This window comes from Centropristis striata, chromosome 19 (assembly GCF_030273125.1).
Source record: "Centropristis striata isolate RG_2023a ecotype Rhode Island chromosome 19, C.striata_1.0, whole genome shotgun sequence".
Taxonomy (NCBI): domain Eukaryota; kingdom Metazoa; phylum Chordata; class Actinopteri; order Perciformes; family Serranidae; genus Centropristis; species Centropristis striata.
Genome location: NC_081535.1, coordinates 29,588,030 through 29,660,118, shown reverse-complemented (window position 1 = coordinate 29,660,118; position 72,089 = coordinate 29,588,030). Strand labels below are relative to the sequence as shown.

Genomic DNA, 72,089 nt, shown 5'->3' with positions numbered 1-72,089 from the left:
GGCTCCCGCAGCGATGCCGTCATCAACTTCAGGTGTCCAATCACATCCAGAGCCTCCATCTTGCCCCGGAGGCCCCGCCCCCCCTCCAGCTTTAACCTGCAGCCAATAGGAGAGCTGCTTCAGTGACATGTGTGCACAGACACCTGTTGGTTAGCATGTAGCAACTGCAGCACCTTAAGTCAGTGTGAAGGCGGTGCTTGTTCCCCAGCTTCAGGAGCGTCTCTGCAGCGGCGCGGCGGACCGCCTCCTTGCGGTCGTCATACATCAGGTGGGTCAGCTTGTCCATGACGTCCTGTAACAGTGACGCGGTGTTAGCAGGAGCCAGAGGAGGCAGCACGATGGTTCTGGTCTGTATCGTCTTCTCACCTTGTTCAGGGGTCCTCTGAGGCGGCAGAGAGTCTGACAGGACGTCAGTCGGCATCTCCATGACGAGCTGTTCAGCTGCTCTGCCAGCAGGGAGCGCACCAGAGTCTGCAGAAGGACACCAGGAGAGACAACAGGAGACAGCTAAACACTTTAGATCAAGGGTAGGCAGGCGGATCAAGGTCAAGGGTCAGATCAAGGGTAGGCAACCTGCGGCTCCGGAGCCACATGTGGCTCTTCAGGCCATCTGCAATGGCTCCCTGTGGCTGTGACAAAAAATGATACGACATGAAGTTATTTATGTTTCCCCTGAAAATAGTATTTAAATGTCTACAGCCGGGCACCTTAACATCTACATTTTGCCAACTTCAAGTTTAGTTTTGATTTTCTTTGGTGTCAAGCTTCTCATTTGCACTTGGCTCCTTGCTGCATTCTGACAAAAATCATACTAATAAATGCTCATTATTACTTATTAGTAATTTTGGTAGGCTAATTTAGACTCAGTAGGTTGTAATATCTTCATTGTGAGGCTCAAAATAAAGTTTGCGGCTCCATTCCGACATTATTTCTCTTTTTTTGTCCAACAATGGCAATTTTTGTTAGTAACGGTTGCCGACCCCTGCTTTAGATGAAACCACCGCCACTAACGTATGATTAAAGGTGACGAATTTACTGTTTATCACACCACAAATGTGAGTTAGCGACCCAGCGCCTCTACCTCACAATCATCGCGCTGTGGCAGTGTGAATGAAGCATTAAGTTGTAATGTTGTATTCATTTAGTGGCTGGCTGGCCAGTTAGCTGGCTAGTTAGCTCACTAACTCCAGGCATACATCCAGGTGGCAGTTTTTGTGCAGAAAAATTACAGAAAATATAGGAATAAATGAGACGAAACTACACTGGTTGAAACAACATGCAACATGACAATTCTAGGTTTCATCTGAGCAGATTACCAGAAAATATGCAACAAATTAACCTACCGAAACTCAGAGGCATCTACTGTAAACCTTCACCACAAATCTGGTCCCTGCTCGGTGAGAGCTACCCAGTGTTTCCAACTTAGCATCTTTGTTGCTATATCTAGCGACTATAAGACCCCTCTAGAGACTCTTTTTCAAAAAAGCGACAAATCTAGCGACTTTTTCTTGAGTTATTGGAGAATTTTTGGAGACTCGTTTCTACTCTTCTTAATGACTAGCGCCTTCCCAAAGCAGTCACAAGCGGCCCAGTCCTCCCGCAGCGGTCTCTCCCAGCTGCAGTCAGAGCAGGAGATATTAACCCCTGAACGTCCAGACTGCAAATGAATTCCTAGGAATCAAATTACTGGGAGCCGATTCTCAAAAAGAACAGGGTCTCGATTCCCATCCCTACTAGTAACACCACCTCTATACCAGAGTCACTGAGGCAAACGTGGGTTAATTGAAATCTGGCTGCAAGTCCTGGATCCTCTCTGCCAGGCTCCCAGCAGGCCTGTGTACAGGTGTTGGATGGTGAATTGGCCAGTGGGATGTCAGGAGTTGTGGTGTCCTTTGTTTTGCATGGCCCGTTCAGTCAATGACCCCTTGTTCTCACTCGGGTCCTGATGGGGAACATCACAGTGCAACACTGCACAAGTTGAAGGAACTGATGGGATTAAATTACTCAAATATTCAATTACTTTGTACGGTTTAATTTGGCAAATATAATTCACTGTCTGTGGAGGGACCTCAGGGTTCGCCTGCTCACTAAATCTTGTCCTATTTGTGGTCTAATAAACATTAAATTTGTCGGAGCTGTGTCAGGACTACCAGGATGTCAGATTGGACCTTTACCAATACAAGGTAAACAATACAAGTTTTAGGTGTTCCCAGAGGCATTATTGAGTATCGGCTCTGAGTGAGTACAGGTAAACACACTGATGAGACAGACAGCTGGTGGTTCTGACCGTCCGGCTGCTGAAGTGGAGCAGCACTGAAACCAGCAGCTGGGTGTCCAGGGGTTGGTCCGAGCTCTTTAGGGGTTGGTCCAAGAACTTTAGGGGTTGGTCCGAGCTCTTTAGGGGCTGGTCCGAGCTCTTTAGGGGCTGGTCCGAGTTCTTTAGGGGCTGGTCCGAGCTCTTTAGGGGTTGGTCTGAGCTCTTTAGGGGCTGGTGCGAGCTCTTTAGGGGTTGGTGCGAGCTCTTTAGGGGTTGGTCTGAGCTCTTTAGGGGTTGGTCCGAGTTCTTTAGGGGCTGGTCCGAGTTCTTTAGGAGCTGGTCCAAGAACTTTAGGGGTTGGTCTGAGCTCTTTAGGGGCTGGTCCGAGTTCTTTAGGGGTTGGTGCGAGCTCTTTAGGGGTTGGTTCAAGCTCTTTAGGGGCTGGTCCGAGCTCTTTGGGGGTTGGTCTGAGCTCTTTAGGGGCTGGTCCTGGGCATCGGGCTCGTCTTCCTGGCCGACGAAGAGTTGTGCTACTAGTCTCTGGATGAGCCTCTGACTCTGCTCTCCTTCCAGAGTTGAACAGTGTGCAGCCAACCAGCTGTCGACATCTGGAGCTGCAGAATCTGAAACACACAGCCTGTTAGTGGAAGGTCAAGTTAAACACAGAAGCACCTTTATTGAATCACCACTGACACATTTGTTTACCTACCTACTTGATTTTGTGATATATATACTAGAGGTCTGAATCAGCGTATCGGCCCGACGATACGTTTTAATCTCGATACTTGAGTCACGACACAATATTATTGCGATTTTAGGCATTTTGAGATAGTGATACAATATATTGTGATTTAACTGTTTAACTGCATTTGGAGACTTGAGGAAATTCTCAGTGTATTCATCTCATTTCAGTCTTCTTATTTCTCCACAATGAGAGTCAAACCCACAGACTGACACAAGTATTCAGTCAAACTGAACTGAACTGATATCAAACATGTATGGACGACAACAACTGCAGCATTTTATCAAACTTTCAAAAAGAACAAGCTTCACTGCTCTCAATGTTTCTGAATGAAACATAAAAAAAGCCGAACTTTGCAGCGTTATTTCTACAACTTCCCAACACGATATCCTGATGCACAATTTCTACTTTTTTTCTGGTAATTCCACTTTTTTTCTGAGGGCAGATGAACTGTTTTCCTTACAGTGAAATTTAAGATTTAATGTTAAGACATTTCTTAATATTATAAAAGAGAAATCATTAAAAAAAAGGTTTAAAAAAAATCGGCCATGAATCGATACAATATTGGCACGCAAAATTTTGCGATACTATGCTGTATCGATTTTTCCCCCCATCTCTGATATATATATATATGTGTGTGTGTGTGTGTGTGTGTGTGTGTGTGTGTGTGTGTAAACCAAGCAGCTATAACCTGATTTAATAAAGTATTTTTGATACTAAACATCTGTAGTTTCTGTGTGGAGAGAAACTGATGGCAGCTGAATAAACACATTTTTTTTTTTCAAGCAGATGAAAGTTTTCTACCTGTCTGTGGTGGTCTGCTGGCTGCAGTCTGGACCTGGTCTGCAGGGTCAGTCAGGCCCGTCTTTAGGCTCTCTGTGGAAGCTGTTTTTATTAAACACCTGTTAGTGTATCTCCACTTATTAACTAGAACATTTCTAAAGAAACTTTGAGTGTGCTTGACTCTGGCCCGTGACTCTCACCCATACATTATTGACACTGCCGAGTAGTTTACAGTAGTGATGTGCCAGTGAAGCCTCATGAACCATTGTCATTATTTTCTGGGCCCACTAGATGGAGCTATTGGTTTAAAGAAAAAGGCTGAAGCTATGGTAACTAAGTGTGCTTTCAGCTCATCGTTGAACAGAGAGCACCATCTAGTGGACTCAGCCAATAATGACAATGGTTCATGAGGCTTCACTGGCACATCACTAGTTTACAGTATATTTTCTCTACCATGGGTTGCTTAGTATATTGAGAGAAAAACAGCTGAAAATGCCCCTCGAACAGAAAGCATTTTTGGCCAAATCTTCGCTTCTATCATTGAACCAACTTCACTTTGAGCATCCTGAGTTCTTCCTGAACGTCTACATATGTGTTTTGTGAAGAAAAATGAAGAAATTGTTTTATTAGAGCGATCAGAAGAAACTGGTACCTGCTTTCCTCCAGAAATGTTCCTGCCTTCCTGCTGTGGGTGCATGTTGGAGGCGCATCTGGCGCATCCAAACTATAACTCTGACAGCTTTAGCAGACCAATGTGAGTGCACTCCACTCCAAGACGAATTTTCATACGTTTCTATGTATAAATTATTTCTGCCGAGTGGCATCTGCTGCCTCAAGCACAGTTTCCAAATTTGACAAATTGACGTAATTTTCTCTCCCTCTGCACTCTAGCGAGGATGTCATCCACTGTAGCCTCCCCATAAGGAAACATTGAGGGAATATTTTGCCGTGTTTTTGCTAAATAATTTGAAAAGAAAAATTCCGAAACCCTTAGAAAAGTCATAGCGCACTTGTCATGGCTGAGCTGGTCGACTTGATACCATTTTAATGAAACCAAAACTCTGGGAGGAGTAGTCAACCGAAAAAAACACAAAAGAAATAATAAATAAGAATAAATATGAAGAAGCCCGGTGGAGAGTATATAGTGTCCTCTTACAAGCACACTCAATTAATGAATGAACACAAACTTACTGTGGGTGGGTGTGACCCTCCTGTCTAGGTCGGTCCTCCTCTGTGGGGCTGTAGAGGACCAGCCCTGCAGGTTTTTGTGATACTTTGAACACTTATCCAACAAGATCTGGTCCTGGTCTCTCTGAGCCACCTTGTGAACTGGTTTCGATAAACCTGAAGCCCTCTTCAGACTGGTTCTCCTGCAGGAATCAACCATCTGCAGCTCGAGCCAAGGCACTGAAGTCCTGAATCCCTCTGCAGGTCTCGGAGCTGGTCTATAAACCTTCCTCTCTGGTGGTTTCCTCTTGGGGGACGGTTTTAGGGCTCCGCTGGGCCTGAATAACTGCTGGAAGTCCGCCTTGTTGTAGGGAAGGCTGCTGGTGCAAAGGTCACCCAATGCATCTTGGGAGAAATGGAGACCAGCAGCAGCGTCTGTCAGAAACAGCTGGAAGAGATGCTGAGATCTCTGCAGCTGGACGGAGCCTGGAGCCTCCGAGACCCTCGAACCAAGACCTGAATCCATTTCACCTGCAGGATCCGGATCAACACAGAGAACACGTGATTCAGATGGTCTCAATGTTTGTTTTTGTGTTCCTTAAAATGTATTTTCTGTCCTTTTGTGTGTTTTTTAAAATTATATTCTGTTTTTGCAATTAAAAATGAATAAATAAATAAAAATAAGGGAGTGATTAACTTGAAAAAGTCTATATAATAATATGAATAATAATAATAATAAGTCATAATAATTAGATGAAAAGTCAAGATCATGGGATAAAAAGTCGAAATTATGACAAACAAGTCAAAATTATGAGATATATATATATATATATATATATATATATATATATATATATAATTATGAGATAAAAAGTTATAATTATAAAATAAAGTCATAATTATGAGATGAAAAATAAAAAATATGAGATAAAAAGGTCATAATCATGAGACAGATAGATGAAATTCTGAGATAAAGAGGTCATAATTATGAGATAAAAAGTCAAAATAATGAGGAAAAAGTCACAATGAGATAAAAAGTCATAATTATTCAAATAAAAGTTATAATTATCAGATAAAAAGTAAAAATTATGAGAAAAGGTCAATTATGAGATTTAAACAGTCTAAATTATGAGATAAAAAGCCATAATTATGTTTTAAAAAGTTATAATTATGAGATAAAAAGTAAAAATTATGAGAAAAGGTCAATAATGAGATAAACAGTCGAAATTATGAGATAAAAAGCCATAATTACGAGGAAAAAAGTCATAATGAGATAAAAGCCATCATTTTTTATATAAAAAGTCATAATTATGAGATAAAAAAGTCGATATTATAAGATGAAAAGTTATAATTATGAGATGAAGAGTAAAAATTATGAGGAAAAAGTCAAAATTATGAGATAAAAAGTGATGATTGTGAGATAATAAGTCGAAATTATGAGATAAAAAGTCAATATTATGAGATAAAAAGTAATCTGGACATTTTTTCATTTCTTATCGGAACAACCCAGTTCGGTTGAAATTCTCTCTACTGCACCTACAAAAGTTACAATAACATTCAAAGAACAGCTCATAGGTGTATTAGTTGTTTTCCGAATTTTCTATTTTAAACTCCTCATTTAAAAAAATATGAATTAATGCTTGGATAGATTAACGTTTGATGGAAAAGCGAAACGAACTTAAATAGTCAAGTTTTATTAATGGACTCTGGTTTGGTTATTTCACTGCTTCCAACACATCGATCGTGGATTATAACTTAGTTTTTATTGTTTATACATCCATTTAATTGGTTTAGTTATTCTGGGATAACATGTTAGAACCTGGTTTAGCTCCATAAAAAGTTAAATAAAAAGTTTCTCCTCACCTGGTGAGTCTGAACCTGTGTTTGACTGAACACTGGGAGGTTAAACTGGTTAAACTGGAGCTTTAAACGCACCAGTTACCGACTTTCTGTTTGAGTCGGTTGCTCCGGCTCTCTGACCGGCGCTGTCGTCATAGCAACCTACACTTACAGAGACTATTTACACTATTTATTTTTTTTAATAGAATATTTTCAATATATTACAATGTACTATTTCCTCATTTGTTATGGTTTTAGGTTTTTTATTTTTAATTTTTCAGACACATGAGGATTTAAATACTTTATTCAGCCCAATGAAATAGGATAAGGATTTTATCTGTTTATTATTTATTGCATTGTTAATTTAAAATGTAATTATATTGTTTTTATATTCATATTATTGTTTTAGATATTTTATTTTTTTAATTTCTCAGACACATTGGGATTTTGATTCTGAATTCAACCCAAATAAATAAGAACAGGATAATTAAAATATGATGTCGTTTATTCGTGTAATGTTACAGCAATATTGATTTATTATACACATTTCATTTTATTTTTATTACTCAGACACATAAGGATCTTAATACAGTATTCAACACACACAAAATAGAAAAAATATATATTTAATATAAAAAATGTTTTTATTATTTCATTCATTTTTTAAATATATATTCATAATATATGCAGTTTGTTAGATTTTTCTTGTTTGTTTACGTTACTCAGACACATAAGGATTTTGATACTGTATTCAACCCACAGAGATAGGACATGGATACAAAAAAAAGTCTATTTTTTGCATTGTTTATTTTTATTATTTACAACACATGCACTTAGATGTTCTTATTTGTTGTAATTAATCTTAATGTTAATCTAATCTTGTAGTTTTATTTCAGATATTTTATATTTTATTTCACAGACAAATGAACACATTGATACCTAGTTCAACTGTTTAGAAATGCAAAGAGAATAGTTTATTTTTTATTTCATTATATATTTTTATTGACACTTGTTGAGACAATCTCATTAAAATCAGAGCACACTGGTGTGCAGATTAAATGCCAAATATTCAACTATAAGTCATCACTAAAAAAGATAACCTTAGTGGTTGTCAGGTTGAGAAGTCTTAATGAAACAGCAAAACAAATGTGTGAAAGTTTATCAATGCAATTTCGTGATTACTATTCATCACAACTAACGGCTCCATCTACTGGTCTTAGACTGCCCCCTAGTGGCGGGTTTGTAGAACTGCATTGAGCCGAAAATCAGTTGTGATATTAGGTTAAGATAAGATATGACATTGTTTATTCCGCAGTAGGGAAATTTAGTTTAGTTAATTATATATACATCATATACATACATTTCTATGCTATTTGGCATTTAATATTATATATATATAGTGTTTGTTAGTTTTCCTGAAAGTACTTTGCATTTTACAGATATTGCACATTGGAGAGTTAAATAGGTTAAATAAGTTGGTGCATGTAGTAGTATGAACATCAAAGGATAAAAATATTTAAATATATGCAGAGATATGCACAGTATAGTATAAGTGGTAAAAAAAATACAGAAGGCCTAACATGGTCAGATGTAAACAAAGATAATAAATATACTAAGTCGTTAAGTTGAAATGATCCTTCAATCAACTTCATTGTCTCTGTTTGACAAACAATTAAAAGTCCGACCAAAGCAGTGTGGGTTCAGTGGTTTATTTTAAGAGACTCAGAAGGGAAAGTGGACATCATGTTTAAAGATTAAAGTTCAGTCTGTGTAACACTGGAATGCAATGATATATAAATATGGTAACAGAGCGCAGATCTAGAGTCATAATGCGTTCAGCAGCTGGAGACAAGATGATAACCTGGCAGTTTCTTCAGTGAGACAAACATACTGTCTGTTCAGCTACATTGTGGCTTAACAGATTCAAGATCCAAATACTCATACTCATCATTTTACATTAAAATTATAAAAAAAATCCATTAAAATCACATGTTCCCTCATTACAGCTAAGAACAGAACATTTCTGTATAAACCCGAGGAATCAATTGTTCCCAAGTATTTATTTCACAACATTTTAATTTGAGTCTTTTTAACCATGTTTCCCTTACAAAATATTTTAACACATTATTAGAACCTAAAACAGATTCAAAAAAGCCATATAAAAGTTTCTGTTAACACATTCCAACAAGAACTGGATTCAAAACATCCAAATCGGACTTACCTACGTAAAAATAACATTTCTCTACGAGCGTGGACATACGAGCGTACGTACGGAGCTTACAGTGTGCAGGAGCTGGTGCATCTAGCGGGAAAATCTGCAGATTACAATCAACTTCAGGTAAAGCACAACTGTGAAAATCCCCCTTTTGAGTCAGGGCTGTGCATTTAAGCTAAGGAAAACATGATCCTTAGTTTCAGGTGATTATTCACAAATGCAAAGATCATTTCGATTACATTATATTCCATTTCTGCAAAAATAATCCCCCTAAATCCGACACACTGCTCCCTTTTAAAGGCTCGGTCAAGTATTTAGTACCATTAATGCCAGCCAACACTAAAAACATCTTCTGTAGCAGCAAGAAACACTGAAACAAGGCTGCAGCACCGACTCCCTGCGCGTGCATTGGAATACTGCAGGATCAAACAACCTGCAGGACGAACTAGCTGCAAGTGGAGATGTGGTTACAGGCTGAACCTCAGCCGACACTTTCTGCTCCACATGTAGTGTTTGGTGAGCCTGGAGGCGGAGGAGGGCCGGGCGATGCTGGAGAAGGGCCGGGCGTTGATGCTGATGTTGGGCATCTCCTTCTTCAGAGAGGACAGGTGGCTGCCGTTCACGATGCCGAACACGTCCAGCAGGCTCAGCACGGGGAACGTATTACCCAGGTCACTGCAGATACAGACAGGGTGCAGACAGGAAGACTTGAGTTGAATTTAAAACCATCACAACATTTTTTTTTAATACCAGCACGTTGATCTGCAACTGTAGCAGCAAACTTTCTAACTTTAGTATTGGGGGTCACTAATAATAAATTAACTGATTACTGTCATTTTGTTACTTTTCTGAGTAGGTAAGTCAAGTATTGCTTACAATTCAAATCCAGTACCAATGACCCTGAGTCCATTTAGCAGTAGTGGTCAACTGATATGGGTTTTTAAGGCCGATGCCGATAATTTTGACATCAGTCAAACTCGCCTACTCGTTTGAATATTCCCTCAAAAAAAAAAAGGACGTGTTAATTTACACACAGAGGGGAAGTGGAACCAGATCACAAGTGATCACTGGAGACGCATGTGGAGACGCAGCTACTGCAGGTAAGAACACACAGACCGAGAGTTGTCCACTGGTGTTCGGATCACTCAGACCACATGTTACTATACTACTATGGGAACATTTCATTTGAAGGGGCACAAAATGACAAATGGAGACTTACGTGAGGGCGGCGAGGTGGATGTGATAGCAGCGACTCAGGGAGAGATGCTGCAGATTCTTCAGCTGTTGGAGGACGGGTAAGCTGTCGGCCATCAGCAGAGTGCTGTCACTGCAACAAAAACATTTTTTGTAAATGAATTCTTTTAAATAATATCTCACATTAAATCTACCAGGAAATTTTTTTTTTAGAAATTATGCATCAGGATATCGTGCAGGGAAGCCATTGAAATAACGCTGTAGAACTTGTTAGTTATTAGAGTTAATACATGTACATCTATAAAGAATCTCACCTCAGATCCAGCGTCTGGATGTCGGGGCATCTGGTCACCAGCAACTTCACATCTGTAACGAGACATGTCATCTTAGATCTTTATATCTGCAGCAAAGTAGACACTGAAAGTTCATCCTATATCAAAAAGTCCTCAAAATGAGTCTGCTTCAGTACGAGCATTATAACTGGATCATTCAAAAATCATTTTGATGTAAAGTAAATACCCCCACTGAATTTTGAAGTTTTTATGGTTTTCGGATTAGCTTTTTACTCACGTCAGCTGCATTACCACTTCATACCTTGCCATGATGGTTTCATGGATGTATTCAAAAATAACATGAAATATTATAATTGTTTGCATGTTATTAGGTCAAGCACATTGTGTCTGTCTATACTCAGGACTTGGATGCAGATCAAATCAAATTTTATGACAAATCAAAGCAGAAATCCAGCTCATTTCAAAGGGTTCACATACTTTTTCTTGCAACTGTATATTTACAATAAAGAGTTATCAGTTTGAACATTAAATATACTGGCTTTATGTGGTTTTCAACTTGTGAAGTCAAACCTTCTGAATGCTTTAGACACCTAATGTCTATTCTGGGTAAACACGTTTCAACTAGGCCTGAGCCATTATATGATTACGATACATTTCAGGTGGATCACAGTGATCAGCTGTGAGCAGATTTACTCGATCAAACATGTCGAAAATGTGCGTGACAATAGCCAATCAGAGTCGACCAAAGTAAACAGAAAGACCAAACGTGGAGCTAAACGCAGAGCTGAGGGCGGCGAGATAGATGTCAGCCATGACTTGGATCAATAAACCAGGAGAAACAGGTGAATGTTGGGAAAGAGCAGAAAATTACAATCTATCCGCCACTATATCGAGAGAAAACAAAACATTCACAGCACGGCAATTCACACAAAAGGTATGGTGCATTCAATAGTGTTTGAACGGCTATGGTGCATTCAACTGCATCGGAATGTTATGGTGTGTTCAACAGCGCCAGAACGTCTGTGGTGAGTTCAAGAGCGTTGCAACGGCAATGGTGCGTTCAAGAGCATGGGACATATGAAAACTTCCAGAGAAACGAGTTATTAATGAATGGAACTTAGTTTAATAAACAAGTTAACGAAATATTAACAGCGTGGGCTTTATAACAACAAAGAAAATTGTATTTAATTATATATTTTGTATTTTATTTATATTTTTCCATGTTCCTCTTATTTAATTTGCTCTGTGATTTACTTTGTATGTTAAATACAATACTGAACTAATCTCTAGTTTCTTTAGTTCGTTTTCAGTACAGATGCTTTAAAACTGGCAGTTGAAAAACAATATTAAAAAAATCGTGATAATAATCGAGGTCAGAGGATATGAATAATATATCGTGATCTTTTTTATACCTTTTTTGCCATATCGCCCAGCCCTAGTTCCACCCATTACCACAATAAAAAGTTGAATATGGGCATGGAAGTAACTGATTTGGCGTCTCCAACGTACCATCCAGCGTGAGGTTCTCTCTGTACCCGCTGAGGTTGAGGCGAGTCACACTGGGGCTCAGATTATTAACAACACTCTTCACATGATCATTGCTGAAGTCACACCACGAGATGTTCAGCTGCTCTATTCTGCACAAGAATAAAAGAAAGAACACACAGCATCAGTAAACTGCAGAGATAAAACCTCCTGCTGGTATCTGCAGGACAGGATTCAGACGCATGAAATAAAGTTAAGGCGTTAACCTGGTGCAGGATTTGAGCATCTCAGCCAGAGCCGGAGCAGAGAAGCTGGAGCAGCCGCCCAGGTTGAGCTGCAGCAGGTTCGGGTTCTCCGACAGAGAACTGAGCCACAAACACAAAGAACTGAATCAGTAACAGAGAAAAAACAGGCACACACAGCCTGAAATAGTAAGTGTAAGGATTTGCTGCTTTTCTTGTATGTATCACAGTTAATTAAACCATTTACAACAGATTTAAATCATTTATCCTGTATTAATGTAAACAGCATATCCACAGTAATGTTAGTAATGCATGATTGACATCACAAAGGATTCTAACGGGACAGAATCAGCTGTTGCAGGGTCTCTGCAGAATTCAAAAAGTCAAATTTAAGCCTTTTTTAAGACCATAATGAATACAATTTAAGACTCATTTCACATCCATACTGGCAAAAAAAATACAAAAGACATGAAAGAAACTGGAATTACTTGCAAAGGTTATGGATTTATTCACAGTTTGGTGAAATTGTGACCAGGCTGCACAGGTACTTAGTTCTGTTTTGTAGTTATGTTACAGCGTTCGCAAAAATATACACATTTAAGAAGCGAAACTGAAGTTTAGGCATTTGTTTTATATAAAAACATTAATACACCTTTAAGACATTTTAAAAATCATATTTAAGACATTTTAAGGAGAATTTTAGACATTCTAAGACTTTTTTAAGACCCTGCAGATTAGGATGGGAATAAATACTTGATCGATTATTGGTTGTGAAGAATTTGGTTGATCACGTGGAATTTTTTATCAATCTGAGTATTTTTTAATTGTAATTTTATCTCTGACTTTGTATCAGGATCACTGAACTGAAACACGCTGATAGTTCAGTTCTGTGGCCGTACGTTAATAAGCCAATGAGCTGAGAATTAAGTTGGATAAAGCTACAGTTTGCAAACTGAAAGCTGCAATAACAATTATAAAACACACAGAAATACAAGAGGATTAATTTGAGCAAAACTATCTTATTGTATCAAACCTTGCTAGCATGAATTATTGAGTTTAATTTGATTCAAAACTTATTTAAAAACAAAACACATTTTAATATGAAGATTACTGTGAAAACTAACCTCATGTCTCTTCGGGGGCTAAAACATAAAACATTGAACTCCTTGATGTTATCTTTACAGTTTAATCTCAGTTGAGTTAGTTCTAAGATCAACAGGATCAAGTATCTTTTGTCCTTTCAAAATAAAAGCGTCCGTTATCAGAACAGGCTTTTGCATAGTACTGTATATAGCTTTTATTTTGCACATGTATGCATGCAGCAATTAATGGATTAATTGATCATTAACGTTAAAGATAATAGAGTTGGCAGGTTTCTTCCAAACGCCCAGTCCTACTGTGTTTGCCCATTCAGTGTTTGCAGTGGAAACTGACCTGATGATGTTGTCTGAGAGCTGCAGACCCTCCAGGCTCAGACACTCCAGCTGCCTGCAGCGACTCATGATGCTCTCCAGAGCCGAGGTGGGGATGATGGAGCTGGAGAGATCCAGGAGAGCGAGGTCCACAGGGCTGAAGAGACAAAAAAACAGCAATACCACACGTTAACTTTTGTTTTCTCTTGTTTTGGGGCATTGGAGCCTTTAAAATGCATCATGTGAGGTCTTGCCTTTGTGCTAAAAACTGTACAAAAAGGCTCAGGCTGAGTCCACAGGTCACAACTGAACCACAGATTGTGACCTCTTTGCATGTTCAACTGCCGTTCACATGGAACCCTTCTCCACATCGGCCTTCAAGGTTTTCGTTTGAATATTTGCTACTACCACCAAGATCTGCACCAAAGAGGAACGCAAGGTTCATACACTTTTTGAGTGGTCAAAGTCAAGCACTTCTCAAGCACTATCAGAACAGGCTTTTGCATAGTACTGTATATATCTTATATTTTGCACATGTATGCATGCAGCAATTAATGGATTAATTGATCATTAACGTCCACTTTCAAGCTTTTCCAGGACCTTACAATGGTTGTAAGTTGCATGTTTTAGATCAGTACTTGCATGCTAAAAGGGGTAATTTCACTTAACCATACCGACAGCGATGGTATTACACTTTTAGGAGGAACGGTCTTCATTTCAGATAGGCTACTCATTATTTTTTACATTGAACATGTGATTATCTATAGTCTATAGATGGATATAGTCAGATTGCAAGAGAAATACACTGTAAAAAACAATGTTAAATTTACGGTAAAATACCGGCAGCTGTGGTTGCCAGAATTTCACCGTAAAAGACACAGTGAGTGGGTTTTCTACTGTCATTTTTAATGTAAATATCTGCAAAAACTGTAATTTAGACTGAATAATCCTGTTATTTTTAGGGTAATTGAGTCTTTGTGGAATTATGGTATTTCGCCATTCATTTTACATACATTTTTAAAAATATATTTTTCACAATTTAAGTTTTGTACTATTTCTTGATTTACGGTAATTAAGTGGATACTACAGTGATATACAATTTCTTATTTTAGGCCCTATTTCTGATGCTATTTGACAGTGTTTTACTGTAATTTCTACAAACATTTTTTACAGTGTACAGTAAGAATTTCAAGCATTTACAAGCACTTTATTTAAAATCCAAGCACTTTTTAAACCTTGAAAATACAACATTTAAATTCAAGCATTTTCAAGGATTTCAAGCACCCGTACGAACCCTGTGCACCTTGTGTCCCCCCTCTCTCTCTCCCTCCCTCCCTCCCTCCTTCCTGTCGTGCAGACCTGAATAAACTGTGAAGCGACTCACCCGCTGCCTGTGAAGTGCAGCTCTTCCACGAAGGTGCGAGGGCAGCGCAGCATGCGGACTCTGGTGGTGAGGACCTGCTGCAGGGCCAGACTCGCGTCCTTCATCCCCTCCAGATCCACACCGTGCCACAGAGACTCGTCAAACCTGAGACAGACAGACAGACAGACAGACAGACAGTCAAAGTCTGTTTGAATATAAATATCAATATATGACGTTAAGAACCGTGTCACGAGTTTGAATTAAACAAAACAAAGGGGAAAAAATGCAAATGACTCAATATAATGTTTAAAAATAAACTAATATTAATTAACAAAATAAGATAATACATTAATATGAATATAAATTATTAAGTGAATAAAAGAATATAAATGAACAAGTTAATAATGATATGAGTATAAATTAATACATGAATAAAATATAAAACAAGATAATATAAATAATACTAATTAATAAGGGAATAAAATATAAATGAACAAGTTTAAAATAATATCAATAATGTGGGCCCTTCGGGGATTCCCACCTCTACAATCTAGTGACTAAAGACTCACGCTAAGCGATGCCAGCGCTTGCAGACTACCGACGACCTGAGGAGGTCCTGCAGGGGGAGACAGAAGAGGATCCTGAGGAGCAGCTCATCAGGTAGGTGGTCCCATGAAACACCTGCTGAGGAGAAACAAATGATAGCTTGAAATCAATCCTAATACACTTATTTTGAGCAATTGTGGCTTGGATCGTCCAACTGTAGGAACAATACAAAAGTCAGTGATGCTTGAAACGAGCACGCTTTGGTTGGTGGACAATGCTTTTGAAATATCATTTAAACTACATGAATAGCTTGAAAAAGCTCACAATGTCAATCCTAAAAATAAGACTTTGAACAAGATAATTACATAAGCACATAATAATACAAATAATTAAATAAGCACATAAAACTATGGTCAGTAGGTCAGTTATTTAGTTAATAAGTTAATAACAATAAAAACAAATTAATAAGTGAATAAAATAATATAAATGAACCAGGTAATAATACATTAAAATATAAATAATATGAATTAATAGGTGAATAAAATACAAATGAACAAGGTAATAATACATTTATAAAATTAATATAAATATAAATTAATAATATAAATATGAAAAATGAACAGAAAGATCATCCTCCTATGATCTGTTAGGATCTGTTTGAATTTTAGAAACCAGATTTCCACAGAAAGCCAAAAGTAGAGCAGTTACTGAAGTGCATGTATGCACGCTTTATTTCATGTTTTCCAGAATATGTATGATATGTACAGTTGTGATGTTATTTACTAGATATAAGATGAAAATACTTGGTAAGCTTAATGTTTTTTGCAGTGTTAAAAGGGTGAATAGTCGGAAAGAAGTTTCCTACATGACGTGGATTCTGTTTTCCTCCTCGACCTCCTGGCCAGGACGAACTGGTTCTCGTCGTTCTCTTTCCCTTTGCCGACGAGCCGCTGGTGCTTGTGGCAGGGTGACCACTGCTGGATGAGCTCTGTGGGGGTGCACTCGGTGTCCAGGCCGTCGCTGAGGGGGTCTCTGGACCTGCGTTTGTTGGTCCTCTTGGAATGAGACAACATGGAGCCCTGCAGACTCAGACAGGGCAGCTCCTGCAGCGGCATGCTGTGTAGGAGAAGGAGAAACTCATTAAAACACTGATTTCAAATGCTTTGAGGAGGTTACATGAGTTTTTGTTGTGTTAGACAAAAATTAGAACTCATACCAGTATATTAGGCAGCTAAAATGTTTCCTATTTTCACAAAATTAAAATGCTGCTTACATAAATGCATCAATAATAATAATAATCCAATAATATGTTTGGAATATATATATATATATATACATATATATATATATATATATATATATATATATATATATAAATAACAATCTGCGGCCAGTCTGCATAAGAAGTACTAAAATTTTGAACTTTAAGTACATTTTGATGCCGATACTTTCGTACTTTTACTTCATTAGGTTTTAAAAGCAGGACTTTTACTTGTAGTGGAGTAATTTCACAGTGTGGCAGTAGTATTTTTACTTGTATAAGGGATCTGAAAACTTTTTCCACCCCTGGTCATGTTTGCGATCTCGCTTCCTTCCTTTTCTCATGCATTAAAATGTGCTATTTCTGCATACTGGGGTCACTAAACAGGCTTTGGATTACATAAATTGGATATCAGTGGAAAGATAAGACTCTCATGACTGGAGACTTGACACAGTGCTGTGCATAGCTGCATCTCAAATTAATCTTTCAGATGATGTCCACCACATCAACTGTTGATTTACCATCTCCCCCTAAAAATCTACAATCCCTCAACATCCCTAATTCAGTTTCAAGAGTTTATACTGGGCAGTGGTGGGAAAAATATTCAGATCTCTTACTGAAGTAAAATTACTAATACCACACTGTAACATTTCTCCACGACAAGTAAAAGTCCTGCATTCAATACTTTTAATTAAGCAGGAGATATAAAAAAATACTTTTTCCACCACTGGTTATTTCACAGCAACATGATGCGTTTGCGACCTCGCTTCCTCCGGAGAAACTACTCTCCTCCTGCCCGCCATATTGATGTAACCGCGCAAATTATAACTGAAAAAGATAACACTTTAACACTTATTTTTAAATATATATATGCTGAGAGGTATATTGGGGGGTTTGCACTTTGTATCCAGTAAGTAGCGAACACTTTATTTAACCAGGATAGTGAGCAAACATGGACATGAAGGGAGGCCTAGCTCACATGAAAGCGCGGTATCGACTATTATTGGCTTCATTTTCACATTAAAAGCTGCCCAAAATGTCTCCTACAAAGGCAAATAATATACAACTAAACGTGTAATTCACATAAACTTTCACATATTACTGTTTTTTCTGTCACTGTAAGGCAATCGGAGTGGCTAACCAGGGAGTTTGGTTTATATTCGCACGATGACCATAAAAAACGGTATCGTACATAGATTTTAAAAAGTGTTGAAACATTCTTTAGCCTACCTGTGTTTCTGCATGTCTTCCTGTTCAATCCGGGATGTGTAATATGTTGAAGATTAGCGCTGCACATGTAAAAAAAGGAGGCTGTTTCCAGAGCAGCCCTCCAACAGAGACTCTTTAAATTCAGCGCCACCAGCGGTAGGGCGCCTCTATTTATCACGTCGCTCACGTATCTGCGTCGTGCGTCTTACGTCACACGTTTCACAGGGCCGGGCATGAGGCGTTTGTGTCTGCCTCAAAATTTTTACCTTACCTTTGTGGTTAATAAGGTACGGAAGAGGATTAAGGCCACACAAGAAGAAATATTTGAGTTCTGACTTTATTCTCAGAATTTTGACTTTAAAGTCAGAATTCTGAGTAAGAGGAGAACTAAATCTTTCGGCACATCAGCATCTCATTATCATAAGTATAATTACTTTAATAAGAATATGGAAGAAATTGCGTCTTATTCGCAGAAGAAATCAGTAGAACAGTCTACCAATCATGTACGACTTTATTCTCGTAATTAATTAAATATTTTTCGACTTTATTCTCGTAATTGATTCAATACTTACAACTAATCTCGTTTTTCCCCCCCAAATGTGGGCGTAATACTAAACACCATTGCTGTGAAACTTACATAACAGGATGGTTAATGAGCACAAACCACATGTGGTTATAAAGGGATAAATAATATTAAATATTTTTTCTATATTATGTCATATTCCACTTATTCCACATATATTTAATTATATTTATTCATTAATTCATACTACTACAGGCAACAACTTATTTAACCTATTTAACAGGCTAAAATATATTTTCTCTAATGTGCAATATCTGTAAAACGCAAAGTACTTTCAGGAAAACAAACACAAAATAAATATTGTAAATATGATAAATGCCAAATAGCAGAAATGTATGTGTATAAAATGTATGTACGCCTTATTGTTTATATTCTTATTCCGTCATTCATGTTCATAATCAAGAGAAACTGTTTCAAAAGCAATTAGCAAATATTCCGTTTCGAAAAAGGCAGTGGTGGAAGAAGTATTCAGATCCCTTACTTAAGTAAAAGTTCTAATACCACACTGTAACGTGACTCCACTACAAGTAAAAGTCCTACATTTAAAACTTACTGAAGTAAAAGTACAAAAGTATCAGCGTCAAAATGTACTTATATCAAAAGTAAAAGTACTCGTTATGCAGAATGGACCCACTCAGACTGTTTTATATAGTCTAAATACATTATTACATTATTTGTATTATTGATGTAAGCAGCGTTTCAATTTCCTCAAGATAGGGCTCATTTAAACTACTTCACAATTTTACCTCTCACATACACACATTTTTTTGTGAATGAGAGGTAGAATTGTGTATATGAGAAAGAAGAATGAATTATGGCCTGTATGGCCCCTCATAGCTTCCTATTAATGAATGTAAATAGGACTTTAAAAAAAATAAAGAAAAGTTGATAAGCTACATTTGGAGTTTTTTTTCCATTGCCGGTCACAATGGATAGACAAGGGTAGATGTCTTTAATCATTTAACATATTCTATTAGGTGTCACGATCACAAAAAAGAAGCTTAGAATTATACAAAACAATGAGGGACAATTTCCATATCCAGATAGCAGCAATATATTTTTTTATTTTAGTCATATTTAAAGATGTCAGCAATTAAAGGTTTCATTTTCACGGTTTACAACAAGTGACAAGTGCCATTAGGGGCAATTTGTGTCTTGATACTGAAAGTGAATTTAAAACTCTAAATCACCATGGCAACATGAAGACCCAATGACATATCTGTCCGAAACAACTTCCAATACCTTTCACCAGTCAGATAATTTAATTATCATTCAATTGTATTTAGGATCATGTAAATATATATTACTAATATTTTCTATAATCCCAGTGTAAAACCAATTACACAGAATTTGATAAAGTTAGATGAGTTCACCTAATTCAAGTGTTAGAATATGTACACTGTGTATGAAACACAGTCAATTTCCAACAAATAGAAACCACACAGAATCAATTACATTAAAAGAAAAAAAAACGTGAAATAAGACATGAGTGTACCAAATACATCGTAAAAACCAGAAAAGTCAAAGATCCATGTGGCACATTTTGGTGCCATTCACTAACAGTTTGTTTTTTTGTATAAATGTAATGTTAGAGCCACCACACCTCTCCGGTTCACTGGTGATCACTGAAGCACACGCAGAGTTCCAGTTTGAATGTACCCTTTGTAAACATATTTGGCTTCAAGTAAGACTAAGGACGTACGCTCCACATGTGTGTGGGGTCGTCTGTAAGGCTCTGGGTGAAGCTGGGGCTGTTGGAAGCAACAGCATGATTACAACACCTGGGTGCAGCTAATCCCATCTAGGTAAACCTAAAGTTACAGTCCAAAAGAAGGCAGAGCCACCAAACCCCCATCTGTACAGACAGACATAACTTCTCTCCCAACAAGGTGAATGTTCATGTAAGCAGAGCATCCCATTATTTTAGCTTTATTGATTGAATTCTTTCCATATGGTCCCATTACTTGGAAGAAGCTGGGTCCAGATGTTTGAGGACTCCTCCCACCAAGTGGAGGCTCCCGGTGACGAGGACGTGGATCTCTGCTGCGCTGCAGAGCGGAGCAGCTTTGGCGAGGACGCTGGGTTTAACGGGTAACACTCTCTTGGCCGGGTCGGCCAGCACGGCGTCCCTGCCCTGGGTGATCCACTGGAGGGCGCTGAGGATGCAGGGGAACACCAGGGTGTCTGCTTTCTGCTCGGTGACCAGAGGCAGGCTGTCCTCGATCAGCAGCTGGGCACCTTTGTTCTCCCCCTGGTTGTTGTGGAGGTGCCAGCTCCTCTCGTTGTCCAGGCAACGAGTCAACATGTTCTCCACCGAGACGTTGAAGTTCTGCTGGTCTGAGAGGGGAAAGAGGGATTTATTTCATCATAACACAAAAAGGTCAGGATAGAGCAGGCATGTCCAAACTATTCCACAAAGGGCCGTGTGGCTGCAGGTTTTCGTTTCAACCAAGCAAAAGCTCTAGCCTGGGTATACCCAGACTGCCTTGCGTGCTCGAATTTAATTTCGAACCTCCAGGCGGTCTGGAAACCAGGAAGCTTTCTTAGCCCTGTTTAAGGGATCCAATCACAGAGCGGGGAGGGACGGCAAGACGATGACGCCGTTGTATCTTTATTTCAATGATATGGTTATTCATTTAATAGTTAATTGATGAGTAATTCATATGTAATACATTTAGTTAAAAAGGTTAAAAAGGGATACAATATTTACATTCATTCATTTCATTTCTGTTTACGAAAGTTAAATTACTGTGTACAGTGACTCATACAGACCACAAGGTGGCAGTAGCGTTCTATTCTAGAGTCAAAGGTCAAGAAGAAGTGTTGGTTTAGCAGAAGAAGTCAGTAAAAACAAAACAAAAGAAGTTTCAGTAGTGTTATGCCGTTAATTCATCATTTGTTTTTCTCTGTAATACTGCACGATGGTTCAGTAAAGTGTTGAATGAAGAAAAAGAGTTTCCGGACGTTTTTATAGAAACTACAGTTAAGTTCCCACAGACGCGTACTACCCGGCAGACGGAAGCTTGTAGTTTTCTTACGGATCCAACATGGCTGCTGCAGACGCGAAACTCTCTTTAGCTGTAGATGGTGTTTTAAATAGTTTAGAGCCAAAGTTGAAAGGCGAAAGGTCTCTCGGCGGCTCCGTTGTCCCCCGGCTCGTATCGAGGTCACCGGTAGCGGGGCTATTAGCGCCGCTAGCGTAACGGCGGTGATCTCGATATGAGCCGGGGGACAACGGAGCCGCCAAGAGACCCGCAGCAGCTTGTTTATTGCCCATAAAATCAGTGGATGTGTGTGGCTGAATGACATGAGGGGGAATAAAGCGTGAAAATAAATAATCTTGCAGAAAGCGAGAACTGGAGAAGCAAAGCAGCAAACAACACTCTCTCACAGACACACACACAACAAACATCCATTTCTGTTGCTCTACTACGTCATCTGGTATAACTGATCTGATTGGCTAAGAGCTACCTACAGACGCTTTTGATAGACATTCTAAGCGCCCAATAAACGGCTCCGGAGGATTGTAAACCACACCTCCTCTACGGAGAAATGAACGGCTGGTTCCCAGACCAGATCTCATTTGAGATTTGTCTGGTGTTAGCCAGGCTACAAAAACTCACAGTTTGACCAATCAACTGTCTGAAGACTGAGATTAGTTGATTGACTGAGTCAAGTCTGGTGTGCTGCTGCTTGGTTGGAAAGAAAACCTGCAGCCACACGGCCCTTTGGGGAATAGTTTGGACATGCCTGGGATAGAGCATTGCAGATATGAATGGGAAGAAGGATAATCACCAAAATCATCATCAAGAAAACCAGGGAAAATGTCTAGATATCAGCTCTTAAATTAAACTCTTATCATCTAGTTTTGTTGTTATCATTGTATTCGTCCAAACAAATGTACCTTTAGTTGTACCAGGCATTAAAATGAACAACAAATTAACCCATTGAAGCCTGGAAAGCGTTTACGTCGTTTTGTAGTATTTTGTATAAGCTCTCAAATACTTTTTGAATTTCATTTCTATCTGCTACAGAGGCTGAAAAATCTTTTATTTAGTAGAAGAGTTCACACTTTTTTTCCCAGAATTTTCAGAAAATTAGAGGCTTATTTTAAAATGGCCCACCGGTTTTTCAGGCCTCAATGGGTTAAAGAAAACAACAGTCTAATATTTTTTCCATGACTGTATATCCTGATCTGAAGCTTAAGCAGCCATTAAAAGTTCACATGATTTGTATTATTGTGCTGAAAACCACATGAATGGTCAGATCATCTTTAGTGTTTGTGCCAAAAGCAACAGGTTCAATGATCTCACCAGCATTACATGAAGCGATGGCTTCAGTGATGTTCGGGCAGAACACAGCAAAGTCAAAATGACACGGCTGAAAAGAAAAAAAGTAGAAACAATTAGTGTATTTAACAACGTGGCTACGACTAGAATCATGCAAGTACATCAACTTCAGCAAATGTGTTTACCTGCTTCAAGTGCTGCATTTATAAACACTGATTATGTTTACATGCACACAATAATCTGATAACTGGAAATAATCAGGTAATTATCGGATTTCAAACGTTTACATGCACATCAGTAATGTGGTAACTGAAAAACCAGAGTTAACATGATTCAGTCCAAGGTTATAATAGTTTTGGATTTTTCATTAGTTTTAGTTTTAATTTCGTTGTGAATTTTGTTTTCAAATTCAGTTAGTTTTAGTTAGTTTTTAGAGTGAGTTAGCTAGTTTTAGTTTAGTTTTTATTTTTTGAAAATGCTTAGTTTTAGTTTAGTTTTTATTAGTTTTAGTGTTAGTTTTAGTTTTTTTGTAATGAGTATGTGCCTTAATTTCCTTTGGTTTATCCATCTTAGCCCCAATAAGGTTATTAACTCTTACAGTTCGGGGTGTTTTGTATTTTGGTTGAAGTGTAGACATCCCAGTCTCAGTAAACATATTTACCATGTGCTCCTGCATGTTGAAATAGAAACACTGAATTATGTATGAAAAAAGTTGACAAAGACGAAAACTAAGGACATTTTCACTATAATTTCAGTTAGTTTTAGTTAGTTTTGTAACCACACAATACAGTTTCAGTTAGTTATCGTTTTTGAAAAAACTCTAGTTTTTATTTTTATTTCAGTTAACGAAAATGTTTTTTCAATTTTAGTTTTCGTTATTTTGTTAGTTTTCGTTAACTATAATAACCTTGATTCAGTCACAGTAGTTGGATTTATTTCCAAGTGTGTCTGTAGTTTACTCACCACCAGGACTTTAGCCATGGCTGCTGAGTCTCTCTCTCCTGTTGTATTGAACAGAAGAACTCTGGCCACAGGTCCACTGCAAAAAAACAAAAAAACTTTACATTAGCACTGTTTAGCTGTTTGACAAAATGTTTGTAGTGTTTGTTTAGTAAAAGCAGGGAGAGAAAGTTGCTCAGAATAAACTGGGGGGGTCTGGCGTTTTCACCGTTCCCAAGGCCTTAGTGACTCACTTTTTGTAATAAACTGGAGATACTGGTATCATATGAAACTAGAAGATCTAAGGAATCTATAGGCACCAGTATGTCAGGATATTGTGTTGGGAAGTTGTCGAAATAATGATGCAAATTAAGGATATTTTTTTATGTTTCATGGTGATTTTTTAAAGTGCTCATGTGACCTCGGATGTCATACTATCTCAATGAAAACAGGCTCTCTGGGTTCCCACAAGTCTCCTCTTTACATACATGGCTGCCTCCCAGTTCAGAACTGATTTTTCTTTCTTATTAGACAAAACAATTCTTGATTGTATTACATTTTGTGGACACAAAATGCAGTTAATATATTGTTTCTCAATACTCACCATATCGCAAAATGCTTAAAACCGCAATAATATCATATCGTGACTCAGTCTTTTTATTTCTCCACAATGAGAGTCAAACCCACAGACTGACCAACAAAGTATTCAGTCAAACTGAACTCAACTGATATCAAACATGTATGGACGACAACAAATGCAGCATTTTATCAAACTTTCAAAAACAACAAGCTTCACTGCTCTCAATTTTTTTTGATAAAGCATAAAAAAAGCCGAATTTTCAGCGTTATTTCAACAACTTCCAGACACGATATCCTGACACACAATTTCTCCTTTTTTTTCTGGTAATTTCTACCTTTTTTTCTGGTAAATTAGATTTTTTTTTCTGGTGATTTTGACTTTTTCTGGTAACTTTTTTTATCAAGGCAGATTAACAGTTTTTTAAAGAAATCATTTTAAAAATGGTTACAAAAAAATACACCAAACTAGCCTTACTTTGCAGCATTATTTCAACAACTTCCCAAAACGATATCCTGATGCACATAGTGCCTATAGATTCCTTAGATCTTCTCTTATCTTAGATGATACCAGTATATTACTAAAAGTGAGCCCAACACATGGATATAATATAATATTCTTTAATGTCTGGATGAACGGAAAGGAGGATGATCTTCGTATCAGTCGTATGGACGACAACAAATGCAGCATTTTATCAAACTTTCACAAACAACAAGCTCCACTGCTCTGTGTTTTTAAGTGAAACATTAAAAAAAGCAGAAATTTGCAGCGTTATTTTGACAACTTCCAGACACGATATGCACATGGTGCCTATAGATTCCTTAGATCTTCTAGTTTCATATGATCTTTCAGTATATTCCTAAAAGTGAGCTCGCTACAGCCTCCGGAAAAAAACAAAAACATCGGTCAGATGGCCCGCCGGTGCTAAATATCGATACTTGGCGGCCATGAATCAATATAATATCGCCAAGCAAAATATCACAATACTATGCTGTATCGAGTTTTTCCCAACCCCTAACAGTTTGGTTTATTTCTGCAGGACGTGACGTAATGAAGCAGCATTTACCTGAATGATCTTCAAGTCACAATGCAAAGAACCCACAGGTTTGTTCTGTCTGATGTGATTCGACGAGGCTCACCACTGGGTGTCTCCTTTTAGAAGTTATATGTTGCTGGATAGATGTAGTTTGGGTGAGTGTCATGTCCTCAGAGCTCACCTTGCATTTCTTTCGTGCTGGGCTGCGGTCTCTTTGAACCATTCCACGCAGGCATGCATACTGCGCATGGTGTGAGCTCCGTCCAAGAAGTACGTGACCGATCCGTGTTTCAGAGTCTGATTCCTCCCGGGCCACTCTGTGTCCGCCAGCCCTGAGAACAAACACACAGCACATTACACACTGTTGAATGAATGCTGTGATCGTGTCACATACTGCTTGACAGGCGTTTCCACAAGCTGACAAAACAACTCTTTACAAACTAAATCCTCAGGTTTTAGATCAGTAGTCAAACACTGATCACCGTTGATCACCGCAAAGACAGACTATTGTACTCACTGCTAATTGTTATTAGAAATATATCTGTCCTTAAAGCACCTTTTATTTTGTTTAAAAACCTTGCTTTTAGTGCAGAGTCATAAATATATCACTAGATATGCAGCTGTAGGTAACTTTACATTACCTAAAGCAAGATCTAACGCCATCAAGCGCACGTTTCTGTATAGAGGTATGAAAGAATGGAATTCACTGCCCAAAAATATCAAACTCACCACTAACATAAAGCAATTCAAAATATGAATAAAACTGTATTTATCAAAATAAGAAAACATGGTATTTATAGGCCCTTTTCACCACTTGTCAGAATTGTCACAATTCTTGTAATTTCTGTAATTTTTCTGTAATTTTTTCAGTTTGCCTCACATTCATCTGGCCAGAATAAAATAAGCCTTCAGGCTAATTGTCAAGTCATGTTTAAGATAAGCCAATTAATAAATCTATTACTTTTCTATTTACCATTACTGATACACAAACACCTCGACAGTTGCATTATGACTCCGGGACATTTTATTGAAGTATTTATGACGGTTAATTGTGCACTTGAAGCATGTGGTATTCTGACATAATATAAACGTGCTGCCAAGAGCAACAGCATCGTTTTTTTATTTCAAGTCAAACTAGTTTTTGCACATTTGTTTTTCACGTCTGCTAATGCTGCAGAAACAGTTGTACTTTTCCAAATGTACTTCACTGCCTGTTCAGTCCCAAGTCATTTTAATTATTAACCAGTGAACTCATTTATTCAGCTTAGTTAGATTCATAAAGCAGCATAAAGTGCTCACCTTTCACCATGATGGGGCTGGGCTTGAAGGGAGTCGCCTGCAGGGCTCCGGTGTCCTCAGCACCGACGACGGGGAAGCTTTTATCTGTGGAGAGAGGACAGCTCGTTTTGGTTGGCGTTTCTCAGACTGTTGGTGCCAGTTACGGCTTTATTCAGACGTGACATTTACAAAAAGAGCTACAACGCTCACATGATAAATTGGGATTTCTTTTAATATTCTTTTGACCTCTATTGAGAAAGAAAACTAGTTTTACAGGCTGATCTATGAGACGAATCTCCATAACTACAAAGTGTCCCATTATTAACAATGTTTTTTGGATTATTAAACTTTTTATTTACTTTGCAAACGCAGACCGGCCAGTCACATTGCAGTATATGGCAGTGGTGCTCCATAAACACTTATGCAATGGTTTCAGGTTTTCCTCATTTTCAGGCTGGGTTTAAAGCTTGTCGCAGTTAAAACGTCGTGCTGGGGGCTCATGTGATAGTGATACTTGTTACTCTGAGAGGTTGAAAGGATTAATAGTCTATGTTTGTTCTGATCAGACAGGTGCACAAACCATACATACACATCAATCACTAGGCTTTCTAAAAATAAAGGATCCCAACGGATCAGTACTATAATCCCTCGCAGCATACCCCGGTAATTTTAGAAACAGAAATATAATTTGAAAGACAGAAACAGAAAAATAAATCTTTAGACTTTTTCAACAATCACCAACTCTTGTTTGGTCAAAATAAACTCTTAACTGTGATATGTGATGGTAATAGTGGGAGCAGAGTGAGAGCGAGGTCAGACAGCTGGAGAGCCAGTAGACTTTCAAATGTTACTCTACATAAGGGGTTTATTTTGATATATATATATATATTTACGTTAGTGAAGCTAAACCAAAAACAGAGGTACAGTTGCAAGAAAAAGTATGTGAATCCTTTGAAATGACCTGGTTTTCTGCATTAATTTGTCATAAAATGTGATCTGATCTGCATCCAAGTCCCAAGTATAGACAAACACAACGTGCTTATACCAAGCAAACAATTAAAATATTTCATGTCTTTATTGAACATATCCATGAAACATTCATAATGCTGGTAGAAAAAGTAAGTGAACCCTTTGGCTAATGACTCCATCAAGAGCTGATTGGAGTCAGGAGTTAGTAAACTTGGAGTCCTAACAATGAAACAAGATTTGAGTGAGGTGCAGAGATGCTTTGACCTGTAAAAAACACTCAAAGAAGCACCTGTTGATGTGAACCATGCCTCGAAAAAAAGAGATCTCTGAAGACCCGCAATCAAGAATTGTTGATTTGCATCAAACTGTAAAAGTTTCAGGTATTCACCGGTTCACAGCAGACAAGCAGGTTATTTCGAAGAGTTCAAATACTTTTGCTTGCTACCGTATCTTCTCTAATCAACGGACATACAGTTCAAACCCACCTGGTAGACATCTTTTCTGCAGCCAGGTGTGACTCAGCTGGAGGGCCAGGGAGGCGTTGGAGCGCTGGTGCTGCCCTGCGAGGCCCAGACGCAGAGGTCCATCCGTCTGGTAGTCCTCCAAGTCTGGACACACCCGCAGAGGACACTGGAGCAACAAGTTAGGACTCCGTTAGCTGCTGAAAAGTTTATTTTACCCCTAAAAAGCTGCAATAGTTCCTTAGAGGACAAAATGTCTGTGGCTACGTTTATATGATGACGGTCTGAACAGAAGACGCAAAAGTGGCGTCGCGTCTTCACTTTTTATTCCGCGTTTAGACGAGCGTTTTCGGGAGGAAGTCTGCGTGCATACGGTGACGCAAAAGTGTGTGGAATTGGATTGTATGCATGCCAGGCGGCATCACTTAAAGCGATAAGAGCATCTTTGGGCATGTGGAAGTTTTCACGCCACACATTTTCATCAGCTACTCCTTCCACAAAGTTCTCCACCATCACTAGATCTCCCAGGTCTCGTCCAAAGCCGTCTGGCTCGCCTCCGACCAATCGGTGCATCCAAAATGTGATAGAGGTAATTCCAGATCCTTCTCTGTTCACTAATACTATCTGTACGTATCCTGTACATTTTGTGGAAAGACTCCTGTAAGTTTATTAGAGCTGCCAGAGCAGCTTGAAGGTCCGACGCATGGAAATAATCCCACATGTTTGTTTATTTTCCTGTACTGGGGCATGTATGTGACGTAAACGCGTACGTGACGTGAGCAGATCAGATCAGAGTTTTGCGTCTTGGCAGTGTAGACGACACGCTACGGCGGAGCGGATTCAACTTTTCCACTTTGGAAGGTGGTTTCAGATTTTTGCGTTTTTTAAGCCCCAAAACGCCGTCACCGTCTAAACGAAAGGCACTTCCGATAAAATATTTTGTCGTTTTTACCTGCAAGCGTCCTCGTGTAAACGGGGCCTGTATCAGACTATTTATTATTACTAGTTACTCGTTATTATAGGAGTGGAGGTTGAACCTCCAATATCTAAAAATACAATGCCAAACTTTATGCCATAAGCCCCGACACAGCCAAAACTAGAAAAGTGCAGATCTCTGCCAGGCATTGAGAAACTCCTGCATAACTCTGTTTTTTGAATGGGGTTTGGAATGAACAAGCATTTTAAAAGTTGTTTGCATGTTGTCTTGCAGATAGTTCTGACAAACCAAGAATTCAGCTCTTTTACAAATTGGCTTCATGTTGTAGTTATTTGGCCATACTATGATTAATTTATTGCAGTTAAATCATTGCAAAACAAGTTAATTTTGGGTACATAATAATGTAGTAATGCTGTACCCGCAGTCATCCAGATGCATCCATGCAACATGATCTCACAGAAATCCGTAAAATAGTAATCCTGACTGAAAACTACATGAGTGTGAGTGGTCACTTACTCTGATCTCTTTGGCCCTGCTCCTGAGCATCGCCATCGCATCTTCGGGCTGTTTGACTGTGAAGGCAGGAACCCCGGGCTGAGAACACAAACACAGGATTAACAGCAAGTAAAGATCAATACTCTACAGCAATGAGTTACTTCACTGTCTTAACCTGAAGCCTGAATTCAGGTTTGAAGAAACCTTTGCTTCCAACTAAATGTTTGTTTATTTTTGACCGTAAATAGACCAAAAAGTCTTCTCCATTGGGTGGAGTTTGCTCCGTTTACATGAAGATGTTCAATCTGCAGCTGCTCCATCGAAATAAAGTCAAAGAAACTTTAAATTTGCATTTCCATCTCCATGACAAACAGAGCAAATCCAATTTGCTGAAGAAGACTGGAAGACGAAGTTAAAAGCACAAAAGTGATATATATATATATATATATATATATATACATACATACATACATACATACATACACAGTCATGGAAAAAATAATTAGACCATTGCTTTCTTAATTTTCTTGTTTAATGTAAGAGCTGATATCTAGAGATTTTCCATAATAATGCTTTTGGTTATTATCAAGAAAACCATGGACAATGTTTAGACATCAGCTCTTAAATTAAACTCTTATCAGCTATTTTTGTTGTTATCATTATATTTGTCCGTCCGAACAAATGTACCTTTAGTTGTACCAGGCATTAACAAGGGTGGTCTAATCATTTTTTCCATGACTGTATGTAGTGCAGCGACCCATTACCCACATGTTCAGCCAACAGACCTTAAAGATGCCTCCTTTCTGCCAGGCGATCTTCTCTATGGTGTCTCCAAGGATGTGGATGTGGTCGATACCCAGAGAGGCGATGCCACACACCCACGGACTCCTGTGGACACACAACCACAGAGCCGAAAAAACATTGGTCACAGTTAATTTCATCACTAACAAAGTTGCAAACGAAACTTTACGCAGACAGTAAAGCAGTAACTACAGTGTTGACGAAGCATCTTGGTTGGCAATGTGACTTAAATAGTAACTGGTAGGTCCTAACAATCAGTAGTCAGCCTCACTGGGGATTTCCACCGGGCGCGTTACAGCAGCAGCACGTCAGCTTAGCAAGCCGGTCGTATACACGCGAGATAACAAGATCACGAGATCACGCGATAATCCTGACCATACGGGAGACCGCAAGATCCCGTGAGAAACTCTAAACTCTATTTATACAGTCTATGGATAAACTGTGTGTATAAAGTAAACAACAACAACAAAAACCAACTTACTTTGCTTCTCTGACGTGAAAGATCTGTTGATCTGACCATCTATCCTTATAAAAACAATATGTTATGTCATAAATGATTGTATGATGTTCCACTTCAACAATCAGTCTCTTGTCGTCCGTGTCGCCGATCCTCTGAGACCCTTTGATTGATTGATTGATTGATTGCTGATCTGGTGCCTCGATCATAACATAATGTTGATGTGAAGTAGTTTTAGGCTGCATGAACTGCGTAGTGTGTTTTATTTTGAAAGGGGCCGAAATGTGTTTTACGCTGATTCTGAGTCGGACTTCCTGTCTGGTGCGATCTGCTCTGTTTAGATTTACGCGGTTTGGCAGCGTCTCGCGGAGAAATAGAAGTCCTACCTAATGCTCGCGTAGAGACGCTGACGTGATGCTGCTGTAACGTTACGCTACGCGCCCGGTGGAAATGCTCTCACTGATTAGAGTGTTACCCATTTGCAACGTCATACGCGACGCTGACGTGACGCTGCAGTAACGCGCCCGGTGGAAATCAGGCTTCAGCCTAATATGGTGCTGCTAAGCTCAACATTACTTTCAGTTAAAACATATCCAGCTCTGTGATGTCATAATAGTGACATAAAACAGTGTTTGAGGTTCTTTTCTGTCTGTTCAGCCATAGAAGCTTTCACCGCCGACACCAAACATCCTATTACAGAAGATGTTTAAGAGTAATACAACAGTAAATAGCCCTCTAGTGTTTTATCTTTTGCACCTTTTTGTATGGCAATATTTATAATTGATTGGCTGCCACTACTGGAGATACTGGTATCATTTGAAACTATAAGATCTAAAGGAATCTATAGGCACCATGTGTGCCACGATATCGTGTCGGGAAGTTGTCTAAATAACGCTGCAAAGTTCGGCTTTTTTTTAATGTTTCATTAAAAAAAAATTGAGATCAGTGAAGCTTGTTGTTTGTGAAAGTCTGATAAAATGCTGCAGTTGTTGTCGTCCATACATGTTTGATATCAGTTCAGTTCAGTTTGACTGAATATGAATTTGTTGGTGTTGGTCATTGTGGAGAAATAAAAAGACTGAGTCACGATATGATATTATTGCGATTTTAAGCATTTTGCAATATGGTGAGTATTGAGAAACAATATATTAACTGCATTTTGTGTCCACAAAAATAAATTCAATCAAGAATTGTTTTTGTCAAATTAGAAAAAATTCTCAGTTCTGAACTGGGAGACAGCCCTGTGTGTAAAGAGGAGACTTGTGGGAACCCAGAGAGCCTGTTTTCATTGAGATAGCATGAGGTCAGAGGTCACATGAGCACTTTAAAAAATCACCATGAAACATAAAAAAATAGCCTAATTTTGCAGCGTTATTTCGACAACTTCCCTACACGATATCCTGACATACTGGTGCCTATAGATTCCTTAGATCTTCTAGTTTCATATGATACCAGTGTCTTCAGTTTATTCCGAAAAGTGAGTTGCTAAGGCCTTGGGAACGGTGAAAACGCCGGCTGTCGGATCACTAAATACTGATCATTGGCAGCAATGAATCGATATAATATTGCCACGCAAAATATCGCGATACTATACTGTAGAACATTTACTGGTTGATCTGATGGATACAGATAGAGCACCATTGTTGTCCAAAAACTATTAAAAACACACCAATGAGCCAAACAGCTGCACTGAATAAGAAAACACATGTACAATGGGACTGTATCAACACTCCACCTGTGTGTTATCAGCTCTATGATGAAGTTTGATATCATGGATAAAATTTGAATGTTATACAACAGCTGTCCTTTGTTGGGTCCAAACCTTTACAGATATTACAGCTGGCATGAGTCTGTTTCTCAAGGTGATTCAGGCACAAAGTCCTAGTTAACCACTTCCTTATAATAAAGTAACCAGTCTTACCTTATAATGTTGGTGCTGTCATATGCTCCTCCAATCCCAACCTCAATTACAGCCAAATCCACCTGAACAAAGAACACAGTTCTTTAGATTTAGTCATTTGAGTCATAAAACTTTTGCGAGATATGTTAATAACCACTGGGCAGACTGCCAATGAGGCGCAACAAGGGAACAATGGGTTCCTATTTGCTGGCTGCTGATGAAGGCGGCCTGCTGGCTTACCTTCTCCTGGAGAAACACATGGAAGGCCAAGATGGTGAGGAAACGGAAGTATCCTGGCATCGTCCCTCCGTGGGCATCCTTGAGAGGAAAAACATGACTGAATCACCTTGTTTGAGTAATTTCTCTGCAATCCTGCACACCATCTAATTCCCCCTTGTGGAGAATCTTTAAGCATCTTGCAAAAAAAAAACTGACAAAAAATGTTTTTTAGAAAGAACAAACCCGCAGTCTACATCTCATCTCAGTGGTCATTAGGGATGGGAATAATTAAGCGATAATTGATTGATGGTCGTTAAGAATTTGGAATTTCTAACTGATCTGTGTAATTTTTCATCCTAATTAGGGCCTTGGGGCAATTGCACCGAGCACTGGTCCCATACAGCAATAGCTGTAGGGACCAGTGCTCGGGGCACTACTGTTATACTGTGGATTTTTTCTTATTCCTCTTCCGGACGCTTTTCGTCCTGCTACTAGTCCTACAACTTAAAGAGTTGCAGGACAAATTATATATCAAAACGTGCGGTTTGATTGGGATCGGTGTGCTATTACTTTTCTCTACAGAATTCGAATTTACGAAAAACTGCTCAAAATTTTGCATTGAAATGAATGCGACGGCCGACAAAAAATGAGCGAAAAAGAACAATAATGGGAGATTTTTAAATGTCTACTTCTCCGGCATAATTTCACCTAGAGACTCCATTTAAACTTTAAACAGTAGACACAAGTCTTGTGTATCGGTGTATTAATCCACGTTTCGATAGGTCATATAGTTTTTTATCAATCCCTGTTCAATGACCATGATCATTTTTGGAGAAATACTGAGATTATAATTGGTGTGTATTGCACGGAATGTTCGTGTCAGAGTGTGTGATGTCATCGCTCAGAGTGTAGAGGGAGAGGTAAAACTGTCAAAAAAGAAATTTGAAAACTGCGCTCCAGGCCGCAAATTCCACTCTACAGAAATAATTTATACATAGAAATGTAGGAAAATTTGTCTTCTCACTCACAATCCTATGGTAAAGCTGTCAGAGTTATAGTTTGGGCGTACTACGCAAAGATGCGCCACCAAAACCACCAACAGCCTCATTGGGTCCCATATTAAAAATGCAGGAAGATTTAGGAAAAAGTGAGATTTAACTGTTTTTTAGATCAGTCTAACAAAGCTATTTTTCTTAAAAAAAAACATATGTAGACGTTCAGGAAGAACTCAAGACGCTCAAAGTGAAGTCAGATCAATGATAGGTATTATGGTTTTGCCAAAAATGCTTTCTGTTCGAGGCCAGAAATTCCAGTCCACCTCTAGACCTCTGTTCACCTCAAAACACCCAAGAACAACACTATCATGATCTCATCATTATATGGGACTGTCCTGTTCAAAATATCAACACTAGCCTTTGAAAACCCAAACTGGTCTACCACGGCGTTCGGCTCAGTGTTTATAAGCTCACAGCTTTACCGTCTGGTTTACTCTCAGCAACCTCGTTCCTAGACACACTGTCAGTGTGTGCGTGTCCCTACATTGTGACACGACGTATGCTGTACATCGGTTCGTCTAAATCAATTAAGTAATCAAGCGGCACGCTGTCCAACGTGACCAAAGTGTGCTTGGCCACATGAGGAAACCTGAGGAGTCTCATTTTCTATTGACTCAATTACAACATGTGACACTAATTTTACAGGATGAAGCTTTAATTCAAACAGGATGTTCGTGGGTTTCAGAATATAAATATCTGGCCGTCTGATTAGAGCAAAAAACTCACATTCAAATTTCATATTAACATACTTGCAAGAAAAATTAAAACAAAAAATCGGATACTACAAAACAAACTTCGGTAACGCTATAATAAGGTCCTTAACAACCATTAATTAACAAGTAATAAGGCATTGTTCTCGCTTTAGATCCGGTAGTTGCAAAAAGCATAGTTAACTTATAATAGATGAGCAATAAAGTATATTTTAATATCAATAAGCAAACAAAATAAGATTAATAAAGGCATGGCAAAGACATAATGGGTGGGTCATGGGTGTTTGAAATGCCATTATTAACACTTATATAAGCTTATAAACACACAATGTTAACAAGCATCTTGTAAGGACTTACAAGGGCCTTATTACTTGTTAATTAATGGTTATTACAAGGACCTTAATATAAAGCGTTATCCAAACTTCCCTCTGTTCTGTAGGAAACAGATCATTTAGGCTGTCTTTCTATCCATTCTGGATTATTCTGATGTTATCTATAGAGATGCTTCTGCCTCCACTCCACTGGAATCTGTTATCACTAACAATCTTGATAGGCAGCATGCCACCATACCTCAGCACTTTACTAAACTGGTCACATAGTGATGATTCCTCATGCTCAAGTCATTACTTAATGCTCCCCGGACAAATACTGAATTTGGAAAAACTGCATCTACCTGGAACATCTTACAACATTCACTCAAACTCAACACAATTATCACTATGGGTCAGTTTAAAACTATGATAACCAATAACTCTGCCTTTCACTGTAACTGTTTTTAATGTTTTTCCAAGTGTGCTGTCTGTTGTTTGTTCTTTCATTATGTTTTTTCTCTGTGCCGTCATTGTAAAAGGCCACAGAGATCACAGCGTGGAACACCAACTGTTACTTTTAGACCATTAAAGGTTAATCCACTGAATGATTTCCCTGAGTGAAGTGAATGAGTAGCCACAGTTAGTCTGGCAGCTTCTTTCCAGCTCGTTCCACTTTCAGTTAAACAGACAGTTACATTTAAAATGCTTTTAAAAACACGTCTGCCCTGTTACATGACGTACCTTAGTTTCGGCGAGACGTCCATAAACTTGCCAGAAGTATTTAGTGAAGAGCTCTTTACCGATGGGCTGTCCGTTGATTCGGATCCTCTCCCGGACTTGAACCAGATGTGGGGAACTACAACAAGAAAAGGAAAACAGTATTTTGCACGTTATTTATGAACTGATGTTATGATGCAAGAAACCAATATCAAGGATCTCAAAATGCACAGTGCCAGTCAAAAGTTCAGACACACCTTCTTTTGCCTGTAACTTTGACTCAACAAAGAATTTCCTTGGATGGTGTGCATGTAACAACTAGAAAATTTCCTCTGGGGAAATTTTGAAAGGGCCTCGGGGGCTACTGCCGGTGTGTGTGTGTGTGTGTGTAATTAAAATCACATAAAGTTACTGTGTGTGTGCGTGTGTGTGTGTGTGTGTGCGTGTGTTTGAAGCATGTGTATGCATGTGTGAGGAGTGTGCGTGCTTACGCGCATGTGTGTGTGTATCTGTAACTGTAATCACATCAAAGATCAAAGGCAATCAGATCAAAGCAATCAACAGAATTAACTGCAGCTGTTAATGAAAGAGTGACAGCAGCCAGAGGTGGACTGGAATTTCTGGCCTCGAACAGAAAGCATTTTTGGCAAAACCATAATACCTATCATTAATCCGACTTCACTTTGAGCGTCCCGAGTTCTTCCTGAACGTCTACATGTGATTTTTTTTTAGAAAAATTTAAAAATAGCTTTGTTAGAGCGATCTAAAAAAACTGTTCCATCTTCCCTTTTTCCGAAATCTCCCTGCGTTTTTAATATGTGACCCAATGAGGCAGTTGGTGGTTTTGGTGGCGAATCTGTGCGTCGTACGCCCAAACTATAAATGACAGCTTTACCAGAAGATTGTGAGTGAGAAGACAAATTTTCCTACGTTTCTATGTATAAATTCTTTCTGTAGGAGTAGAATTTGCGGCCTGGAGCGCAGTTTTCAAATTTATTTTTTGACAATTTTTTCTCTCTCTCTACACTCTGGCGATGATGTCACACACTGTGACACGAACATTCCGTGCAATACACACCCATTATAATCTCAGAATTTCTCCAAAAATGATCATGGTCATTAAACAGGGATTGATAAAAAACTATATGACCTATCGAAACGCAAATTAATACACCAATACACAAGACTTGTGTCTACTGTTTAAAGTTTAAATGAAGTCTCTAGGTGAAATTATGCCGGAGAAGTAGACGTTTAAAAAATCTCCAATTATTGTTCTTTTTCGCTCATTTTTTGTCGGCCGTCCCATTCGTTTCAATGCAAAATTTTGGGCAGTTTTTCGCGACTTACGTCGCGAAAAATTCGTATTCTGTAGAGAAAAGTAATAGCACACCGATCCCGATCAAACCGCGCGTTTTGATATATAATTTGTCCTGCAACTCTTCCCTACTGGTCCCTACAGCTATTGCTGTATGGGACCAGTGCTCGGTGCAATTGCCCCGAGGCCCTAATAATAAAGCTGGGGCAAACTGTTGTTCCTGCTAAATAAATACAGAACTGAAAAGCATTTTTATATTGGGATTGCACCCGAAACAAACCAAAAATTGCGATATGGATAATATGGATTTTGTAAACTGTTCCACACCTATTGTAAAATACTGAATTCAAATTTACCACAGCATCTCTATCACCTGCTGCAGTTTGATTATCAGTTGATAGACATTCAACATCATACTTGAAGCCTCATGCCACCTATATTACTAGGTTTAACACTCCTCCCACTACGTAACAAAATTCAGATCTTATATTTTAATTTTTACAAAAAAGGATGAATTGTCTTTATATAAGTGAAGAGTATTTTCACACACTAAAATGTTCTAAAATGTTAATGTTATGGTCATTAAGTTTCAGCAGTGGAAAAAAAAATTCCTGAGGCCTGGTCTATTATGGTGTTAAAAACACTTTTACTTTGGACTACCTCTGGCTGCAAAACAAAAAGCACGAGCTCCATGTACTTAGGATTGTATACCTCCATATCAAATAGAGTCAATTTACTTCATAAGTGGCAGTTTTACCTGTAAAATCCTGTGCGGAAGCCATAACTTCTCAAAATCTGCTCAGTGAACGCACATGTTGACCCCTGAAAGATAAACAAACAGTCAGAGGTCCTTCCTCCTAGAGCTGTCACAATATTTGTCTCCTGCAGAGAATGAAAGCATGTTTGCCTGACCTTTGCCAGGGCTTGCATCATGGGAGCTTAGAGCTCAATATTACAAGGCATAGCCTATGATGTAAGCCAGATCATTACATATCTAAAATGCAGGGTTTTACTATATGTAAACACCTATGTAAGTGACTTCTATGGTCTTTAAATGCAACATACAAATCACACAAGCAGCTCTTGTGTCTTGTTGACTCACCTTGCCCTTTGTGCCCGTCACATGAATGATATTAAGATGGTCCAGTGCCTCCACCTATGAAACACACACAGTATAAGACCAAAATACCCACATCAAACATCATAATGCTGCTAAAAACAGACTTACAGTGAGACCGGATCGTTCCAGGAAGCCTATCATGGCCTCCAGCTGCTGCTGAGGGTGGCTCCGCTCCCGCCGTACCTGCTCCAGAGCGCTGGCATTGGTCTGTAGTGTGTTCAGAGTGCAGACGGCATCCTGCAGCAAAGGGAAAGGGTAAATGTTGACTTGCTGTCAAGATGTCAGATGACTGATTTTTACATTAGACGGTGCAAAACGGTGAACTGTGATGCTTCGGCTTATTCAAAACAAAACGGATCAACCTTGTTAATCCGTGAGCTTTATACTAAGCTGAGCAGCTGCTTGTGCCAGTTAAATATTAACGTACAAACATCAAAGTGGGATCCATTTTGCCATCTAACTCTCCACCAGGAAGTGAATAAGGATATTGTTCAAAAAGCCAAACCATACTAAAGAACTGTGGGTGCCTTAAAGCCTCTAGACCCGATTCATCAGCCTGAGTTCTGCCAGCCCTTTGTTTAGAATAAAACCTGCCATTGTATCCATTGTATTTTGCCATGGATGACCCTGTCTGATGTACCTGTTCTGTGTGTATAATTATGTTTGTGTTTTGTTTTTCACTGAAAAATCAATAAAAAGAAAGTAAAAAAAAAAAAAAAAAGCCAAACCATGCTTTATTAATTAATTTATTGCTTTGAGACAATTGACTACTCTGTCCAAAGTTACTGGCACACTTTTACAGCCTGTACCCTTCCCAGTGAGCCAAAGTAATTCCTTCCAACAAAACGTGGCGAATGCATTGATTAATGCATAAAATGCCTTGATGTAAACAATTGTTTAGTTTATCATTTATTATTCTTATGTGAACAAATGCAAAAAATCAGTGGTTTGAAATTCTAAAATATGATTATTTCCTCTTTTGTGAACTTCTATTAAATCAAACACATGGGCTTTAAAAACAATACCCATCAACAATGAGAATTGCAGTTGTAATGGGCTTGTTTGTTAAAAAAAACCCATCATCCTTGATACCAAGCAGACAGAATCTGAGTTAGCTTTACTGATTGCTAACTTCAGTTTTCATTCACAGAAACAGATGCAGGTTGTCTTATGAATATATGGAGGTGACAGCTAGAGGTGGTGGATAAAAAAGATACTGCATAGACATTTATCGATTCATGGCCACCAAGTATCGATATTTGCCGTTTTTCGGAGGCCATAGCGGACTCACTTTTAGGAAAATACTGGAGATACTGGTATGTTGAAATGACGCTGCAAAATGAGGCTATTTTTGATGTTTCATGGTGATTTTCAAAGCGGTCATGTGACCTTTGACATCATGCTTTTTAAACAAATTTTCTCTTATTTTACAAAACAATCCATAGGCACCATCTGCGACAGGATATCATGTCGGGAAGTTGTCGAAATAACGCTGCAAAGTTCGGCTTTTTTTAATGTTTCATTTAAAAAAACAGAGCAGTGAAGCTTGTTTGTGAAAGTTTAATAAAATGCTTCAGTTGTTGTCGTCCATACATGTTTGATATCAGTTCAGTTCAGTTAAATTACAATATATTGTATGAAAATGCTCACCATATCGCAAAATGCTTAAAATCGCAATCATATCATATCATGACTCAAGTGTTGGGATAAAATCGTACCATGGGGCCTCTGGGTTTCAAAGCTCTAATATCACGTTAATAATAATACATCAGACTCGTATAGCACTTTTCTTAATACTCACACTTTACAAACTGTAATGTATAAAAATAAAATAAAACAGACTTTAATAATAACACTTTAAAAAGTAAACTAGGTAATAAAAACAATTATTTCTGCATGTTTTAAGCATTCTTGTCAGCTCTTCCTGAAATGTTAAACGCCAAACATGGGGCTGTAAAATGCCCAGTAAAAACATAAGCATGGTGTCTCATTTGACAAAAAAATTCTTGATTGAATTTAATTTTGGGGACACAAAATACAGTTAAACAGGTAAGAAAGTCACACAAGCCTGTGAGAAAAATGACATGACAAGCCTGTCAGAAACATGACATGACAAGTATCATGCGCATTAATGTTACTTACAAAGTGTCCTTAATGTTCATGACAGATCCCATGTCATGTTTATGACAGGCTCATGTCACTCTTATGTAGACACCAAAATAAAGTGTTGCCATATCTTGCTTATATCACAAAAGCATGTTAACAAAACTGCCTAAGTCACATTTTATTTTGATTTAGGCATAATAAATCAGCTTAAGTCACACACTTGACATAGGCTATTATCTTAAAGGGGTAAAATCACATGATCTGATCAACTGAGGATGTAGGAGATTTTACCATAGGTGGCCGGCGTCATAAGGAGATGATTTAGGCAAAAAAAAAAATTTGACACAAAATGACTTATTATGTATAACAGTGTGACGATATGCAAGAGGTAGACACAGTCAGACTCTCATATATGGTATCAGAGTGGGTTTAGCCCACGTGTTTACACAGTAGTTGAACTTTAACGCTGAGTCAGTAATTACTATCAGTAACAGATAGTACAACGGACAGGACCCTGTGAGCTCTGTCCACAGCAACTTTTCATCGTACAGCCACTCGGAAATCATGTGGGTTTTTTTGGACTCCGCAATGCCGCTTAATGTTCCAACACCAGTCAGCCATGTTCCTCTGTATCTCACAACCGAACAGTCTCTTAAAGTTGAGCTCTAAAGTTATCAAACTAGCGTGGGGTTGCTAGCTCAGTTAGCTCGCTAGCAGCCAAGTGCACAGACCGGTAGAAGAGGCTGAAACAGAGCGTACCTGGTACTCCATGCCGGGTATCTGAGGAGCCGTCTTGGTGCTGTAGTACCTGGCTGAGAGCCCCGCCAAACTGCACACCCAGTCCTTTCGGAGCAGCGCGGCAAACACGGAGCCGCGCCGCCACACGAGCGACATGCACACCATCATGGGGCGGAGAGCGTCACAGGAAGCGGCGCCCAAATATGGGAGGGTCCTTTCACTAATATCATGACGTCACAACACGCCCCCCTCAATCTATAAAGCAACATTGTACCCAGTTTACATTATGGTGCCTATTTCAATCAATTTATTTAATACTTTATTGCAGGAGTTTATAGAAATTTGCATCCGTTTACATATCATGTTCTTCATACCGGCAAGTTGATATATTTTTACAGTGAGCAACTCACAACTGCAAAGTCAAAACAAACAATAAGGTACATAAGTAGACAATAGAACAAGGAAAATAATAGTAAGGTTTAAAAAAAAAAAGTACACTAGTATACACATATCTACGTATAAGATATTAAATAAAAAAATAACATTATGATTATTATGATTATTATTATTAATAAGAATAAGAATAATAAGAATAATAAACTGTAATATTGTTTGATTGTAATTCTCATAAATCAAATCCACTTATTCCATAGTTTCAAATATTCTTATTGTCGATTTCTGATTCTATAGATTATTTTTTCCATTTCTAAAAAGGTTTTTTAATGCCTTTTAAGTCCATGTGGACTGGGCCCTTGTATGTGCTTAACACAACTAAGTAACTAAGTAACTATTTCTATTTTTATTTTTTTTTGTACATATCTGTACTTTACTTCAGACTTGTCACATTTGTATTTTATATTGTATTTCTATTTCTATTTCCTTTACAACAACAATGAAAGCAATTTCTCCCTGGGAATCAAGAAAGTATTTCTGATTCTTCTAACTAACTAACTGACTAACTAACTAACCAACTAACTGTATTAAATTGTACATTGCCTGAATATTTGGTTGGTTGGCCCCCAACCGAAGGGGTGGTGGTTCGATCCCTTGAGCAAGATACTGAACCCCAAATTGCTCCCGATGCTGTGTTCATCGGTGTGTGAATGAATTCCCAATGGTGGCAGGTGGGACCGTTTAGGGTAGCCTCTGCCACCAGTATGAATGTGTGTGTGTGAAAGGGTGAATGAGCGCAGTCTGTAGTGTAAAGCGCTTTGAGTGGTCGCAAAGCGAATAGAAAAGCGCTATATAAGTGCAGGTCCATTTACCATTACCATTTACACACAACATTTGTGTAATTTGCTTTTACGAAGCAAGGACATTTGTAAAAAAAAAAAAAAACTGTTGAAGCTTTTGAATTATTATAGTGGGGTGGCATAGCTAACCTATTGTTCATTTTTTGATAAAAGCACCAAATTTGGTACACATATAGCTTAATATATTTAGAAAAAGACTGGATATTGGGCCATCCCATATTTGCATTCTGATGGCCATGGCCGGCAATTTTCCAAAATGGTGGCTGGCTGTTACAAGCAGATAGAACCTGGGTCGCCTCCAAGCTGCTGTTTACTTGTTTACAACACCACAAATATTAATTACATAAAAATTCAAGTGAAAATTTGTTTTTTTGTCAATGTAAAAGAATAACAAATTAAAGAAAATGCAACAAAATGTTGAGATTGCCTCATGTTACAGTAATAAATGGAACCCCTTGGCATTCTGATGATCCGCCTGCACATTGGGCTCATCGGCCAGCTGGCGGGCTGAGAGGGCTGTAGCAGGTTTAATTTTCACATCTTTCTTATGAAACTAGAATATCTAAGGAATCCATTGGTAAAAAACATGCCAGGATATCACATCGGGAAGTTGACGTAATACGGTGGAAAGTGAGGCTATTTTTTTTGCTCGGCAATTTGGCATGACGATTTACAGAGCGGTCATTTGACCTCTGACATCATGATGTCTGAATGAAAATGGGCTCTATGGGTTCCCACAAGTCTCCTCTTTACAGACATAAAGAGGGGCCTACTTTATGTTGATAACATGCAGTTTAAGGCAAAAACCCCAATGTTTTTCTCATGCATTAACATTTTCTTTTTTGCACACTGTCTTTGAATATTTGTGCATACTGGGCTCCCTAAACTTTAAATTACATAAATTAGCTATCACTGGAAAGCTGAGACCCTTGTGGTTTCAATGAGCTTACTTTAATTCATGTCGGATGATGTCAGTCCCCATAAGAGCCCATGAGAGAATTTCTTGAATCTTGACCTCGCTGTATAAAATGAGCTACTGTGGCCTCTAGGTTAATCACAGCATCGTGAAGGGCTTCCAGAATTATGTTTAATATATCAAAAAAATATTCATTTTGTGATAAAAGCACCACATTTGGCAGATGTGTTGATAGATACAGTTGCAAGAAAAAGTATGTGAACTCTTTGAAATTACCTGGTTTTCTGCATTAATTTGTCATAAAATGTGATCTGATCTGCATCTAAGTCCCAAGTATAGACAAACACAACATGCTTAACGTAATATCATGCAAACAATTATATGTCATGTTTTTATAGAACACATCCATTAAACATTTATAGTGATAGTGGAAAGAGTAAGTGAACCCTTGATTTAATAACTGGTCGAACCTCCTTTGGCAGTAATAACCTCAACCAAACGCTTCTGATAGCTGCTGATCAGACCTGCTCTACGTTCAGGAGGAATTTCAGACCATTCTTCCTGACAGAACTGCTTCAGTTCAGCCATATTCTTAGGATGTCTGGTGTGAATGGCTCTCTTTAGGTCATTCCACAGCATCTCTATTGGATTGAGATCTGGGCTCTGACTGGGCCATTCCAAAAGGCAAATTTACTTTTTTTGAAGTCGAGGTAGATTTACTTTGATGTTTCGGGTCATTGTGCTGCTTCATCAGCCAACTTCTACTGATCTTCAGCTGCCAGACAGACAGCCACTCTGACATTAACCTGTAGGATACCTTGATTCAATTGGGAATTCATTTTCCCCTCAATGATAGTAAGTGATCCAGGCCCTGAGGCAGCAAAACAGCTCCTCCATCATACTTCACTGTTGGGATGTTCTCAGATTGGAATGCACAGCCGTTTTAAACCACACCTATTGCTGGGTGTTATTTGTGAAAAATTCAGCCTTTGTTTTGTGAACTGATGAATTTTTCCCAGAAGTGTCAGGTTGCTCTTTGGCAAACTTCAGACATGCAGTGATGTTTCTTTGGAAATCTGTAGTGTAAAGCGCTTTGAGTGGTCGCAAAGCGAATAGAAAAGCGCTATATAAGTGCAGGTCCATTTACCATTACCATTTACACACAACATTTGTGTAATTTGCTTTTACGAAGCAAGGACATTTGTAAAAAAAAAAAAAAAACTGTTGAAGGTTTTGAATTATTATAGTGGGGTGGCATAGCTAACCTATTGTTCATTTTTTGATAAAAGCACCAAGCTTGGTACACATATAGCTTAATATATTTAGAAAAAGACTGGATATTGGGCCATCGCATATTTGCATTCTGATGGCCATGGCCGGCAATTTTCCAAAATGGTGGCTGGCTGCAAGCAGATAGAACCTGGGTCGCCTCCAAGCTGCTGTTTACTTGTTTACAACACCACAAATATTAATTACATATAAATTCAAGTGAAAATTTGTTTTTTTGTCAATGTAAAAGAATAACAAATTAAAGAAAATGCAACAAAATGTTGAGATTGCCTCATGTTACAGTAATAAATGGAACCCCTTGGCATTCTGATGATCCGCCTGCACATTGGGCTCATCGGCCAGCTGGCGGGCTGAGAGGGCTGTAGCAGGTTTAATTTTCACATCTTTCTTATGAAACTAGAATATCTAAGGAATCCATTGGTAAAAAACATGCCAGGATATCACATCGGGAAGTTGACGTAATACGGTGGAAAGTGAGGCTATTTTTTTTGCTCGGCAATTTGGCATGACGATTTTCAGAGCGGTCATTTGACCTCTGACATCATGATGTCTGAATGAAAATGGGCTCTATGGGTTCCCACAAGTCTCCTCTTTACAGACATAAAGAGGGGCCTACTTTATGTTGATAACATGCAGTTTAAGGCAAAAACCCCAATGTTTTTCTCATGCATTAACATTTTCTTTTTTGCACACTGTCTTTGAATATTTGTGCATACTGGGCTCCCTAAACTTTAAATTACATAAATTAGCTATCACTGGAAAGCTGAGACCCTTGTGGTTTCAATGAGCTTACTTTAATTCATGTCGGATGATGTCAGTCCCCATAAGAGCCCATGAGAGAATTTCTTGAATCTTGACCTCACTGTATAAAATGAGCTACTGTGACCTCTAGGTTAATCACAGCATCGTGAAGGGCTTTCAGAATTATGTTTAATATATCAAAAAAATATTCATTTTGTGATAAAAGCACCACATTTGGCAGATGTGTTGATAGATACAGTTGCAAGAAAAAGTATGTGAACTCTTTGAAATTATCTGGTTTTCTGCATTAATTTGTCATAAAATGTGATCTGATCTGCATCTAAGTCCCAAGTATAGACAAACACAACATGCTTAACGTAATATCATGCAAACAATTATATGTCATGTTTTTATAGAACACATCCATTAAACATTTATAGTGATGGTGGAAAAAGTAAGTGAACCCTTGATTTAATAACTGGTCGAACCTCCTTTGGCAGTAATAACCTCAACCAAACGCTTCTGATAGCTGCTGATCAGACCTGCTCTACGTTCAGGAGGAATTTCAGACCATTCTTCCTGACAGAACTGCTTCAGTTCAGCCATATTCTTAGGATGTCTGGTGTGAATGGCTCTCTTTAGGTCATTCCACAGCATCTCTATTGGATTGAGATCTGGGCTCTGACTGGGCCATTCCAAAAGGCAAATTAAATTTTTTTGAAGTCGAGGTAGATTTACTTTGATGTTTCGGGTCATTGTGCTGCTTCATCAGCCAACTTCTACTGATCTTCAGCTGCCAGACAGACAGCCACTCTGACATTAACCTGTAGGATACCTTGATTCAATTGGGAATTCATTTTCCCCTCAATGATAGTAAGTGATCCAGGCCCTGAGGCAGCAAAACAGCTCCTCCGTCATACTTCACTGTTGGGATGTTCTCAGATTGGAATGCACAGCCGTTTTAAACCACACCTGGTGGTTATTTGTGAAAAATTCAGCCTTTGTTTTGTGAACTGATAAATTTTTCCCAGAAGTGTCAGGTTGCTCTTTGGCAAACTTCAGACATGCAGTGATGTTTCTTTGGAAATCTGTAGTGTAAAGCGCTTTGAGTGGTCGCAAAGCGAATAGAAAATCGCTATATAAGTGCAGGTCCATTTACCATTACCATTTACACACAACATTTGTGTAATTTGCTTTTACGACGCAAGGACATTTGTAAAAAAAAAAAAAAACTGTTGAAGCTTTTGAATTATTATAGTGGGGTGGCATAGCTAATCTATTGTTCATTTTTTGATAAAAGCACCAAATTTGGTACACCTATAGCTTAATATATTTAGAAAAAGACTGGATATTGGGCCATCGCATATTTGCATTCTGATGGCCATGGCCGGCAATTTTCCAAAATGGTGGCTGGCTGCAAGCAGATAGAACCTGGGTCACCTCCAAGCTGCTGTTTACTTGTTTACAACACCACAAATATTAATTGCATAAAAAATTGTTTTTTGTCAATGTAAAAGAATAACAAATTAAAGACAATGCAACAAAATGTTGAGATTGCCTCATGTTACAGTAATAAATGGAACCCCTTGGCATTCTGATGATCCGCCTGCGGTACATTGGGCTCATCGGCCAGCTGGCGGGCTGAGAGGGCTGTAGCAGGTTTAATTTTCACATCTATCTTATGAAACTAGAATATCTAAGGAATCCATTGGTAAAAAACATGCCAGGATATCACATCGGGAAGTTGACGTAATACGGTGGAAAGTGAGGCTATTTTTTTTGCTCTGCAATTTGGCATGACGATTTTCAGAGCGGTCATTTGACCTCTGACATCATGATGTCTGAATGAAAATGGGCTCTATGGGTTCCCACAAGTCTCCTCTTTACAGACATAAAGAGGGGCCTACTTTATGTTGATAACATGCAGTTTAAGGCAAAAACCCCAATGTTTTTCTCATGTATTAACATTTTCTTTTTTGCACACTGTCTTTGAATATTTGTGTATACTGGGCTCCCTAAACTTTAAATTACATAAATTAGCTATCACTGGAAAGCTGAGACCCTTGTGGTTTCAATGAGCTTACTTTAATTCATGTCGGATGATGTCAGTCCCCATAGGAGCCCATGAGAGAATTTCTTGAATCTTGACCTCACTGTATAAAATGAGCTACTGAGACCTCTAGGTTAATCACAGCATTGTGAAGGGCTTTCAGAATTATGTTTGATCAAAAAAATATTCATTTTGTGATCAAAGCGCCACATTTGGCAGATGTGTTGATAGATACAGTTGCAAGAAAAAGTATGTGAACTCTTTGAAATTACCTGGTTTTCTGCATTAATTTGTCATAAATGTGATCTGATCTGCATCTAAGTCCCAAGTATAGACAAACACAACATGCTTAACGTAATATCATGCAAACAATTATATGTCATGTTTTTATAGAACACATCCATTAAACATTTATAGTGATAGTGGAAAAAGTAAGTGAACCCTTGATTTAATAACTGGTCGAACCTCCTTTGGCAGTAATAACCTCAACCAAACGCTTCTGATAGCTGCTGATCAGACCTGCTCTACGTTCAGGAGGAATTTCAGACCATTCTTCCTGACAGAACTGCTTCAGTTCAGCCATATTCTTAGGATGTCTGGTGTGAACGGCTCTCTTTTGGTCATTCCACAGCATCTCTATTGGATTGAGATCTGGGCTCTGACTGGGCCATTCCAAAAGGCAAATTTACTTTTTTGAAGTCGAGGTAGATTTACTTTGATGTTTCGGGTCATTGTGCTGCTTCATCAGCCAACTTCTACTGATCTTCAGCTGCCAGACAGACAGCCACTCTGACATTAACCTGTAGGATACCTTGATTCAATTGGGAATTCATTTTCCCCTCAATGATAGTAAGTGATTGTTAAAATAATTGATTATTTTCTATATTGGTAAATTATTTTATGCTTTATTTCTGCTTCTCTGTCTCTGTTCTCTGTGAGTGACGCAGGTCACTATCAAAGGTCAAACCGTGACTGTAATAAATATCTCTATGCATTTATATTAAGTCAGACAATATGATTTGATACATTGATTGTGTTTGTGTGTTAATATTGATGTAGAAAACTATGATTACTTTGTTGACATATATTCCATTTGCTTAAACTAATTAAGATTCTATAATCACAAAAAATAGTATTGTCTGTCTTATATTTTTTAACCTTTAAAAGAACATGTAGATATTGAAGAATAGTTGGCTCTTGTTATATTTCTGTAGGTCATAATAAGGCAGTATGTTCGTCATAACAAGTTTGTTAGCAGGCCACAAGGCCTTGTCCTGGGTAGCAGTGATTGTTTTGCCCAGGTGGCCTGATGTGTGACGGTATGAAAGAAGACTGGCGAATCAGCGGAGGGGGAAGGCGGGACTTCCTGGAGGAAATCGACCAGCATGTTTTGTAAACAATTGTAAGGTTATTTTAATGGGTTCCAAGGAGAGGGTCGGGGTTCAGACTTCACGAACTGAAACACGTCTGTTTGTATTCAGGGACATGAGTTAATTTTGAACCCGGAGATCTCTGTAAAGTGCACATTTTTTAACGTATTGTAATAAAACTTTTGTTAAACTGAGAAACTTGGACGTCTCCAGCTCTTCATTTCCCATCAACGAATGCGCAGAAAAATGGTGAGGTTTTTTCTGTCGGTGACAGATTATCAATTTTCAAGGTTTCCTCATGCAATTTTTCTAACATGATCCAGGCCCTGAGGCAGCAAAACAGCTCCTCCATCATACTTCACCGTTGGGATGTTCTCAGATTGGAATGCACAGCCGTTTTAAACCACACCTGGGGGTTATTTGTGAAAAATTCAGCCTTTGTTTTGTGGACTGATGAATTTTTCCCAGAAGTGTCAGGTTGCTCTTTGGCAAACTTCAGACATGCAGTGATGTTTCTTTGGAAATCAGCGACTTGCTCCTTGGTGTCCTGTCAAGGACACTACACCTTTTCAATTTTGCTTGAGTGACAGACTCATGACCAGAGGTGTTAATCAGTTCCAATGACTCCTTCAAGTCTTTACTTGTTACTCTGGAGTTATTTTTTACCTCACTGAGCTTTCTGCGTTGTGCCTTTGGAATGAACTTGGGTGGCGCCCACTTCTAGGGAGAGTAGCCACAGTACTAAATCGTCTCTATTTGTGTACCATTTGTCCAACTGTGGCTTTAATACAGTTCAGAACTACTGAAAGGCTTTGTTTTCATCAGCGACTGTACCGTTAAAGGTCCTATCAAATAGGCAAGACAATTGCTGACTCAGTTGCTGAAAAATCTTGTGCAGTTTGATTTGGTCACCTTTGTTTGTAAACAATTTAGTACACTGTCATTTTTTGGTTCAGGTAAATAAATAAATATGAAATAAACACTTTTCATTCGTTATCCTTGTCATAAGTTCAGCAGGTGTTTACAGTCTAGTATTATTAGATTGTTTATGATCGTATGACCTCTTATTTTTTCTTTCAAAGTGCATCAGAATGATGCATTTCACTTTAAAATGATCAAAGAATTTGACCCCCCTAGAGGCTCTGAGGTTCACAGCACCCCCTCCCAGAATAGTTTCAACGTCCCTGTACCTACGGATGATCTGTACCTTTAATACTCAAATTGGAAACTCTTAAAATTTAATGGGGGGGTCTGTAAACATGCAAAAATAAAGTGCATACATATAATAACACATATATAAGTGAGTAGTTACTAAAATAATCTGTACCACATTTGCTCTAGCATCCACCATCTGACAAAAAATGCACCAAAAAAATTACAGTTTTTACTGATTCAGGGCACAATATAATAATATTATAGTATAATGAGATGACCAATTACTTTGTAAAAGTCTGTAAAAGTGTGATTTTATTTGGTTCTCAGGGTTATAGGATCTAGATTATGTCCATTATTGCACGTGGGCCCTATGGGAAAGGAAAGTTTAACCAACTGCTTGTAGCCATTTTGAAAAAATGGCTGCCACGACAACCAGGGTCTGAATTTGTGATGGCCCAATATCCAGTTTTGTTCCAAATATATTTATCAACACATCCGCCAAATTTGGTGCTTTTATCACAAAATGAACAATTGGTATTATATATTGAGCTATGCCGCCCCACTATTATGAATATGACTAATATCCACAAATAATCTTCTATTCTATATACTCTGTTATGTAGGATCAACAAAAATAGGAACATGGAACATATGTTTGTCTACTCTGACCTATGACTCAGTAATAAAAATCGTGACAATGTAACCCTATTTCTAAACAAACAACAACATTATAATATATACAGTGATGGAATAAGTATTCAGATTACTTTACTTGAGTAAAAGTACTAACACCACACTGTGAAATTACTCCACTACAAGTTAAAGTCCTGCATTCAAAACTTACTGAAGTAAAAGTACAAAAGTATCAGCATCAAAATGTACTTAAAGTATCAAATGTAAAAGTACTCGTTATGCAGAATGGACCCACTCAGACTGTTTTATATATTCTTAAATATATTATTAGATTATTTGTATTGATGCATTTATGCAATAAGAGTTTTAATTTTGTAAAGACAGGGCTCATTGTAACTACTTAATATACTGTTATGCGCTTTATTTAAAAAATAATTATAATAACCAGGTCAATATCTTGACCTGGAAAGTAAATAAAGCTGTCAGCTAAATGTAGTGGAATAAAAAGTACAAATATTTGCCTTACCTCTAAAATGTAGTCCAGTAGAAATATAAAGTTACATAAAATAGAAGTACCTAAGTAAAGTACAGGTACCTTAAAATTGTACTTAAGAACAGTACTTGAGTAAATGTACTTAGTTACATCCACCATTAAAAATATATAATTAATATATGCATATATGCAGTCTATGATTTCCATGCACATTTCTGCATGTCTTGACTCCTCCGGGTCGCCAGGGGGCGCATCCAGTTCATTTCCTTTCTGCTCTGGTCCATGATGCTGCCTTCATGTGCTGCCCCGATTATCAGTTTTACACAAACTGTTGCATAAATAGCATATAAAACAATGATGTTATGCGTTAAGTGAATTGTATTGTGTATGAATAATGTAGCTAGGATGTCTACAGTTATATATCTCTATTTTCTAGTATTATTAATTATATAATAAAACATTTGATTATACTGCTGAACGTTAGGGGCCTGAGTTTCACGGAGGTACTGCAAACGTCTCGGAACTGAAACAGACACGAACAGAGATGCAGCGAGACAAAACAAGCAGCAGCGCCGGTGGGGCTGAAAAGTAAGAATAAAGCTATTTACAATATAATTGAAAACATATTTGGATTACAGTTGAATTGAATTACACCTGGAGGTGTTCAGTGTATCTTTTGTATTAAGATAAATGTCCTAATATGAGTGAAATGTGTCTTCAGGCCCGACCGGGAGGCCGCCATCATGTCCAAATACTACGACGGAGTTGAGTTTCCTTTCTGCGACGAGTTCTCCAAATACGAAAAAATGGCAAAAATAGGACAAGGAACCTTTGGGTGAGCCACATAAAACCATTCATCATGTTAGTTTATCTGTCAATGTGTTATGTGTGGCAGTGTTAGCTGCCTTTAGCCACATTGAGCTAGGCTAAGTAGCTAAGTACATTTACCTACGTTCTGTACTTGAACACAATGTTGAGGTACTTTTCTTGAGTATTTCCACTTTATGTAACTTTATACTTCTACTGCACTACATTTAGAGGGAAGTATTGTCCTTTCTACTCCACTACATTTAGCTGACAGCTTAAGTTACTTTTCAGCTCGATATTGAACAAGAAATGTATCAATTAAAGTGATTACACACGTTTATACATTAGACCAGCTGTTCTCAACGTTGGGGTCGGGACCCCAATTGGGGTCGCGAGATGATTTCTGGGGGTCACCAAATCATTTTGGAAGTCAGCTCTGTCTCCACTGTGTTAAAGTGTTCATGTGTTAATGTGTTTTAGTCTTTTTGGTCATTTAATGTCTTTTTTTGGTAATTTTGTGTCTTTTTTTGGTAATTTTATGTCTTTTTAGGTCATTTTGTGTCTGTTTAGGTCATTTTGTGTCTTTTTAGGTCATTTTGTGTCTTTTTTTGGTCATTTTGTGTCTTTTTTTTGGGATCATTTTGTGGTCAATTTGTGTCTTTTTTGGTCATTTTGTTTCCTTTTTTGTCATTTTGTGTCTATTTTTAGTCATTTTGTGTCTTTTTTTGGTCACTTTGTGTCTTTTCTGGTCATTTTGTGTCTTTTTTTACTCATTTTGTGTCTTTTTTGATCATTTTGTGGTCAATTTGTGTCTTTTTTGGTCATTTTGTTTCCTTTTTTTGGTAATTTTGTTTCTTTTTTGGGTGATCTGAACTGTGCGTGTGAGTTGTGTTCAGTGAGCGGGGGTCATGGACAACATGCATGTTAAATTGGGGGTCGCGACTCAAAAAGGTTGAGAACTACTGCATTAGACCACATAACAGTGTATTAATTAGTTAACCCTTTGATGCACAACATGGTCTAAAGTGACCTGACTAAGTGTTTATATTGTATATCTTTGCAATAAATTAATTTCGTCATTCAGTATTGTAGGTTTACCTAAAATAACTTGTTTTTTTGTTTGTTTTTTTTGAAAAATATTTTTTTATTGGATTTTCCAGAACACAAAACACACAGAAGTGCTCAGAAATGACAAAAAAGAGGAGTAAAAAAACAAAACAGAATGTGGGTACAGCATATAGAAAAATGTTATGGACAAAATAACTAATGACAGTGGGCACATTTTCCGACCAGTCCCATCCCTATCAATCTCCTGCAAATAACTTGTTTTTGATCATCATACATCCTCATTTTTTGTTTTAATTTCTTACTTTTTGAATAAAAACCCTTTTTTGTTTACATAAATGCATCAATACAAATAATGTGATAATATATTTAGAATTTATAAAACAGTCTGAGTGGGTCCATTCTGCATAACGAGTACTTTTACTTTTGATACTTAAGCACATTTTGATGCTGATACTTTTGTACTTTTTCTTCAGTAAGTTTTGAATGCAGGACTTTTACTGTAGTGGAATAATGTCACAGTGTGGTATCAGTACGTTTACTGAAGTAAGAGATCTGAATAGTTCTTCCACCACTGACTACAAGTAGTAACACAAGTAGTTGTCTTTTCTGTTTTCCTTCTTTGTGAGTGTTCAAAATCAAATTGTTGGCAATGTAAAAGGGTTGTTATTGTTTGCTGTTTTTCATGTTGAAATATACACTTCACAGGGAGGTGTTCAAAGCAAAGCACAGGCAGACCGGGAAGAAAGTTGCCCTGAAGAAAGTTTTAATGGAAAATGAGAAAGAAGGGGTAAGAAACGACTTAAAGTTGAATTACTTATTTAAGCAGAATGTCCTGCTAACCCATTTAATTTAATTTTTTGAGTGACAGTTGGTTAGAACCCACTACGTACATCTTTTGCTCATAGTGCTGCTTGTCTTTGTCCTGCTCTCGCTGGATAATTATAGTATTGACAGCAGGCTGAATGTCTTTTAGTTGATCAGTGTTTCCTCTGGCTGCTTTGTTTCAGTTCCCCATCACAGCTCTGAGAGAGATCAAAATCCTGCAGCTGCTCAAACACGAGAATGTCGTCAACCTGATCGAGATCTGCAGGACCAAAGGTAGGTGTCGCAAGTCTTTGCTCAAACAATCAATGTTCTGCCCTCATCTGGGTTTGTGCAGTTTTGTCTTTTGACTCATTTGCCCTACCATGAATAGGAGCAAGAAGCATATCTTGCATAAAATATGCTTGTTGGTAGGCCTGACACAAACACAAACACATTTTGTTTGACATTACTCCGTCCCAGAATCAATTATGGATGTTATTGTCATTTTTGGATTGTTTAATTCCACTGGTACAATAATATACAAGCATTGTAATGAATGTTCACCCTTTCAGTGTAAAGTAATGACATTTTAGCTGTGTGTGTGTGTACTAGTAAAGGTCAACACAGAGAGAAGAGCTTCGATGACAGGTAAACGTCTCAGCACGGCTGCTGTTTCATAGCAACATGTTGGGTAAAATGTTTGACATTGTACACAATGGATGATAAGATATCATACTGAATTTGGACAGAACCACAATAACTTTTGCTTGGCTTGAAAAGTCATAATTATTGTGGCAGGCCTAATCGCTGGTATGTGTTTTAATTTTCCTTTTTTTCTCTGTCGTTGTTCTTGAAGCGACTCAGTTCAACAGATACAAAGGCAGCATCTACCTGGTGTTTGACTTCTGTGAGCATGACCTGGCCGGGCTGCTGAGCAACGCAAATGTAAAGTTCACCCTGGCAGAGATCAAGAAGGTCATGCAGATGCTGCTCAACGGTTTATACTACATCCACAGAAACAAGGTGAGGCATTGGTAAAGATAACTGTCCAGAAGATCTATATGGAAAATACCTAATACAGAGAGCTGATACACTGGCAGGTCTCTGGAGATTAGAATAAGATGACACAGTACTGATCCCACCATCAATTTAACACACAACAGCTAAAATGTTATGAAAGAGCTACGAGAATGTAGCTTAACCCTCTGTACCCCGGGTCTGAAAAGTAGATTTTCTTTAACAGAACATTCCTTGAAGGGTTAATGTCACTGGTAATGACAAGCGCCAGAAGTTTGTAACCAAAACTGATCCTGTTAAACATTAAAGAGCAACAACAAAGAATGATTGATTTTGCTCAGACAGAGAAATAGTCCCTAGGGATTGGACAGAACAGCAGGCTCTTTACACAGAGCAGAGAGGAGAGGACAGGAGAGGCTGTTTACACAGAGCAGAGCAGAGAGGAGAGGACAGGAGAGGTTGTTTACACAGAGCAGAGAGGAGAGGACAGGAGAGGCTGTTTACACAGAGCAGAGAGGAGAGGACAGGAGAGGCTGTTTACACAGAGCAGAGAGGAGAGGACAGGAGAAGTTGTTTACACAGAGCAGAGAGGAGAGGACAGGATAGGCTGTTTACACAGAGCAGAGAGGAGAGGACAGGAGAGGTTGTTTACACAGAGCAGAGAGGAGAGGACAGGAGAGGCTGTTTACACAGAGCAGAGAGGAGAGGACAGGAGAGGCTGTTTACGGAGAGGAGAGTTGTTGTTTTTTTGTTTGTTTTTTTCAAACATCCGTGAATATATTTAGTCTTCATTTTATTACAATTTCGTGACAATTTCTCTCTCTGTAATGTCTTGTGGTCTTAATGATAATATTGCCGTCTCTTGAATCAGATCCTTCACAGAGATATGAAGGCAGCCAACGTGCTCATCACCAGAGACGGAGTCCTGAAGCTGGCTGACTTTGGGTTGGCTCGAGCCTTCAGCCTGGCCAAAAACAGCCAGGGGAACCGCTACACCAACCGCGTCGTCACACTCTGGTACAGACCTCCAGAGCTGCTGCTAGGTAAGAGACAAACAAAAAAAGAAGCAGAAATATGTAAAAAGCACACTTTCATCTTGGTGTTACCCATGAATGAATGCAGTTCAATACTGCATCTCAACCACCGTCGTCAAACGTCCGAAACAGTTATTTGGTGCTTTTTGACCAGAGCCGGTTCCCAGATGGTGCCCAATTACAAACCGGTTCTTTGGTGGCCAGGAAAACTGGTTTCAGAGCAGCACCAACTCTTTGCTGGTCTTGAACTGTGAACCACTTGGGCGATAAGTAGTTTGCTAACATTAGCGGGCGTTTGCTCGTGTGCTAGCGTTAGCAGGCTAGCGTTAGCTTACAACAAAGTCCAACATTAACATCTTATGTTCAGTGTTCATAAGAATGTTATTCAACGTCCATAGTGATCAAGTTTAGCAGCACAGGTGTGTTGTAGAGACATGTAGTCTGTTGTTATTATACTTACAGAGAGGGCGGAGACATATACAGACCTTAGAAGTGACACAGGCTGCATCCCATTACCCCTATTTCGCATCCAAGCGTCCCTCACTTGCGCCGTTCACTTGCGTCTTAGTCCCGCCCACCGGGGATGCATGGAGAGACGCAAGTGAGGGAAGCGAGGAGAGGGGAAACGATTTAAGAGACATGGGATGTCCTTCCCTCCGAAGCGTCACGTGAAGCGACGTCCGTTTCTAATGACGGCGGCAGCGGATCACAGCTGGATCAGCTGTCAGTCGCTTTAACAGCTGGAGACATGCACTAATAATAATAATAATAATAATAATAAGTGTTTTCTCTGTTTAACAAACACCTGCACATGAATAACAACCTCCATTGTGTATTTATACTGTGAACTGTGTCCAGCTCAGGGGCACGGGAATGCCTTCATATTATTTATGTTTTTTTATGTATTATTACTTCTGTATATATTAGGACAACTATTAGGGCCAGGTATGAAAAAAAAAAAACGGACCCAGGGGAGGGGGATAATACTGGTCCATGCCTCACTGGGTCCGTCCGGTGCCACAAATGCAAGCACACACACACACACACACACACACACACACACACACACACACACACACACACACACACACACACACACACACACACACACACACACACACACACACACACACACACACACACACACACACACTTCAAAGATGAATAAAGATTCCATAAACCCGGCTCCATGGCACGCGTAAAGACGCATCACATGAGGATGACCGTGAGGAATGAAGGCTGAGAACAATAAACCTGCTGCTGTGAAATAAGTTTAGACAAACGTTACACACTGTAACTGTCAACAAGGAGCAGAGGAGGTCTGAAAGACAGCGCTCCGTGTGAACGCGAGGAGGAGGGGAGCGTCAGTCGGATCATTCTGATAAAACACCCAAAACAGAGCGAGTGATGGAGAAGGAGAGACATCCCGCAGGTAGAAATGAATGAAATGTGGTGATGTAGTCCATATTTATTTATTTTTTCATATATTGCCCTAATACGCCGTCGTAGTAGACGATCCTGGTGATAAATTAATTATTTAATATCCCAGAACATGATTGTGTCCGCTGAACACCGGCCAATATTTTATTAGGTGATATGATAGGGAAGGTAAAATGTAAATTATGTCACTCAGTAATGATCAGCCTCGCGTTGGACTGATGAAAATGACAAACAATGTAAAAGTGTTTCTTGCTGACAGACAGACTCTCATACTCTCTACTGTTTTTTGTTTTTTTTACTTTAATAGTATCCATAATAAATCTGTATGATGGAAAAAACATCACGAAAAGGAAAAAAAACTTCTAGAGCGATCTTTCTCTTAATTTATTAGAAATGTAGACATATATGTTTGTGGTGTTTTTGTTGTTCAGAGTCACAATAAAACAGATTTTAACTACATGGTGAATCATATAAATAAAATATAAAACTTGTGGTGACACACTTTAGTTTAATCTGTGATCTGTCTTCACTCCGGTATCAAACTACAGCGATGTTGTGATGTTTAAGATCAGTCCGATCAGCTGCTGCATCTATTCAATAAGTCAGGGGGCGGGGCCACCGCTAAAAGACTTCCGCATAGGATTCTCTCGTGTATCCTCGCTTGTGCCTCCTCCGATATGCCTCCTCTATCCTCTATCCTCCGATCACAAATAAGAGCTTTGGGACGGTCGTAAAGATGGCGCCCGCGAAAGAACTTCCGGTTCAAGCGAGGATAGAGGATAGAGGAGGCGAGAATTAAGGGAGATGAGACGCAGCCATAATGACGTGGCTCTAGAGCCTGTGGAAAGGAAACGGGTTCAGAGCTGGTTTGCAAGTTGAACCAACTGCGAACCACAGCAGCACTGGCTCCGAACCAACCCTGAAACTGCTTTGGTCAAAAAGGGGGTAATTACAACTGGCCTGCTGGAGAGAATGTGGAGAGGTATTTGTTGATCATGCTCATGTTTTTTGGACTTGCCCCTCCATTCAGTTCTTCTGGAGGGAAGTGGCAAAAATTATTTCAAAAGTTTTATGTTTTAATATGAATATATTATTTACAACTCTTTATCTTGGGAATATGCCAGATGGGCTGAGCAAAGCTGATATGCACCTACTGAAGGTCTTGCTGGCTGCAAGTAAAAAGGCCATCACAAAATGTTGGCTCCAGAAAAATGCCCCCACTATAGATTCCTTCGTTAATATTGTCAATCAATTACATGTATTAGAGCAAATGACTTACTCAGTCAGACTTCAAAAACATTTAGGGGAAAAACGATGGCAGAAATGGCAAGCCTATTTGGCTAATGAGTGAGACTGTATGCGTGTATTGGGTATTATACTACTGTCTTCTGGATTTTACTGATCACCCTCGGACCTTGAATATGGGTAATTGTTCAGTGTTTTGTATTTGTCTTTTGTTTTACTTTCCTGTACTGAAAAATGAAAACGATCTATAAATAAAGAGTTTAAAAAAAAAAAAAGGGGGTAATTGATGTTAAGTTTAAAAAGCATTGCAATACTTCTTTATTTGTCTGTAATAGGTGAGCGAGACTACGGCCCGCCCATCGATCTGTGGGGAGCAGGCTGCATCATGGCAGAGATGTGGACCAGGAGTCCCATAATGCAAGGCAACACTGAGCAGCATCAGCTCACGCTCATCAGCCAACTCTGTGGCTCCATCACTCCAGAGGTAAGATGCGGTTTTCACCAGGGTTTTAGGTGTCTTTGGTGCTGTGCAGTGGGGAAATTCAATTCAATTCAATTCAACTTTATTTATAGAGCGCATTTCATGCACAAGGCAGACTCAATGTGCTTCACAATGTATACACATAGTTACAGTTTAAAAAACAACAACAAAAAACACAGAAAAAACAAACAAAAATCGATTACAAATTAATTGAAGAGTGCAGGTAGACAAGCTATTCCATATTCACCACATATACACTTACTTACTCACACATGTGCACCCACTCACACAACCACACATACACACAATTCAACCAAATGCTGTAGAGAAAAGATAGGTTTTTAATCTGTTTTTAAAAATGGCTACTGATGTGGCAAGTTTAACTGAGTCAGGCAGGGCGTTCCACTTTCATGGGGCATAAATACTAAAAGCTGCTTCTCCTTTGGATCTGGTGTGAGGGATGAGGAAGTTGCCACTGCCTGTTGACCGAAGTGTTCTTGCTGGGGTGTAGGTGATGAGCATATCTGTGATGTACTGAGGTGCAAGGCCGTGTAGTGCTTTATAAACCAGGAGCAGTATTTTGAAATCAATTCTTATTCTAACGGGTAACCAGTGCAAAGATTTAAGAACGGGTGTGATGTGTTGATATTTCTTGGTGCCAGTGAGAATGCGCGCAGCTGCATTTTGAAATACTTGTCTTCCTTGTCAACTGGATCATGAACGTTTCTCCCTCCATCAGGTGTGGCCTGGCGTGGATAAGAAGTACGAGCTTTACCAGAAAATGGAGCTGCCTAAAGGTCAGAAGAGGAAGGTGAAGGACCGTCTCAAAGCCTACGTCAAAGACCCGTACGCCCTGGATCTGATCGATAAACTCCTGGTCCTGGACCCGGCCCAGCGCATAGACAGCGACGACGCTCTCAACCACGACTTCTTCTGGTCCGACCCCATGCCGTCAGATCTGAAAAACATGCTCTCCACCCACAACACCTCCATGTTTGAATACTTGGCCCCGCCCAGGAGGAGAGGCCACATGCCACAGCAGCAGCCCAACCAGAACCGGAACCCGGCCACGACCAGCCAGACCGAGTTCGATCGAGTGTTTTAGTGGTTGGAGAAGGTTACGGACAGTTGTTTGAGTTCCCTTACCGGCCGTATGTTATGGACAGCTACACATTCCTTCTCTTGGTTTGCAGTTTGCATTACTTGGTGGTCTTTACAGTTCTTAATAAGATCAATGTTCTGTGAGTTTATTGCAAACGATGCAATGTGTCTGGGGGGACGAGGACCAGGAGGACTGTTATAACGTTCAGATTGATAAAGAACCATTTGCAAGCCGAGCCAAGTTCTTCTTCCAGCTGACAATGACTGCTGAGGCTTGGGTGTGTTTGCTTTGCTGCCTTGATTCAACAAGGCCCCTGTTCATTTTTATTTTTTATTAGTATGTGCATTTTAGTTGTTTTACATTTTCAAACACAATTACCATTTTGTATAAAAATAGCTCGCTTAAAAAGGCTGTTCAGTATATTCAGGTTTTTATTTATATTAAGAAACTTTTATTGAAACCGTTTTACAAGGACGCCACACATTTCTGAACACATGGTGGAATGTGACAAACCCAAAATAAAAATGGTTATTGTTCAACTTGACTATGACTGCGTGGTATTTCCTGTGGTTACGATCAAACAGAATGTATTTGTTTTAAAGAAATATGAAATGTATCAGCAGCCCGGGCTTTGTCTGCCCAGTGTAGGAGGTCAAAACAAGTTTGTGATGTCAGGAAAAAGGTTCTGGGTGATGGAGAAGTTTTTTTTTATCCATTCTTTCTTTCCATTTGACACTTAAAAGACCTCCGTAATGCTATATATTCACATTAGAGGTGGGGGGAAATCAATACAGCATAGCATCACGATATTTTGTGTGGCAGTATAATATCCAAGTATCCACCAAGAATTATGTTTACCGTTCCGGGGAGCTGTCAGTACTTTTGCCATTTTTTTCCCTCGAGGCCTTGCGGGCTCACTTTTAGGAATATACTGGATATACTGGTATCATATGAAACTAGAAGATCTAGGGAATCTGTAAGCACGTGGCACTGGTCTTGGGAAGTAATCGAAATAACGCAAAGTTAAGCTAAAGTATTGAGGGTCTTTTGTTTTACCTTTTTTTTTAAATGATTTCTTTAAAAAATATATTTTTACCCCAAATCTAAAGATTTACTGTAAGAATAACAGTTAATCCACCTTCAGTCAATAGTCAATAGTCAGAATTACAAGAAAAAAAGTTGAATTTACATTAATAAAGTATAATTCACCAGAAAAAAGTAGAAATTACCAGAAAAAAATAAGAAATTGTGCGACAGGATATCGTGTCTGAAAGTTGTAGAAATAACAATGCAATGTTTGCCTTTTTTAATGTTTCAATCAAAAACATATAGAGCAGTGAAGTGTATTGTTTGTGAAAGTTTGATAAAATGCTGCAGTTGTTGTCGTCCAACATGTTTGATATCAGTTCAGTTCAGTTTGACTGAATACTTTGTTGGTCAGTCTGTGGGTTTGACTCTCATTGTGGAGAAATAAAAAGACTGAAGTGAGATGAATACACTGAGAATTTTCTCTTATTTGACAAGTTTGTTTAAATTATTGGCTGGATATGAAGTTTTTGTGTATATATAATATATAAGTATAACACAGGGTCCACTCTGCATAATGACGCTTTAATACGCATGTTCAGAAGCTCTCCCCTTTGCTCCAGTTCAAAGACTGGTTTAACTGGTTTGAAGCGGTAAATACATCGTACTGCAGTCTATACATGTCATGCAACTACATTTCCAGACTTGTCAACACCACTATATCACAGCCATGGAGATGAAACATCCAAACTGCAGCCATCACACACTGATTAACAGTCTCCAGTAGGTGGCAGCATCACATCACTGTGTCATTAAATAGCAGATTCAATGGAAGGTAAATACAGTATTTTGTGTGCTTGACAGTCCTCAGTATTCTAGGTTTAGCAGTAATGTGGCCCTTCTACCCCTCATGTTTCCCTGTATGCTGTAATAGCACAGAAAAAAATTATTCCTTTTGCTGGACCTTTATTCCTTTGGGGGTTAACCTGAGGGTTAACTCATAGTGGTAACTTTGAATGTTCTGCTTCAAACTGAACAAGTTTTATATGGAACCTCCACATCTGAAATCTTCTCTAAATGCTAGTACCTACTGTTTTTTATCACAAAAACTCCATATCAAGCCACTAATTTAAACACAAAACACTAAGTATAGGGAAAAATATTGGGTATACAAATAAAACTTTACATAGGTGTGCATTTACGATGCATTTACCGCTTAAAACCAGTCAAGCTTCTAACTGGAGCAAAAGGGAGAGCTTCTGAACATGCATCTTAAAGCATCATTATGCAGAGTGGACCCTGTTTGTTATACATATATATTATATTTACACAAAAACTTCATATCAAGCCAATCATTTAAACAAACTTGTCCAATAAGAGAAAATTCTCAGTCTATTCATCTCACTTCACTTCAGTTCAGTCTTTTTTATTTCTCCACAATGAGAGTCAAACCCACAGACTGACCAACAAAGTATTCAGTCAAACTGAACTGAACTGATATCAAACATGTATGGACGACAACAACTGCAGCATTTTATCAAACTTTAACAAACAACAAGCTTCACTGCTCTCAATTTTGTTGAATGAAACATAAAAAAGACGAACTTTGCAGCGTTATTTCGACAACTTCCCCACACAATACTATAACGCACAATTTCTACCTAAAGATTCCTTAGCTCTTCAAGTTTCATATGGTACCAGTATCTTCAGTATGTTCCTAAAAGTGAGCCCACTGAGGCCTCTGGAAGCACCCAGAGCTTTCTAGCCTGATCCTGCTGGAACAGGAACAGGGCTCAGTAACTGTTACTATCAAAAGAGCCATTTTTGGTGCTGCAGAACATATTTCAGTCTGATAATAAAGATAACCAACCAATTAACTGTAACATAGCCATCAACATTCTGAAAAGGTCTAAATGAGCTTTATTTCATATGATTTTTTTTCACAATGCACAATTCTATACACACTTTATTTCTTTGTTATACTTTATTGAAGAGGTTAACCGAATTATGATCATCACATAATGATGATTAGTCTCAGCAATTATACCTTGGAAACCATTTTTTCTATTCAATCTCATATAATTAAACAAGTCTATGTCCTGTTGACCTCCTTTACTTCTAGTAAAACTAGGAGTAGAGATAGACAAAATATAAATTTTACTGTGAGATTTCTTTTTTTTTTTATGAATATGTACATATTGCAAGTGCATGAATTTGCCAAGAATCACCTGAGGCTCGTAGTTTCCCTCTCCTCAGTCTAACAGCAGTCTGTGTGTGTCAAACAGGAGCTTTACTCAGATGATGGATTGCTCCTCTAGTTCCAGAGCTCCTCTGCTGTCACTTCCGTGTGATGACAACGATGACAACAACAACTAACATAAATTAGAAAGCGCTCCAGTGGACAGATGGGCCTCCGACTGCAGCCGCCTGCATGCAAATGGACTCACAGTTATTAGTGGAAACAACACTGTTGATTATCTGCGTGGATGACAGGCCAGGATGCAAAATGACACTCCGAACTGTGCCAGGTTCTGGCCACAGAAGGGCACACTGTGAACTGGCTTCAAATGCTTATTATGGTGGTTCTCTCTGACTGATGTAATGACACTCAGCTTCCAGGATTGTTTGGGGCAAATGCCATGTCGGATTGGGATAAATGTCATTTCAGATTCACAAAGGTCTCGTTTCTGAGCGCTAGAAAAACATTGCTGCTATATTTGGTGATGTTCTGCTCGGCGGAGGTAACTTAATCTGAACAGCCTGACACTTTACATTCCTCCAGTCTACATGTCATATCTGCAGAGGAATGAGAAGCAAATCTCCTACCAAGAAAATCCACACAGATAAAACCTTTCATCTATTTTCTCTTTCCCAAAAACATCTTCACAGCAGCAACTATGTACAGTTTAACAGAGGTGGGACCAAGTCATTGTTTTGCAAGTCACAAGTAAGTTTCAAGTCTTTGCCCTCAATCCGAATCTAGACCGACAAGTTTCAAGTGAAGTCCCAAGTCCTACAGTTTGAGTTTCGAGTTTCGCTTTTAAAATCTGTATTTAGTTATTTATTTTTTGCAAGAACATTCTTCTAACACATTTGAAGAAAAAAACAAGTGCATAACAACAGCATACTGCACTATAACGAGTTCCACAGCAGTTTCTGTCCTGTCTTGTCTCATCTCATATTGTCTGTGTGTGTGTGTGTGTGTGTGTGTGTGTGTGAATTTATACCGGAACAAAATTCTCTTTGGTATCATTTTTGACAACTGGCGCTGTTTTTGACAGTTCTATTGGTTGGTTGCTGCAATTTGATTGGATGGTTGCTGTCGGATCGAAACAACAAAGATGGAATTTGATTGGATGCTGTGCCGACAGCACACGTCAGACACACAGACAGACACATTTACACAGAATTAGAGTGCACCTTAGTAACAGACTTTTTAATTTTTGGGTTTTGGGAGAAGTCTTTTCAAGTCAAGAGGCTCAAGTCCAAGTGAAATCACAAGTTATTGGTTCAAATCGAGTTGCAAGTCTCTTTACATTTTGTCAAGTCGAGTCAAAAGTCATCAAATTCATGAGCCCAAGTCATGTGATTCAAGTCCACACCTCTGCAGTTTAATTCTGTAACTGTTGCTGCCCATTTGCTGCTTTTGTTCTTTGGTCGAGAGTGAAATATCTCAACCACTGTTGGATGGATAAACATCAAATTTTTTCTACATTTATGCTCTCCAGATGAAAAATCCTACACTTTGTGTTAGGTCCCAATTACTAAAAGTTAGCGTGCTAACATTGTGCAGCTGTGTACCACTGTAACTGTCTGCCTGCTCTCAGTACTTTCCCACTCTGCATCCTCCTCACCCAGCCTGTAAGCCACTCCCACCTCTTCAGCTAACTCTATTAGAGTCCCAAATATAATGATAACAGCTGATAAGAATTGAACATAAGAGCTGATATATAGACATTTTCCATAGTTTTTCTGATTAATAACCTAAATCATTATCAAGAATACCATGGAAAATGTCTAGATATCAGCTCTTAAATTCAATTCTTATCAGCTATTTTTGTTGTTATCATTATATTTGTTCAAACAAATGTACCTTAAGTTGTACCTGGCATTAAAAATGAACAAGAAATTGAAGAAAACAAGGGTGGTCCAATAATTTTTTCCATGACTGTATATAAATATTTTAGCCCGGGCAAAAACGATGGGCTGACAACCATAGAGTCGCACCATTGGCATAAAGATTAATTGGACTTCACAAAAATATGTGAATATAACTGTAAATGTGTAATTGACACCAGTGTTTGGTGGCCACATCTCTCCGTAGAGACTCAGTGTCAAAGTGTCAGGATTCCCACTTGGACAATTAGTGTTTTTGTTTCTACAGCCATGTGTTTAAGTCGCCCATGTCCTTGTTTGGTACTTCCTGCCTTTGTTCTTTTACCGCCATTTTCTCTGTTCTGTCTCATTTGTGCCAATCAGTGTGAGTATTTAAACCCTGTCTTTTCAGTTTTTCTTTTCAGAGTTTGTCAGATTGTCACAACGTGTTCTGTTTGTTGCCTGAAATCCACATTTAGTGAGACTAGTACTTAGTTTATATTGGAGAGATTTAAGAAAGTTTTTGTTCTGTTTTGAATCTGGCCTGTTTTTTAGGTGATCTGCCTGTCATGTCTGGATTATCTGCCTGTTATAGATCCCTGCCTGTACCTGGACTCTGTTTTTGCCCACTGGATTTTCATTGAATAAAATTCGATCTGCTCTTAATTCCTCACTTGAGGTCTGACACAAAGACTTTCTATCAAGACCAAATTGACTCATATCATCTGTTTTTTTTTAAATTATTACATGTCACTTGTTAGAATAAGACATCTCATCTTTATTAATAATCCAGGAAGCCTCTCATGTTACCTGTTAAATCACATAATATACAGGTGCATCTAAAAAAATTAGAATATCATAGAAAAGTTTATTTATGTCAATAATTCAATTCAAAAAGTGTAAATAACACATTATATAGATCCATTACACACAGAATGAAACATTTCATGTCTTGCATTTAATTTATTTCATTTTTCTAATTATAATGATTATGGCTTACATTTAATGAAGACCTAAAAATTAGTGTCTCGAAAAGAAAAATTAATATTACAAAAGACCAATTTTAAAAAGTATGTTTAATATGTAAATGTTGGCCTCTGAAATGTATGTCATCTATATGACTCAATACGGGCTGTTTGACTTGAACTACTGGAAATGGACTTTTCCATCATATTCTAATGTATTGAGATACACCTGGAGAATATACTTTTATGTGTATTCATGCTATTAAAATATTGGTTACGTCTGTAGTGTCTGGGAATACATTTCCTTTTCACATTAACCCAAAAGAATCCATGGTGACACTCGTGTAACAAACACTTTAAATCTTCTTGAATCTCCCATATTCAGTTTTATGCTTCACATTAACTCATTAAATTTCTAAGCGACACATACTCAACACCCTGGTGTGGTGGTCATGTGACTTTGACAATAAGTGACTTCTCCAAAATATATGTGTGACTGGAAACAGAAATGTGAAAGAAAAAGCTAATTTTAAAAAGCATATTTTTTGTTCCGAGTTTAAACCCATTTAACAATTGTAATCCGTTAGGGTGTCCTTTCCTGTATTGCATTTAACTTGTTCTGACCATATTTCCTGAACAAATTAAAGTCACAATTTTGATATATGTTATGAAGATGCAAACAAAAAGGCAAATGGATATTTGTTTTTATTTATTATTGATTTATTCTTATTTTGTTACTTAATCTTAAAAATAATTTGTTGTTAAACAGCACTATTAATGTGACAATTTTGATAAATGTTGTGAAGATGCAAAGAAAAAGGCAAATTTGTGTTTCTGTAAGCAGAAAATGTGTCTACTTTTTTTAAATTTCAAAATAAGATATATTATAAACATAAATACCATAAACATCCAGTGTAGCTTATATGTCACATCACAGATCTTTGACAATAAGGGATAGTATTTTTCTTTTTAAAAAACATCATAAATGTGTTCTATGTGGTCCACTCGCTCTGTGGTAGATCCCCCGTAATTTTCCTTTAAGGATAACTGTGTCTGGGTTCTAATGGGTTAAATATTCAAATGCTACATTTTGTGCATTATTCCACACTGTTGCAGATGTTGCCAGAACAAGAACTGTGAGTTTCTCTAACAATGTTACATTGTTCTTGATGGCTTACTTTCTACTTTACCTCAGGAGAGAACTCTCTTCTGCTCTCTCCATCACTCTCTCCCCTATCTCTCTTTTCCTAATTTTCTCCCTCCATCACCTTCTCAGTCCTAGCCAGCGGCGACTGTATGTGGCTGATAGCATCCGGCGTGCAGGGCAGCACACATGAAAGGGGTCCTGTCACTCACTTGAGGCGACCATATGTGTGCCTGCATGAGCTCTGTGCCAGTGGCGGGTTGCCTCTGCCAGAAGACATTAGGGAAGCAGCAGGGTGTCATTAAGGCGGCACGATGATTGATTAACCGTAAATCGTGAGTATGAGACCTACCAGTCCCAGCCTCTATCACACACACACACACACACACACACACACACACACACACACACACACACACACACACGTTCTTGTACTTCTATCTTTGTGAGGGCCCTCATTGGAATAGTGAATTCCCTTGCAAGGTTATAATAGTTTTTGATTTTTTTTTTTTAGTTTTAATTTCATTGTGAATTTTTGTTTTCAAATCCAGTTCGTTTTAATTAGTTTTTAGAGTGAGTTTGCTTGTTTTAGTTTAGTATTTATTTTTTTGAAATGCTTTAGTTTTAGTTTAATTTTTTGTTACTTTTAGTTTTTTGTAACGGGGTATTTGTTGGGTGGGAGATTAAAAGAGGTCACAGTAAATTTTGCCTTTATTTCCTTTGTCTGATCCATCTTCATTATGTATGAAAAAATTTGACAAAGACAAAAAACGAAGGACATTTTCACTATAATTTTAGTTAGTTTTAGTTAGTTTTGTAACCACACAATATAGTTTCAGTTAATTATCATTATCATGTAACCTTTAACCCTTAAAAAAAAGTCTGAAATCTCCAAAAAGTCTTAAAAGAAGTGAGGACCGGCCGAAATGTCCTCACTTTGCAAAAATGTCCTCACTCTGTTGGTTAAAAACATGTACCGGTCCTCACTATGTAGGAAGTACAAGAGAACACACACACACACACACACACACACACACACACACACACACACACACACACACACACACACAGAGCCACAGAGAGAGCAGGGGCTGAGGTGGAGATGGAGACAGAGGGAGCCCCCTGCAGATGCAAGGGTGTAATTGCATTAGCTGCCCAGTAGGCAGAGGATGAGCTTGGGTTGCTCTAAAATGAACACAGTCAGGGGCCACATCGAGCCATTAGTGGCTCTCCAGCCCCTCTGCTTCAGTCCTGACGCAGGTTTCATATTCAGCTTTTCTGCAGCAGCTCACAGAGCTGTGGGGAGTTAATGGCAGCTACCAGGATTTATTTCTGTTGACGACAAGAAACTGACTTCAAAGTTGAGCCAGGAACAGTTTTATCTTTTTAAAAGTCATGTTTTTAAGACAATATCAGTGATATTTTAATGAAATAAATATAAAATTTGTATGTGGAATGCCTAAAATCAGTGGTTGAAAGTAACTAAGTACATTTACTCAAGCACTGTACTTAAGCACAATTCTGAGGTACCTGTGCTTTACTTGAGTATTTCCATTTTATGTAACTTTATACTTCTACTCCACTACATTTAGCTGACAGCTTTAGTTACTTTACCGGTCCAGATTTAACATAAAAAAACATGATCAATTTAAAGTGATTAGACTTTTTATTAATTAAATCTTATAACAGTATATTAAGCAGATAAATAAGTCCTGTCTTTACAAAATTAAAACACCGCTAACATAAATGCATGAATACAGATAATGTATATATTCAGAATATATAAAACAGTCTGAGTGGGTCCATTCAAAACTCCTCAATGAATGAATTTAAATACATGAAACAAACATATTTTCATTATTTCTTTCCATCATTTGAACTTTGACTGGAGCTCTTTTAATTACCTTATGTCATTTTGCCGCCTTCTGCAATAGTTGAATGGTATCCAACTGAAGAATCACTACCACCACCAGCCGTTTATATCAATTAACCAACTCCTGATATTCACAGAAGGGATGGAAACATGCATGTGAAAGGTAAAATTGTGAATGTGAGAGGTAGAACTGAATGTGAGATGTAAAATTGTGAATGTGAGAGGTAAAATTGTGAATGTGAGCGGTAAAACTGTGAATGTGAGAGGTAAAACTGTGAATGTGAGAGGTAAAATTGTGAATGTGAGAGGTAACATTTTGTATGTGAGAGGTAAAATTGTTAATGTGAGAGGTAGAATTGTGAATGTGAGAGGTAAAATTGTGAATGTGAGAGGTAAAATTGTGAATGTGAGGTAAAACTGAATGTGAGAGGTAACATTGTTAATGTGAGAGGTAAAACTGAATGTGAGAGGTAACATTGTTAATGTGAGAGGTAAAATTGTTAATGTGAGAGGTACCATTGTGAATGTGAGAGGTAAAATTGTGAATGTGAGAGTAAAACTGTGAATGTGAGAGGTAAAACTGTGGATGTGTGAGGTAAAATTGTTAATGTGAGAGGTAAAATTGTTAATGTGAGAGGTAAAATTGTTAATGTGAGAGGTAAAATTGTCAATGTGAGAGGTAAAATTGTCAATGTGAGAGGTAAAATTGTCAATGTGAGAGGTAAAATTGTGTGTTCCATCATTTAAGCTTTGACTGGAGCTCTTTTAATTACCTTATGTCATTTTACTGCCTTGTTCTGTAACGGTTTAATGGTATCTAACTGGAGAATCACCACCACCACCAGCCGTTTATATCAATAAACCAACTCCTGATATTCACAGAAGGGATGGAAACGTGCATGCCTTATTTTGCAGCAGAGCTACATTTGAATCCATGCCACTGTAATTGGAAATGCTCTAATACAAGCTATGCCAACAATGTCACAGAAAATCAGTTACTCTAATATGTTACATTTTTAGTAGTATTGGTATAGTAATGATGGGAGCTTAGCATAGTAAAAAAAACACCATGACAATGTAAGGATGGACCTATAGATGATGATATTAATTGATTTGCCAGTCCAGGCAGAGACTGAGGGAAAATGACAGAAAGCCCCCCACCCCGCCCCCCCTCTCTCCTTCTGTGTCCTGGAGTCATGTGGAGCCACGGAGAGATGAGTGATGAAATCAGCAGAGAGGGAGTTAGCATTTGTGGCTGTTCCGGCTAATGTTGTGTTTGGTATTAACATGCACAAGGCACTTAAACTCCCACTGATTTGGAGGAAAAAACATTTGGAATAGGGCTCATCAATCAAATGACACACACACAGGAGCTGTCAAAATCCTGGGGTGCTCTGTGTATTCATGTGTGTTACATTGCTCAAAGGAATTGGTGTTATAAAGGAGAAACTGTCTGTCTCCTCTACAGCTCTAATGATCCATTTTAATCTCTTCTTTCAAGTTTGAGACCAGAGGAGCTTTGTGAGCACATGGCCAAACGTCTAAACCACACATTCACCTCATCATAATGTGTGGTTTTCTTTATGGATTTCTGAGTCAAAGGCTGACTTTAGCATGCTGTTGTATTGAAGTGAAGTCATTTGTTATCATTTTGATGTCTTGCAGGTATCTAAAAAGTGAGACAGCAGCCCCCTTTCAGGTCTAAATCCAGCTGACCTTGACTGTCTTCCACCATCTTCCACAACACTGTGTTAATGTGTCATAAATTCAGTTTTTATGTCAATACAAGTACGTATGATTAACCAAAGTATGACAAAAGACCACTAAATGACACCATTTTAACCTTGTTGAAAGGACTTGCATACTTTTTTTGGCATTGTTTATATTAAAGTATTGATTAATGAAGCTTTGGATATTTGCAGTGTACAGACTGGGGACCTACAGTAAATGAGTGATTCTCATGAAGTTATGTATAAGGACATACTTTATTAATGAATATGAATATGAATGAACAATATAGCCATAATGAGGCACAATTCATTGTTTTGTGTTAAAATAATATTTTCTATATTTTTGAACATATTTTTGATTCATAAGTTCATTACCGTAATGCGTCCAGATAAAAATGTCATGGTTTCCCCACACTTATATACAATAAATATTTAATGAACTTTAGAAAAATAAACATACATTTGTTTAAAAATGTATAATTTAACAGAATATAATCAAACATAATGGTTTTAACAATGAATAAAGAACAAAATCTGAACGAAAAAATGGTTAGATGCTGCAGTAATAATAGAATTGTTTGCATTAAAATATGTGTATATTTTAATAAAATACATTTTGGTGATACCGGCTACCGTTGAGCATATTTAAGTGCTTGCCAAAGAAAAAAAATGGAAAAAAAAACCCAACCTTTTGTTGTTTTTTTTATTCAAAAATGTGTTATGGTAATGAATTTTGCTCACAGTGTCATTAAAAATGTCAGAAAATACATTTAAAAAAATTCAAATAGATTATAAATTCATATTAAACAGTGACGTATGATGGAGGAAGCATAGGACTGAATGAATATAGGGCTGAGGGAACATAGGACTGAGTGAATATAGGATTGAGGTAATATAGTGCTGAGGGAACATAGGATTGAGATAATATAGTGCTGAGGGAACATAGGGCTGATTGAGCATATGGCTGAGGGGAAAATAGGGCTGAGGGAATATAGGGTTGGGTGAACATAGGGTTGAGGGAACATAGGGCTGAGGGAACATAGGGTTGAGGGAACATAGGGCTGATGGAGCATATGGCTGAGGGGAAAATAGGGCTGAGGGAACATAGGGTTGAGGGAACATAGGGCTGAGGGAACATAGGGTTGGGTGAACATAGGGTTGAGGGAACATAGGGCTGAGGAAACATAGGATTGAGGGAACATAGGGTTGAGGGAACATAGGGCTGAGGGAACATAGGATTGAGGGAACATAGGGCTGAGGGAACATAGGGCTGAGGGAACATAGGATTGAGGGAACATAGGATTGAGGGAACATAGGGCTGAGGGAACATAGGGCT

At 38.4% G+C, this 72,089-nt stretch overlaps 4 protein-coding genes across 6 annotated transcripts in view; 1 reads left to right on the top strand and 3 right to left on the bottom strand.

The window, feature by feature from the left end:
* The window catches only part of heatr4 (HEAT repeat containing 4), a 12,071-nt gene extending 5,127 nt beyond the window's left edge, over positions 1-6,944 (bottom strand). The window contains exons 1-9 of the mRNA XM_059357680.1: positions 6,896-6,944; positions 4,974-5,480; positions 3,804-3,884; positions 2,689-2,880; positions 2,288-2,647; positions 574-629; positions 367-471; positions 174-292; positions 1-96 (exon numbers count right to left, since the gene is read on the bottom strand). The exon at positions 1-96 is cut by the window's left edge and continues 88 nt beyond it. Of these exons, the coding sequence (XP_059213663.1) occupies positions 1-96; positions 174-292; positions 367-471; positions 574-629; positions 2,288-2,647; positions 2,689-2,880; positions 3,804-3,884; positions 4,974-5,480; positions 6,896-6,944 (1,565 nt within the window). The remainder of the gene's footprint in view (positions 97-173; positions 293-366; positions 472-573; positions 630-2,287; positions 2,648-2,688; positions 2,881-3,803; positions 3,885-4,973; positions 5,481-6,895) is intronic.
* Positions 6,945-8,481: 1,537 nt separating this feature from the next.
* Positions 8,482-18,164, bottom strand: skp2 (S-phase kinase-associated protein 2, E3 ubiquitin protein ligase). Of its 2 annotated transcripts, none has more exons than XM_059358110.1 (10): positions 18,030-18,164; positions 16,404-16,654; positions 15,562-15,676; positions 15,014-15,157; positions 13,652-13,786; positions 12,242-12,340; positions 12,000-12,127; positions 10,512-10,563; positions 10,223-10,330; positions 8,482-9,678 (listed from the first exon to the last, which is right to left on the bottom strand). In XM_059358110.1, the coding sequence occupies exons 1-10, from the start codon at positions 18,041-18,043 to the stop codon at positions 9,471-9,473; spliced, it is 1,254 nt and encodes a 417-aa protein (XP_059214093.1). In that variant the 5' UTR covers positions 18,044-18,164; the 3' UTR covers positions 8,482-9,470. The 2 variants fall into 2 exon arrangements, with proteins under 2 accessions (XP_059214093.1, XP_059214094.1); XM_059358111.1 differs by having other exon boundaries at positions 15,562-15,673.
* Positions 18,165-19,629: 1,465 nt separating this feature from the next.
* fpgs (folylpolyglutamate synthase) lies at positions 19,630-41,192 on the bottom strand. Its single transcript, XM_059358644.1, has 15 exons — positions 41,043-41,192; positions 38,286-38,414; positions 38,160-38,213; positions 37,815-37,879; positions 35,767-35,881; positions 32,971-33,048; positions 32,752-32,813; positions 30,358-30,460; positions 29,594-29,671; positions 28,165-28,309; positions 26,732-26,815; positions 25,614-25,764; positions 23,844-23,919; positions 22,905-22,971; positions 19,630-20,928 (listed from the first exon to the last, which is right to left on the bottom strand). The coding sequence occupies exons 1-15, from the start codon at positions 41,187-41,189 to the stop codon at positions 20,552-20,554; spliced, it is 1,731 nt and encodes a 576-aa protein (XP_059214627.1). The 5' UTR covers positions 41,190-41,192; the 3' UTR covers positions 19,630-20,551.
* Positions 41,193-51,282: 10,090 nt separating this feature from the next.
* cdk9 (cyclin-dependent kinase 9 (CDC2-related kinase)) lies at positions 51,283-60,464 on the top strand. Of its 2 annotated transcripts, XM_059358517.1 has the most exons (9): positions 51,283-51,510; positions 51,644-51,757; positions 53,503-53,584; positions 53,805-53,895; positions 54,214-54,249; positions 54,458-54,624; positions 55,490-55,661; positions 58,673-58,821; positions 59,558-60,464. In XM_059358517.1, exons 1-9 carry the CDS (start codon positions 51,467-51,469, stop codon positions 59,921-59,923), a joined length of 1,221 nt encoding a protein of 406 aa, XP_059214500.1. In that variant the 5' UTR covers positions 51,283-51,466; the 3' UTR covers positions 59,924-60,464. The 2 variants fall into 2 exon arrangements, with proteins under 2 accessions (XP_059214500.1, XP_059214501.1); XM_059358518.1 differs by lacking the exon at positions 54,214-54,249 and having other exon boundaries at positions 51,285-51,510.
* The last annotated feature ends 11,625 nt before the right edge of the window (positions 60,465-72,089 follow it).

Excerpts from the sequence above, each read along its gene's own strand:
- skp2 (XM_059358110.1), bottom strand. Across the intron at positions 15,677-16,403 it reads GAAAACAGAATCCACGTCAT|CAGGTGTTTCATGGGACCAC; the intron begins GTAGGAAACTTC and ends GTTTCTCCTCAG. Across the intron at positions 12,128-12,241 it reads ATGCTCAAATCCTGCACCAG|AATAGAGCAGCTGAACATCT; the intron begins GTTAACGCCTTA and ends ATTCTTGTGCAG.
- fpgs (XM_059358644.1), bottom strand. The coding sequence starts at position 41,189 with ATGATGGTGTGCATGTCGCTCGTGTGGCGGCGCGGCTCCGTGTTTGCC. Across the intron at positions 35,882-37,814 it reads TTCCGCACAGGATTTTACAG|TTCCCCACATCTGGTTCAAG; the intron begins GTAAAACTGCCA and ends TTCTTGTTGTAG. Across the intron at positions 22,972-23,843 it reads CCATGGCTAAAGTCCTGGTG|CCGTGTCATTTTGACTTTGC; the intron begins GTGAGTAAACTA and ends TTTTCTTTTCAG.
- cdk9 (XM_059358517.1), top strand. The coding sequence starts at position 51,467 with ATGCAGCGAGACAAAACAAGCAGCAGCGCCGGTGGGGCTGAAAA. Across the intron at positions 53,896-54,213 it reads CGAGATCTGCAGGACCAAAG|TAAAGGTCAACACAGAGAGA; the intron begins GTAGGTGTCGCA and ends TGTGTGTACTAG. Across the intron at positions 54,250-54,457 it reads GAGAAGAGCTTCGATGACAG|CGACTCAGTTCAACAGATAC; the intron begins GTAAACGTCTCA and ends TTGTTCTTGAAG.